Source organism: Trachurus japonicus, chromosome 13 (genome assembly GCF_045865225.1).
Source record: "Trachurus japonicus isolate A0001 chromosome 13, Traja_1.0".
Classification (NCBI taxonomy): Eukaryota; Metazoa; Chordata; class Actinopteri; order Carangiformes; family Carangidae; genus Trachurus; species Trachurus japonicus.
In genome coordinates this window covers 3382372-3454460 of record NC_140919.1, presented here as the reverse complement: position 1 = coordinate 3454460, position 72089 = coordinate 3382372, and the positions used below count along the sequence as shown (strand labels likewise).

General features: G+C 44.7%; 1 protein-coding gene across 1 annotated transcript; it reads left to right on the top strand.

The window, feature by feature from the left end:
- Window positions 1–44332: 44332 nt before the first annotated feature.
- LOC146975270 (scavenger receptor cysteine-rich type 1 protein M130-like) lies at window positions 44333–67096 on the top strand. Its single transcript, XM_085794684.1, has 8 exons — window positions 44333–44447; window positions 52099–52413; window positions 52502–52801; window positions 64787–65101; window positions 65190–65486; window positions 65859–66188; window positions 66622–66707; window positions 66813–67096. Exons 1-8 carry the CDS (start codon window positions 44333–44335, stop codon window positions 67026–67028), a joined length of 1974 nt encoding a protein of 657 aa, XP_085650810.1. The 3' UTR covers window positions 67029–67096.
- Window positions 67097–72089: the final 4993 nt, after the last annotated feature.

Genomic DNA, 72089 nt, shown 5'->3' with positions numbered 1-72089 from the left:
AGGAGAAAACATTTATCGTATCCTACAGTTTTTATCCAATGAGGAGAGAGAACGGCATGCAGGGCTGTGTGTGCAGCCAAGGAACGCCGTGAATGTGGTGACGTAGCGACGAGGACTGTTATGGTGCGTTCAAGGAAACTCGTATTTTTCCGACCGTGAAGTGGTACCAGTTCGATCTGGTACGAGTTCACCGGTCAGAAGTTACGAGTGGCCGTTATAGTGACTTTCACCGGTAAAACAGGTCGGAGAAACACGAGTGGGTTGCCTGAAACGCTACAAAGTCGTAAGTTGTGACTTGAAGCTGTAATTTACAGTTTCAAAAGCCTGCCTGGAACGCAGCATTAGCGAAAACCACCGGATCGCTTACTTCTGCTTTAAAGGGCAACTTCGGTTTTTTTCAACCTGGGCCCTGTTTTCATATGTTTTTCTGTAGATGTGAGTGATGGATAATATTTTTTTTGAGGTGGCTCCAGTATTGAGCCGGGCAGGCAGCCTGCAGCCCAGCTGATGCTCTTGCATGGGGCAAGTGGCTCCCGTCAAAGTTCGCCGTAAACAAGCATTTTTTTTCAAACTGACAGGCTCAGATAGTTACAATGAATGTCCGACAACATACTAGAAAGGAGAAATTAACGTATTCAGGGTTTTTTCTGGCCAAAATTTGGGTTGAGGCGGCCGCAGGGATACGTATCTCTCCCTCCGGTCAAACGCCCCGTCCTGATCCACATCCACTGCAAGGTAAAGGTGCCGCCAGCTGTAATAGTGTAACATCCGCGTTTTTACAGCTGATTTTAGGATGAAACTCTGAACATAAATAATAAATTACCATGGAGATCTATCCGGGTTAAACAGCCACCTTTGTAGCTGCAGCTCTCCGTCTCCGTCTCCTTCTCTCTCTCTTCACGCTCTGTGCCGGTGGGGTGTGTTTACACTCAGCACCAGGTTTGAACGGAGCGGAGTCTATGAGCCCCAATGAGCCCCGCCCCCGCAGGTACACAAGCAAGCCGCGCATCAACGGCATCTTGCGGTCTGGCCCGGAGCTGAAATCAAACACACCCCTCCTGCTGCGGTCGAGTTGAACCAGTTGAAAACAGCGCCGCTGAGCTTCCATACCGTAGCCTACATTGAGTTTCAATCAAGATTCCAGCGCAGCGGCAGACAATTTCAGCGAGGCCGTGCCGACCACAGGGTCTGGTATGTTGTCGGACACTCATTGTAACTATCTGAGCCTGTCAATTTGAAAAAAAATGCCTCTTTATACCGCGAACTTTGACGGGAGCCACTTGCCCCATGTAAGAGCGTTAGCTGGGCTGCAGGCTGCCTGCCGGGCTCAATACTGCAGCCACCTCAATAAAAGTGTTATCCATCACTCACATATACAGAAAAACATAGGAAAACAGGGCCCAGGTTGAAAAAAACCGAAGTTGCCCTTTAATGTAGTTGTGTTAGGTCCTTTGTATAAAATGATCAAGTGCCACACATCATGGTAATTCTAATGCAGCTCAGCTGGTTTGGTGACTGCATCATCCTTGAGAGGTTTCTTGAAATTGCAGTTTGTGTGTGAAATCATGTGAGCACAGAGTGGACGCCTCCTGCAGGTATAAAAGCTGTGAAGACCGACTCCCCTCCACTCCTCCTGCTCCTTCTCCTCCTCAGCATCACAGAGCTTCCTGAAGCCAACAACACAAGTAAGATCACACACACACACACACACACACACACACACACACACACACACACACACACACACACACACACACACACACACACACACACACACACACAAAACATGGATGAATGAAACCTATCAACTTTGTATCGGCCGCGTCTTGTAGCCTGTAGCCTTGTAAGCCATGTCTTATCGCCCAGCCCGAAAGTGACACAGGCTCTTGCCCGTCCATTCACGAGAAATCATCCAGCTACACTCAATCAAACAAGGTGGGGAACGAGAAATCTGCGACACTACTGTACAGTAGTTGGCTCATTTTAAAAACACAGACGTGTGTTTGGAGCTTACGAGACTGAGGATCGAAAAAAGAGAGTGAGACGTAGCCTATACTGTAGCTGCCGTCGTCACATTTTTCTCATTGAAAAACGATACTGTATTATTATTATACTGCATTGCCCATTCGTGTTCACTGCTCCGTGCTGCTGTCTTATGGAGGCGTCCTCCTCACAGATGCCACCTGGCGGTTGTTTTGGCACATTGCAGCTTCTGGTGAAAACACAATTACTCCTCTACAAAAAATCTGTGTGGCTCTCCCGTGACTCACACGTGAAATCATCCAAATGAAACTAGTACCCACTGTAAACGGAAATAATACTAGTGGATTATTGGAGCTGGATGACTGCTGCTGCTGCTGACTGTTTTGGACACGGGTAAAGAAAATAAATATTTTCTTTTTTCCCCTGGCTCTGGGCCAACTTAATCGCTACCCAACGAATCGATAATCAAATTCGTTGCCAACAAATTTAATAATCGATTTTTATCGATTTCCTCGATTAGTTGTCTCAGCCGCAGCGGGGACTATCATGGATCCGCTCCGTGACACTGACACTGACCGCTGGTGAGCGCTGTGGGACGGGACCGGGGCTCAGACAGCACCCGCTAATGGTTGAAAACAGCGGTGATACGAGAGAGACCCATGCCGTGTAAAAAAAAAAAAAAAAAAAAGTGTCACGTCACGACTTCCTGTATCTGGCCCTTCAAAATAAAAGCCCCATAGCCTTTCATATACAGTTCAGTCATTGATTTTGACTTAATTTTGACAAGACACGGCTCCAAATGTTTTTTTGTTTTTTCCTGCGACCAATCGACCAATTTTGGTCGGCTAATGATTTTTTGGTCGACCAGTGCTTGGTCGACTATTTGGGGGCAGCCCTAGCGCAGAAGATGTGTCCACTCAGGCGCTCTTAATTCCTCCCGCTGTGAGACTGCAACTGGCTGCCGCCGCGGTGGCGACGCCCCTCATTTGCATTAAGTTGAACTTCTCTGAACTTCTAATTTAACGGCTCTCGAGGCTCCGGCGCGCGTCAACGCTCCCAACGGCCATCGACGCCCGTCGACACCAGTCTCCATTGAAAATGAATGACATCTGGCCGCCGCGATGCTCCCGATGCTTTTGCTGTGAACGCACCATCACTGTGCATCCCTTATCAGATCTATTAAAAAAGTATGCTAAAATAAAAATGTTTCTCTGTCATAGAAACATCCTTCAACTCCATACCCAACCATCCAACTGAGAGACCGAGACTGGAAAACTGCCCCGTCCAAACGATGTCTGTGTGTCATCAGTGTTGATGAACTTGAGGTATGTTCTTGCACTTCAATGGACGAGGCCTTCATCGCAGCCTTCTGCATGTACTTCCTGTTCAACATGGCATATCCTCCATCCCTGAAGGAAGACACTCGCCTTTCTCCAAAGGCACATTGCAAACATTGTGGAAAATGACACACCCCTGCCAACATCTTGCTTCAAGTGTACATTTCTTTCCACAGACAGCGTCAGGTGGCGACTCAAACATGCGCCGAGAAGTTTTTTTTAACTTCAAGCAAGTCAAGAGTTGATATTCCTGTGTTTATGACACAAACGGTAGCTTTTCCCACTGCTCCTGAACACACCGCGCACGGCAACTAGGTCTCGCACGAGACTTTGAATTAGATCGACTTTTACAAGCATGTCGGCTTGCTTGCAGTAAATAAACTTCTCGGTGCATGTTTGAGTAGCCATCTGACGCTGTCTGTTGAAAAAATGTGTGGCTTTGAGGGCTGGAAACAGCCTAAACAGCGGAACTTACATCCACTCCCATTCATTGCTGCCGTGGCGATGCGCGGACAGACACAACTAGCGCAAAACAGGAGCAATTAAACTGAAAATCTTCAGATTCATTCTTTTAGACCTAAAATGATAGGAAAACACACCCCTGAGTTGAATTCGCCTGGAATTGTCCTTTAAACTGGTACAATTTGAAAAGGTACAAAAATGTACAGGCACCAATGGGTACAAAATTGTCTCTAAAAAAGGTACGCCTGGAGCGACAAGGGTTTGTACCCTTTTCAGTACATTTCTGTGCTTCTATTTTTCTCTGTGTGACTGACAGACCCGTGTTTCAGACCAAACACTCTATGTAAGTGATTGCTGTGGGAAGATATAACTATTTAAGACTTAAGCCTGCCACACACATAAAGATTTTATAAATCTCAACCGATTTATTATCTGTGAGAGACCCCACACATGAAGATAAAAAATCTGTGATTGAACAGTTTTAATCATAATGTGTGTGGTGTGCTGCGATATTCCAAACACAGCACACCACACACATTAAGATTTTTCAGAATCTTGACCCTCTGGTACCAGGGGTGTCGTTGTAGCTACTCTTTCGGGTCTATTTCCGGAATGGACAATGAGAGCGACGTAATTTTTTTTTTAATGAAAGCGGGACACTTCAGCCTTTACAACGACCCCATCTGTGTGTGTCTGTGGCTCCGGACACCGAGCAGTCAAGCGGCTGTCCAATAGGGAGCCGTGCGCTGTCACATGACGGGCTGTGAGCGGCGGTCACATGATCGTTTAAACATGGCTGCTGTATTGCCGGCTGTTGCCGGCTACGAGCGCCACTGTCTTTGCTATCGGCTTCAGGAAATCTCCCGTGTATGCGTGAATGTCTGTGTGAACCTCATGTAACACCAGGGCTGCACTGTGGCTCTCTGTGAGGTTGCCGGTGCTGTGTGGAGAAGTGGCTTGTTGCCGCGAGCAGCAGCATGCAGAGCTCGGTGAGCAGAGCTCAGCAAGCAGAGCTCGGTGAGCAGGCACTTCTCCGTACAACACCGGCTCTCCACACACAGGATGACTTTTGATTGAAACGGCCACCGAAGTCGGCCCCGATAATCGTAAATATTGAACATGTTTAATACTTACGATTATCGGCGCCGAACGTTTTCCGAGCCGATTGTCGGGGGAATTTTGACTCTTAACACACCACACACTACAAGAGAATCTTATAAGATAATCTTAAGACCTTAAGATAATCGGGCGGTGTCTGTCCGTGGTCGGAAGGGGGAAAATCGGGGCAAAATCAGCCCGATTATCTTTATGTGTGTGGCAGGCTTTAGATTAACACAAACATTCCGCTTACTTCTGCTTTAATAATAGAATGTTTTCAATACAACTATTACCTTAAATTTCATTTAGTCATTATTTCAAAACTGACAGGCACTGTGTCAGGTACTGTGGGTTCATTCATGTGCAATAACATGGATTAAATATTTTTCTGGTCTGGTTTTGTCAAACATTTTTATCATACTTAATCAGTTCAAAGTTGTTGTTTTTTAAATAACACATGCCTGTTTAGCAAGGTATACCAGTTATGTCTTAAGGGAAAAGCAAGTGATAGCAAGGCAAAAAGCACATTATGATACGGAAAAGTTGGTAATTTGTATGGGGTCATTCCTATGTTCCCACAGCCTTATGTTCCCACATTTCTAACATTTGTTGTCACTGAAAATTAGGCCCTATGTTCCCACAGCCCTTTGGTCCCACCATTGGTTGGGTTTAGGCAATGAAGAAAAGAGTTGGTTAAGTTTAGTAAAAAGACCAGGTAGAGGCTAGACAGGCCAGATAGACGGAGTCCAGATAGGTAGAGAGAGTCCAGAGGGAACATAGGGCCTAATTTTGAGAAAAATCTTGAGGGCTGTGGGAACATAGGCATGGACCCATTTGTATCATAGCATAGCTCAGTAGCCTAGTACATAGATGCATACATTTAGTTTTATTTGGCTTAGGATACAGTTTTACTTCCTCAGAATCGCAACCTGTTTTGTCCCACTTCAAAAGAATCAGTGACTTACTTTTGCCCAATTCATTGCATTACGTTATTGTATTAGTCTCTTTTGTTTCCGGCACGAGTGGGAGGGTGTATTCATGTAATATGGGACACTTTTTGCAATTCGGACTTGTGACGATGTCAATACAACTTTAGACAACTTAATATATTTTTGAAATCCCCAAAATGTTATCAAATCAGAAGAAAAATATTGTACTCAAGGGGAAAATGGCACATATCAATCTTCCTTGTATCATCTTATTTCAGAATGTATTGGATTGTCTAATCTGGGATTAATCTTGTTTTTAATTTAAAATATTTTTTTTACAAATGTAAAATTCAGGCAGCAACAATTTAAAAACATGCAATGAAGTCATAAATATAACACTGTATTCAAAAAAGATAATTAAATATTTTTTATAAAAGATTTAAATGAAAAATAATATGATCTGTGTGAGAAACTACTGTTTCACTGCATTGATGTTTTCTTGTCAGATGGAATGGTGGAGCAGCCCATGATGAACACTCAACCCCCTATCAAGAGGTGAAAAAGACCTCAACTAAACAAAAACATGATGAGGATTCAGGTGAGTCAAAGTGATATAAACAAGTGTTCTAAATCTGAGTCTTCAGTACTTTAACTGTATAAATGTCATTTTTCAGTTGAACAGGGACAAAGTATCACTTCCACAAAATCCTCCAAGAAAGGAAAGAAAACTGCAGCTGAAAGAGGGAAAACAGGTTCAAGGGTTCAAGAAGCAGGTCAATTAAAAGAGTTTACATTTGCCAGCCGCTTGCTGACAACACAGAAATCACTAGGACTGGATGGCTGCATTAGAGGCACTGGGCTCTATTTTCCTGGCGCAACTCAGGGGGGCGCAGTGGTATTTTCCTCCAGTGCAACAACGTGCGCAGCGGATTTGATAAATTGGCAGACTGTTGTACGCCGAGATGGGTGTGGTCGCGCAGCAGGGGGAGGTGTCGACAGATTCAGCTTGGCGCAGTGACAATTTTTTGCCAATAGACCGCGCCGAGAGTGCGCTGAAAGGCGAAGCGCAGCCAGCGCAGTGGTAATTTGACTGGCCAGCTCGCAGTGCGCACACGTCACCAAGACCTCACAGGCAGGTTTCCACAGTTCCAGGCACATTTAAATGCAATTAATCATCACAATAACCCCTATTTATTGTAACTATGTGAATCAGCACATACACATATATCTATATCGATTGTCCCGTCACACTGATGACAGATCAAAGGCTGTCGGCAGCGTAATGGAAACTCAGCCTGACTGAATTAACACAGATGAAACCAGGGAGGGACTGGGACAAAAAAGCATCCGTGGATGTCCCAAGAGCAGGACAGTGATGATGGATAACTGCATGTCGCTGCTGTTCTAAAGAAAAAAGAAAAAGAGAGACGCTCCGTGATGCCTCCTTTACGCACAGCTGTTTGTTTATGTTGTGATCTGTGCACACGGGTTTAAATATAGGTTACTAAATATGAGTGTCTTTATTAATGGAAAAGAGGTGTGTGTGTGTGTGTGTGTGTGTGTGTGTTTTTTTTTTTTTTACTGGGCAACAGCTCTCTGCTAGAGCAAACCCGCAGTGCGCACACGTCACCAAGACCTCACAGGCAGGTTTCCACAGTTACAGGCACATTTAAATGCAATTAATAATCACAATAACCCCTATTTATTGTAACTATCTGAATCAGCACATACACGTATCTATATCGATTGTCCCGTCACACTGATGACAGATCAAAGGCTGTCGGCATGCGTAATGGAAACTAGACCTGACTTAATTAACACAGCTGAAACTGTGGCGCAAACTACCGACCTAACATCTCTCTCAGCCAATCACAAACAGACACGCCTTAAGATAGTGAGTATATATTCAAAAGAAAAAGAGAGAGAGATGCCACCAACAAAATGTAAGTCACGTTCGGTGCCTTAAGGATTTACCTGTTTCATGTGATTACCCCTTAATTTAATTTGTATGCTTAACATGATCTACAAAGATGGAGTACATTGTTGCAAGGAGGAGGAGGTACAGGGATCGAATCTATCACCAAAGATCCACCTATTTGGGCATGACAGAGCAGGAATGCAGGTGGACCACACGAATGATGCATTAAATAGCCTGCAGTCAAATGTAATTGTCACTTAATTGTGTACTCTATTCATGTAACAGGAACAAATTGCATCTGTCCCGCGAGGTGGTCAACATAGTGACACGCATCGTGGCCTCTGATGCGCGGAACAGCTGTGTTTCGAAGTGGGGGTATTTCGGAACAGCGGGGTGTCGAAGTGGAGGTGTGTCAGAATGGAGAGCTGTCCCCGTGCTTCTGATTATGTCGTTACGCATGGTATTTGTTGTGCACATTGTGCAAATTTATTGAACGGACTGTGTTTATTAGTGGAATAATATGTTTGCCTTACCCGTAGTGCCAACTTCAATCCCACCAAAGCCCTCGATGCTTATAGCTGAGAGGGTGGAAGATGCCATATCCTCCACAGAGCTCATGGTCACGCTGGTGGAGGGGCTGCCCCCAGTGGCCACCGTCTGCCTCCGGTGCCCTCAGAGCTTTTGTTTGGCCCTTCTTCTTACATCATTGAACCGTTTTTTACACTGGGCAACGGTTCTCAGTGTATCAGGGCAAACATCATTCACAATAGCTGTAACCTCCTCCCAGGCTACTTTTGCATCATCGGCCCGTGGAGGTCTGTTCGCGTGACCATATATCCGGCCACTGCGAGCCTGGACCTCCCGGACCAGAACATCAGTTTCCTCCTGGGAAGGAGAGGAGCTCATTTGATTGGTGATGATCTGACTCGGCTGTGTTAAATCCACTCCACGCCTTCTCTCCTCCCTCTATGCCACTTGCGCCGGTGGGAGGGAAGTAGGCGGGATGCGCTCCGCTGCGCTTCGCTGTGCAATTAAGGAAAATTGCAAACTGCTCCTGGACACGCCCCGTTGGCGAAGCGTAGGGCAGATCCGCTACGCCTGCACCTAGTCTACGAAAATAGAGCCCATGGTGTTTCTCTTTTTCTTTTTCTCTGAATTTCATGGTTGAACAATTGGTGGTGCCATCTACTGGTCATGTTCCCCCTTCTCCCATGTTCCCATGATCGTCTTACCTTTCCAGGTGATTCCAATCATCCTATATAAGGAGCATCAGCATGCTGAGGGTCACACCCGTGCGGCACGGTGGCACAGTGGTTAGCACTGTTGCCTCACAGCAAGAAGGTCCTGGGTTCGAATCCCGGGCCGCCCAGGGCCTTTCTGTGTGGAGTTTGCATGTTCTCCCCGTGTCTGCGTGGGTTTCCTCCGGGTGCTCCGGTTTCCCCCACCACTAAAAACATGTCGGCTAGGTTAATCCTCCAGTCAGTGCCCCTGACCAAAGGCACTGGCTCATAATCTGGAGTTGGTCCCCGGGCGCTGCACCGCGGCTGCCCACTGCTCCTCAGGGATGGGTTAAATGCAGAGAAAGAATTTCACTGTACTAGCTGTATATGTGACTAATAAAGTACCTTTACCTTTACCTTTACCTTTACCTTACACCCTGAAGAAGGCTTCTGCCGAAACGCGTGGGCTGTAACCCCCATTTGGGCCCCAAGCTCTCGAGCATGTCCTAACTGCCCTGATTAACAATTTGGACAGTTTAAAGTTTTAGTTATATTTCTTTTCAAATTCAACATTATTTGGGTATTGTAAGACAGTGGTTCACAAACGTTTTCTTTAGGTACCCATATTTCTTGCATGTTCTCATTTCATGTTCTCTCACTGAATATGTTGGTTTGTTTGAGACCCTCCAAAATAAATTGACTTGTACAGCAGATTTTACGGTGTTGACTCATCTCATATTTAACACATTACATTAAATTGCACCCTTAAAGGGATAGTTCACCCAAAATTCAAATTTCTCATTATCTCCTCCCCCTCATGTGGACTAAGGGCTGGGAGAAGTTTCAGAGTCCTCCGTGGCTTCTCTTACATTGGGGCTCCGTGCAGCACTGCATGATATTTTTATTTCTATAATACTTACCAAGAACTCTGTATATGTATCTGCAGTCTTGCAGCAATACCAGAAGTGGTTGTAGATGTCTTTAGTCCACATCTGAAGGATGGCACACCCCTTTTGATGTCCTGCCTTGACATTGCATCACAATTACATTTTAGGAATGTCAAATTAGTTTCTGAAAAGAGAATTTCAGTAGATGATATTTTTTTAGTCCAGCTATATCAATCTACATAGAGATCATGTACTTACTGCATGAATTCTTTTCCCCAAACTTTTGGACCCATGCCACATGTCCAGGGTGTGCCTGACGCCACAATCTTTACATTTCCCTTTTTGGTCTGCAGGACAAAAAGCCAGAGGATATATGCTCAGTCATAATGGAAATTATTGCCCATTAATAATAATGAATAATACATTTCCGTAGTTGGATTGCTGAAACAATGTCCTCCAGCAAATAACGATAATAAACTTACTGAAGAGGGCTGATATCTGGGAATGAGCATCTGTGCAGAATTCCTCAATTTGGAGTTCTTTGCATAGTGTCTCAAATGCTCGCATGAAGCCCTCCTTCTCCATGATAACAGAGTTACGCATTGTCTCATGCTTGTTGATGACCGTGCAGATTATCTTCTTGGATTCATTGTCCATGGCAGTATACGTACAATACTGTGCAGAGAATCCAGGACTGTCCATGCGAGCATCGGGGAGCATACATCAGTCCGACTGCCCAAAAGTCTGACGGCTCATTTCTCCAACTACCCATTCTACAGTGTTAAGGGTTAGGGCTACTTAAGTCGGAGAAATGGGAGGTCGGACTAAGGTCGGACTAATAGACGCAAAAATAAAGAAATGTATGGTCAGAGAAATGGGTAGTGGGATAGACGTCATGCGCCCGCGAACATCTCCTTTGAGAACAAATTAGAACAGATAAAATTCACAAATTTGTCATTTATGGTGATCCAACTTTGTGAAAAGCCACTGTCCAGCACTTCATATTGTAAAAAAAAATAGATTTTATCCTGAATTTTTATGTCAACACTTAAGAAGACATTCTTCACTTTTAGTCTGGTATAAATGTGATAATTACATGGCCACTTGATGAGGGAAGATGGCCGCTCAGCTCACGCACGGTGCGGTAGGTGCCTCGCATGAGCTGCTTGGTTACACCCCGCCTTTCCGAAGCCCCGCGTTTCCGAAAATAGACTTCCATTCATCGTAATAGCGGGGTTTTCTATTTTTTCTAAAGACCCCGCTATTCCGAAAAGGCTATTGGGGGAAACCCCCCTCACTCCGAACGGAAAGACAGACGTAATCAGAAAGGAAACGGAGGCTGTGCATTGATCCTTTTTTCCTTTTTGGGGTCAAACGGATCATGTGCATAATTAACTGCAAAACAAGCAAATACTTCATATTAATGACATAATGTTCATTCTGCTTCTAGCCTGTCTAGCCTCTACCTGGTCTTTTTACTAAACTTAACCAACTCCTTTCTTCATTGCCTAAACCCAACCAAAACAGCGGTGTTTCGAAGTGGGGGTATTTCGGAACAGCGGGGTGTCGGAATGGAGAGCCGTCCCCGAGCTGCTTAACCCGATGGATACCTAATGCCGTTTTTATTATATGTCTGCTTTTATTAAAGGTACATTGTGTAACTTCTTCTGTTATCTATTCACGAAAATCGATTATTTTGTTCAAAAGTCTGTTTTTCATTAACCAGTAATCCCCCCCATCAACAAAGTGAAGTGTTCCTTTCAGCTCTGAATGAGCCGTTCATATCATTCATATCTCCATGGAGACGGTAAGCTCGGTGCTGCTGCCATGTGGTGTCTCCATGTTTTTACCTTCAGTGGCAGCGTGACGGTAGGTAACCACGGAAACTCAGCGGAGACACCGGAGCTGTCGGCTCAGGTGGAGGTGGCGTCTGTGAAAAGTCACCGTGGTAACGCAGTGAGGACTGTAAGGACTGCACGTGAATGCTGCATTCAAAAAAAACGGCCGTCGGTAACAAACCAGATGTCATTTTAGTCACAGAAGTCCAGAGAAAGCCGGTAAAATGTCAACAATACCACATCGCCATGACAACATATTCACGTGTATTGTTTTGCCTCGTGCTGACGGACCACTTGTTTACATAGAGGCTTGTTTATGCCGTTACCTTCCATCTGCCTTAAGCCCGATTTCAGGTGAATGCAGCATGAAAAATACGACTGAGTTGCTTGTGATATACAACCGCACCACTAGATGGGAGTAATTCTTACACAATGTACCTTTAACTATACGGCCACCCATCGAAAACACTGCCGGCTCCCCATCGTACCAAAGTCAGCGTCTCCTGTACACAGCTTTCCTAAACAATGGGCAAGCTGGCGTGACCTCCACAAAACACGGAAACACCAACCCAACGAGTAAGACTGTGAGCCTTTTACACCTGGCTTTCATGGTACTACTGGCAGGTGACGTGGAGATTAACCCTGGCCCATTTTCCTCGGACATTAACTCCCAGGCTAATTCAGCTCCGCTACAACCTCAGCTGACGCATTCCTACTGGCTGACGCAGCCGCTGTCGATGCCGACACGGCCGGCAGCAGCGACCATCCACCAGCCCTGGTCATTTTTCATATGGCCCTGGTCCCCTGGGGCTAACATCTCCGGGTCCATGGCACTGGTCCGACCTCCCATTAGTCCGACCTCCCATTAGTCCGACCTCCCATTAGTTCGAACTCCCATTGGTCCGACAATCGGAGTAATGAGAGTTGGAACTAATGGGAGGTCCTCATTAGTTGGAACTGGACTAGTTATTAGTCCAACTCTCCATTCTTACCGTTCACTATGCATTTATATCATTATTCATATAGGCTCCACCTGTCAAAGACACACGTGGAAGAAGAGGTGCAGTTTATTGTGTTTCACCAACGAGGAGCTGTCATTACGCACGACTTTTACGCACTGCTGCGCGCTCATTAGTGTCTGTAATTAAACCTTGACACTCATATCAAATCAAACTTACATTACAGACAGGTGGGTTGGGTTCTCTGTCTCTCTCTCCCACTCCGAACAGACAGACGGACGCAATCAGAAAGGAAACGGAGGCTGCGCATTGATCCTTTTTTCCTCTCTGGGATCAAACGGATCATGTGCATAATTAACTGCAAAACAAGCACTTCATATTAATAACATATAAGGCTCATTATGCTTCCAGCCTGTCTAGCCTCTACCTGCTGTTTTTACTAAACTTAACCAACTCCTTTCTTCATCGCCTGAACCTAACCAAAGCCAAATTTACTTTTTTTTTTCTCTCTCTCTCTCAGTCTGCTGTCAGCAGCAGCGGCGGCTGCAGCAGCCTCGCGCCCGTGAAGTGAGCTCAAGCCGCCAGGTTCAGCCACACTGGAGCGGAGGGGGGGGGAGAAAAAAAAGTGTATTTCTTTTACTCTGTACTCTGGGAGGGGGGGGGGGGCTTTGATTATCAGTTTACACATCTTGATCACTATTTATGATGGTTGTGCGCGATCTGACATGATCTGGCTCCTGGAGAGAGAGAGAGAGAGCTGCATGCTCCTATCAATGGAAGAGCTTGTCACAAAGTAGCGATGACAGTTCGAACTAACGGGACCACCCACTGGTTCGACCTCCTATTGACTTGTGGTTGATTTTGTCGGACCAATGGGAGGTCGGACCAATGGACAGTTCCCCAGTTGAGCACGGGTCCGAACGGGGCTCCTTTGATACGTTACTTCGCTACAGGGTCGATGCAAAATGTGGTTGGGGACACAATTCAAGTCTACAACAGTACTGTGTGTTGGGTGGCGCTGGCCGCCAGTGTGAAACCTCAACCAGTACGTGCAGCTGCCCGTGCAGCAGAAATACCACAACATTGCCGGCTTCCCGGATGTGTCGATGGACACACTTCAAAATAAAAGCACCCAGCTGTTCCTGTGTACATTCTGCTCCGCACGCTGATTGGGTAGCCAAGTTGTTGTCGTCACTAAATGTGACTAGTAACCTGCTAGTAACCACTTACGCATTTACTAGATACGGGATTGCATACACTGGTCTGGTGCAACCGAAATGAGTAAACAACTAGTTGCAAACTAGATAGTAATTACTAAGGGTTTAGTGGTTTAGTAATTACTAAATCCTGAATTTAGTAGAGAGATACGCCAAACTGGTGCAACCCCACCCTGATGTCTAAATGTCTCTTACTTTAAGTTGAAATTTTGAAAAAACTGAAAAGGGCTGAAGGATCATCTGAGGGTTAAGGGAAAATTATTATTATTATTATTATTTTGCTTGGAGCACCAGTGTCTCCATGGCCCGCTTTCGCTGAGTTGCCACATGTCTCAGCCTTGCCCGCTTCTCTCCTTCAGCAGTCTGTTTCTTGGCCTGCTGAGCACTGCCAGTTGCTTGAGAGCCATACTTGCTCTGCTGCTGCTGCATCTCCTTCTTGTTCACCTTCTGCTGATGTTTATATGTGGCTGCTGCAGAGTTCTTGCACATTGTTCTGTCCACCTCCCCGAACTTCACGTCCTCCCTTGTGAAGAGTTGTATGGCTGTCTCCCCCTGGACATCAGGGTATACTTGATGGTCTGGATCGCATTAAATGTCTCTACGTTCATGTTGCCACTCCTTGTATCAATGACAATGACAACAAAAATCCCAAAGCACCTGGTAATATGGCTGGTAAAACTTTAAATGTTATTCTTACCTCTTCAACTGGATGGTTGCCTGTGAGTGGCCTCTTAGAAGAGGGTCCGGAGCAGACAGGGCTGTCATAGAGTCGGACTGGCCAAGGGGGGCTTCTTCTGGAGGTACACTGCAGTGGTGATGTATGCTTTCCTGACGTCCTCTAGGAATGGCACCAATAACTGACACAAAACACCAAAGACTGTTATTTTAAGTCTCAAAAACAACTGAGAAAAAAGTCATGCAGGTGATGCAGGATACTTACAGCATGTTTGGGATTCTGGCTCCTGAACGTGTCAGCCTCCTGTCCCACATAGACTTCCGTGGAGGGCAGCAGCATATGATCCTCCAGGACCAACTCCCTTAGAGCCCTGGGAGACAGCTGTGTAAGGGAAGTAATTAATGGGAGTAATAATTTAAGTGACTTTCAAGAGACCCCAGGTTGCTTAACAAAAGAGGAAACACTCAACTAATGGCAAAGGCAACAGAAAATAAAAAATAGGGGGAAAAAACAATCAACTAATATAAGCAGAGTGGGTGTAAGAAATTAATTTTCTTTTTTTTTTTCTTTATCCACTTCGTGCCTTGGTGGCACATAGGGCCTCCACAGAGCGCTTCCACTTCTCCCGGTCGACAGCAGTTGTTCTTGCCTCGGCCCATGATCTCCACCCCGCCTCTTCTCTTTCTTTCTCCACTGTACGTCTCCAGGTAAGAAATTAATTACCTTAGTAATATGCTCTGCCTTGACAAAGCAAGCCAAGTAGGCCAGGAACAGCTCAAGCTGCCGATCATGGAGTTTGTGGACCAATGTCTGGCTACCCTGTGTATGTAAAACAAATTCTTATGAAATTGATTGACTGCCAACATTGGATGTGTATGCAGGTGCAGTCACATTGCAGTAATTCCTAGCACATTCCTAGCCACAACTTCTGACATACCCTGCTTTTTCTTTCACGGCCTTGTGGTGTCATGCCTGTGAAATATGAGTTCATGTAAGTGAAAAACACAGTACATATTCCTACTGATTAGTAACTACATAACAAGTATAAATGCTAATTATTATTATAAGGGATTGGCGCATCAAGTCTCATCACCTTTCCTGTTGAGTTCCTCCTGAACCTGGAGGATTCTGGCTCTTGCAGCCTGATTGACGTGGTACTTGGCGTACATCACTTCCAATGTTTCCCTGTAGAGCTCCTTATCTGCTTTGGAGAGGTATCCATAATATAGGACTTTGTACGCTGGCATCATGGCATGGGTTGCCATGCTGGCATCATATGCCGAGAGCCAGCGATGTGGAACAAAACCCCTCTGTTTATCACCACGACGTTGATAAACAAACTCAGGTCCTCGGTCCCTCCCTTGCGTCCCCTGCGAGTTTAAATGGGAGTGTTATCTTTGTGTTTACAGCTTCAGTCCTCAACGTAAACATTGTGTAACGTTAATTTCACTTGTTTCCCTCCGTAGTCTAAGCGGCGGCTGCGCCTCAGCTGCTCTATGATCCCCGGCCTCGCCAAGGGGTGGTACTTCCTGGCTTAACCAATGTGAAATGTGCACCCACTGCTGGTCTAAGCAGAGCGGCAGTGACTGACACCTTGTTTGATCAATGACACTATCCAGAGCGATCTAGTGCTTGACAGTTAAAAACGTAAAGACAAACAAACAAACATTCAAGCAACCTTAAGACAACTGAGGGGATTATAAAGGAATGTTGTAATAAATTAACTACCTAACAATGTCAAACATTACATAAACTATGTCCCTCTGATGGCACAGCAAGGGATCCGGGATTATGTGGTCTGTTCAATTCACTTTTGTGTCACAAAATAATACTGTGCAACATGTCATCACACAGTCTTAGCATAAAATAAGAAAAATATATCATTTATATTCAACATTTTATTTTGAAACACACAGAACTGACCAGCAAAACAATGACAGAACTTTTATAATTAAACAATTTTAAAAACAATAAAAACAAGAACAAGAACAAGAAAACAATTATTTATAGTTTTGTTATTTCTTTTTATCATCCATATTATTTCTTTGCCTTCTTCCTTCTCTTTTCCTTCTTTCTCTTTTCCTCCTCTGACATATTTATAATTAACAAACATGTAGCACAACGAAAGAACAAAGATACAACTTCTTATCATTTTTACAAAATAATAACAATAACAAAAACCAGGTAACTTAAATTAAAATGCCACAACAAAACGCAACAAAAAAAGGCAAACTAAAACCGCCACGAAAGTGGAAGGAGCTCTTTTTTTTTTTTTTTAAGATTCTTTATTTTGTCCCGGAGCTCCAGACATCCGTGGACAAAGGTCCGGAGCTGCTGGCAGTATGATTTTAATGTCGTCCCCTCAGTGTGTTGGGGGGCAGTCCACTCCTCCCCTTGAGAGGCAATATCCACCTGTAAACACAATTATTTAAGTATATTACCATATAACAACTGCTTTATGTACATGTGGGAAGTGGAGCGTGTAACAATTTACCGACAACGCCACCTGGGGAGTTTCGCCCCAGGAGATAGTTATAGATATCCTTAAAGGAAAATGGTTAATACCTTTCTCTCGTATATAAAAAAAAATATATTGCCGTAAAAATATTTTATTTGCAATTATCAACAACAGGTCACATCAACACTGGCTGCATTTTACTCGGACTGGGGGCTTGGAGGCAAGGGTGGACAGAACTGGGGTCGCTACGGCGGCCCAAAATCAAATCAAGGGGAGGAGTAACTAACCAAAAACACCCGTGGCACCACACACACACACAAGGGGGTTCGTGAAGAGAAGACCACCACCAGGGATTGGGTCGCCGCCTTGGCCCTCAGCACCTGTCCACAAAGAAAAGAAACAAAATTATAAAACCAGCCTCCCAGTTAATGCAGCGCTTGTGTCACCAACCCCTCTCACACACACACACACACACACACACACACACACACACACACACACACACACACACACACACCATGTATCTTAAATAAATAAGAAAACAACAAATCAAACCAAAGTAACAAATGTTCATCAAACAAAATAAACAAAAGAGTAACTGTTGCTCGCCAAAACGAAATAAACAAATATCTACAAAATAAATCTTTTCACAATAATGAATAAACTAAACAAAATTCCTAAAACAACAACCAAGCCCTGACACCAGCTCCGTGAGGAGCGTATCAATCACTCCGTCGTAGCTCAGGAGAGCCGAGCAGTGGGTCCAGAAGATGGTGGCTTTAACAGTTTTTGGGCCTCACCAGCAGGGCATCACGGAGCACCGGGAGGCGTCGTCTAGGACAACAGAGCAGGACAATACAATCAGCCGGGAGCGGCACAACAGACTGAAACGAGGGGCGGACAACGCCAACTTACCACGTGGAGACAGAGCAACAACACCGAAAGGCTTCCAGCAGGGCGAACCAGCCCCGTAGCCCCAGCAGCACGCCACACTGCAGCAGAAACAACCATGTCACAGAACAATCGGCACGTGAATGAAAAGAGAAAGCAGCGGTGTGCTCTGACGCGCCTTACCTGTGCGCTGAAGGAGCAAGGGTGCGTCTTTTCTGGCACCACGCCAGAGACGCTCCAATGCCGGCACAGCCAAACGGCTTCACCAATACCAACACCAGCAGCACGCCACACTGCAGCAGAAACAATCAGATCACCAAACAGTCGGTAGATGAGTGGAAGAGAAAGCAGCGGTGCGCGTCAGTACGCCTTACCTGTGCGCTTAAGGAAACAGCGTGCCTCTCCTGGCAACACGCCAGAGACGCTTCACTGCCGATGCAGCCACGCGGCTTCACAACGCCAACCCCAGCTCCGCTACACCAGGCCACAGCCACCACCACGGACGAGCGGAACGGGAAGAGAGAGAGCGCGCCAGGTAGAACCAGACTCCTATATAGAGGTGTGTTCCCGGCCATAAATCAGTGCACCAGAACAACACAGCGCCCCACTGTGAGGAGGAGTGAGCCGTGCTCCGGCCACATGGAGCAAAACGTGGTGCACACTGGTGCTTAAAGTGATTAAATTGGCAGAACACTAGACGGAGGATTGAGAAAGTCTAACACAACACAGCAGCAGTGCAGCAGGCACAGGCAGGAAATGACGTAACACGCTCACCGTAAGTCTGGAGGAGTCTCTACAACAGTTTAACATTCAACGATTCATTGTTTTAAGTACTGGCAATAAATGTAATTTATGTAATGTAAAATAAAATTAATGAGTATTGACAGTGTATTAAAAAAATGCAAAGAATGTTCACATAAAATCCATAACTCCCTATATAGGAGCTGAATGTGTTTGGTTGTGTTCTAAGGTTTCTGGTGTAATTCACTCAGTGTGTGTGTGTGGGGTCACTGTGCTGTCACCTGGGGAGCTCAGGTGCATATAGGTAGCATTGTTCACTCTCTTTGTCAGGTTTTGACCCGGAAGGGCAAATGGTTTTTGGCCGCTGTGGCGCGGAGGCGCTTCATGCCGCTGTTTTGTTTGTTTTGCCTATTTTCTTTGTTTATGGACAATGCACAGCAATAAACCCACTGTGTTTGCAACTCGAGGAACAACATGGACATTCATTCAATGCGGTATGAGGACGGAGGCCAAGGTGAGGCGAGTTAGAAACCTCAGTAGCTCTAGTATCAGACTGAGCTCCTTTAATACCCTACATGTTTTGTACCAGAGATGTTCTTGTAGGCCTACCCAAACATTTTTCATCTATTATGACCACATTTCATTTCATAGTCCTGTACAGTATAGTGTGTGTGTATAGTGTGTATAGTACTCATAGCCCTGTTCGTATGGTCCACTCATGTTTATCACATCCCTTTAGTTTGAATCACGGATGAGATCCTCCCTTAAACTGACAAGAGCTAAACAGATTCTCAGAATTTTGTCTATTTTAGGAGCCATGGTGATCGGGACAACCTGTGAAAGTATTTTGTAAACTTTCAAACCTCTGATTGCTCTTTCCACATGAATTCTTACATGTGCAATTCGTCTAGTGCATGCCACCTGTTCCTCAGTTAGTTGTCCACGCTTCTTTGTAAAAGAAGGCATTACCAACTTTACCTTTCTCTCAAACAGCAAATCTTTTACAGTAAAGCCTCTATCTGCCATAACCTCATCTCCAGGCATCAAGTAATCTAATATTCCTGACACCGTGTCCTAACTGGATGCGACGCGAGCGAGCGAGCGTCCGACAATCGCGTCACATCTGACGCTCTCTGTCCACACTGGATCCGTGCGTCTGTTGGAATGGAAGCACATCAGCTGTGCGCTCGTCCACTCGTCACATGGATGTATTATCAGACTGGAGACGTAACTACCCGGTTAAAAGATGGGTGGATACTACGTTTGTGCCTTTTAAACAGAAAACAAGTTTCTTGAAATACTATACAGCCAACGGCAAGTTGTCTCTAAAGTGTAGGAACACGAGTGGCAAAAACGTAATGCAGGGTTTTCTGAAACATTCTAAGACGGCGCACCGCCCCCCCGCCCAAGATGAATGAGGCTATGAGGCTATTAAAAAAAAAAAGTCCGCTAGTCTCCTTGAAGCGGCCTTTATGTGTCGCACACATGGGATGACCAGCAGAGCGGCCGCAGTGGCCGCGGTCCGCTCCAGCCTGGTGTCCCCATTGCGCACCACGCGTCTTTTCAGTCACTTGTCCAAGTTCTCTTTTACTTTTTTTTCGAGACAACACTCATTCTCTCTCTCCCTCTCTCTCCTTTTTTTTTTTTTTTTTTACCAGCTGATTGTCAGCTGATGTGCACGTCTTGCAGCAACCCAAACAAATGCACATGTTACTGTTGACTGGCTCTATTCCAGCCGCATGATTGGTTCGGCGCGGTGGAAATCTCAATATCATTGGTTATTTGTATTGTCTGCCAAAACATGGATGAATGAAACCTATTGACACGTCTCATATTTCTATCGGAGAAAAGTTATTTCACAATTTATACCGTTTTATTACTCAGCCCTGGTGGGTTATTGTCCCCCTCCTACCTGGGAAACAGGAGGGAGACAGCTCTAGCACAACACCAACAAGCACTGACAGCCGCATGTTGCAGTGACAGATTAAAAAAAAAAAAACGCAAATAAGCTGACAAAAAGGTGCAATTTGCCACTTAACTTCTTGTCTATGTTATTTGCGGGGGCATTTGGGGGATCTGGTGACGGTGGAGGATCTGGGACTGATTCACTGTGGGCCACCACCAGTCTGATCAGGTCCATCACAGCACAGCAGCTGCAGCACTGCCCCGCTGTCTGTCACACTCTGTATCAGCGTATTTCTCGTTTACATACATTAAAGGTGTACAGAAAAGAAAATTGAATTTGAGCCCACTCTGGGTCATAAAATTAGTGTAATAACTCATCTATCAGACGATGTAGACCAAACTTTGTGCAAAATTCTATTTTTGAGTAAATCTGGGATGAAAGTGTGTATTTTAGTGTAGTTTTTTTTCCCGCATTGGATAATGCAGGCGCACGGATTATACGTCAGCCTGTACACGATTCACCAGCCACTGATATTGGATCTGTAATCCGTCATTCAAACGTCTGACACACGCACACACACACGGAGCTCGGGCTCGCCCCAAGCTTTGAATGGTTACACCCCGCCTTTCCGAAGCCCCGCCTTTCCGACAATAGACTTTCATTCATCGTAATAGCGGGGTTTTCTATTTTTTCTAAAGACCCCGCTACTCCAAAAAGGCTATTGGGGGAAACCCCCAGTGCGCAGTGCGCATTGATCCTTTTTTCCTTTTTGGGGTCAAACGGATCATGTGCATAATTAACTGCAAAACAAGCAAATACTTCATATTAATGACATATAATGTTCATTATGCTTCTAGCCTGTCTAGCCTCTACCTGGTCTTTTTACTAAACTTAACCAACTCCTTTCTTCATTGCCTAAACCCAACCAAAGCATCTCCCTCAGTCAGCTGTCAGCACGAGCGGCGGCTGCAGCCTCGCGCCCCTGTGAGCTCAAGCGGAGCAGGGGGGAGAAAAAAAGTGTATTTCTATTACTGTGTGGAGATCTCCAACAACGGAGTCGGGGAGAAAGGAAGTGGGACAGATCTGCCCAGTCCCTGAGCAGCATGTTTCACAGACAAGCCACAAAGCAGAATGTAAACAACGCCACGCTGTTCAGCACCTTGGACAGCTGCGGGGGGGGGGGGGGGGGGACTGTGTCAGAACAGCGGTGTTTCGAAGTGGGGGTATTTCGGAACGGAGGGGTGTCGGAATGGAGAGCTGTCCCCGCTTTGAATATCCCGCCTGCTCGATAACGACCAATCAAATTCGTTTTCCTTACTCGGGTAAACTCGTGTTGCAGCTTGTGACAACTCGGCGCGACAAACGGCCATTTCTGTACACCTTTAAGCCGACATCAGGAGAATAATGCGACATGACATAATGAAAATTATAGTATGATAACGTACAGATACAAATATATTTGTTTCTGAAAAAACTATGATTTTTGGGGGCATTCTTGGTCAAATTGAGGGCCAAATGGCCCGTGGCCGCCTCTGAACGCGACGCGAGCGACAGAAATAGAAACGGGGCGTCGGGCTCTAAACGTCGCGTTGCATCGCGCCGCATCGCTCGCGGCCAGTTAGGACGTTACAATAGGAAACCATTAATTTAGCAGCTGTCGCTCGCTCGCGTCGCATCCAGTTAGGACACGGTGTGAGTCCATGGTGATGAATTTGTCACTACATTGCCCCCCATATGCAGAAGAAATAAACATAACCAGTCCACATGGGGCAACAGCTACCAGGTATTTCACTGTGTTATGTGAATAATAATGGCTGAATGATTCCCCTCTTGAATCAAAGTTTTTGGGTTTTTGTAAAAGGCTCTCGCTGCAGTCAACAATACACGTTGTGTTCGGGAAGTTCTCCTTAAATGATGCAGGCATGGTTGCACGAATGGTTTCTCTTGGAAGCCTCCAGCTTCCTCCAGTTTATCAATCCAGTGCGAGATTATTTTGCTAGCCATGCTTACAGAAATGTGAAACTGTCTGCTCAGATCACCTAATACATGATTGGTCTTTAACTTCATAATTGTCATGAGAACCTGATCTTTCACACACATAGAAAATGACCTATTGGCATACCCTTCCAGTACTGACACAAGAGTGGTAAATGTTTCTAGGGCTAGACCAGTGTAGAGCAACGGACCTGTATTATTTTTGAAGCAAGAAGTAGCTAATTTCATCACACTGAATCATCTTATCCTGCATGTCCTTCCCGTTGGCTGTCTGGCAATACTCATGATGATGTAGTGCAGGGTCCTCCCACTGGCCCTCATTTATCAAACTTGCGCAGGATCTGGTGTAGATTCTGGTGTAAATATCAGTGTACGCCAAGTGTCACGTGTGATTTACTAAAAGTGTGTACGCTGCTGATTTCGGCGTAGAACCGGCGTGGTGGTGATAAATCCGGCGACTGAAAACGAGCGTCATTTAAATGTCACGCCCCGATATATTCCTGCTTTAGAGGCGTCGCCCTGCCCCTTTTACCACATGGAGACACGGAAGACGGCCAAGAAGAGGGACTTTACTGACATTACCGCGTTGAACAGGGAGAGGGCGGCAACATTAAATATCTGGACATTGATAGATTGATAGATTTTGTGATTGATAAGCGTCATCCCGGTGGATGGAGGCTGCAGACGCACGTGTCACCGACCACGTCAGGAAACCCAGCGACCTCATGAAATGCTCCTGCAGTTTACTAAACACAAGTGACTGAGGAGAAATCATAGGCATATTACTGCTGCGAACGCGACTTTATGACCATCAGCACCGCTGGCATGGTTCGGCTGATGGAGGGATGTGAAACACCGGCCCGATGTCCCGCTGACAGGTCCCGGTGACGGGGAAAAAAAAAAAAAAAAAGACTCCACCGCGGAGATCAGCTGCACCTGGACAGGTAGCGGAGCCCCCCCCCCCATACCCCCCAACCGGGGCTCCGGTGTCCGGCAGAGAGAGAGACTGAGGAGCCGTCCGGTCATGCTCTGGTGCAGGAGATGTTGGAAGTTTGTGTGTGTGATCTACAATAACAGGTCTGTCTGTCATTGACTGTTTCTGTTTACACAGCTGATTAACGAGCATCTGTCACGTCGTGGTTTTTAATTCATCTCAGTTGCTCAAAATAAAAGTCGAGTTAAATTTTCAACACGGACTTGGTTGTATCGTTTTGTTTTGGTTTTTTTGGGCTACTTTTTATCTTTTTATCAATATAAACAACAACAACATGTGGTCCACATCGCTGCGTTATTAGACTATGGTTTAATAATCGTTCTGACACAGCAGCACTCCTTCCTGCATGTTCTACGCTGGTTCCAAATGTGCGTACACCTGGTCAGAGCTGGCGTGAGATTTGTGCGTACCGTACGCTCACGCTCAGATTAATAAATGCCGATCCTTGCGGTGAATTTGGTGTACACCCATTTTTTTGGTGTACGCAAGTTTGATAAATGAGGGCCACTGTGTCTGGACTGAGCGCATCTGTAGTTCAGGGGGATGGTGCAGGATTTGAGATGCTGGTCTGATCTGGTCTGAGGCAGTTGAATTGCAGTCCACTGTGCAGTCTGATAAACAAAAAAATATGGCTTGAGTTAGACACTCGGACAGTAAACACTGTAGACAAGCAAGCATGTCACATATTCAGAGAGCATTGCAATATAAATTTAAATGAAGTAAAAGTACAAAAGTCATATGACTTTTAAATTATATGTGTGTGTGTGTACGTATATATATATATACACACACACACACACACACACACACATAATTTCCAGTTGTATTGTTTTTTTTTGTATTGATAATCTTAATCTGCAAGGCAATTAACTAAAGCTATGAAATACTTGTAGTTTTGTTAAAAAGTACAATATTTGCCTCTGAGATATATATCTCAGAAGCATGTCTGTATAAAAAACTGCTAATAGTAAAATAACAATCACTTTTAAGGTTAATTCTCATGTGACAAAGGATAAGTGTAGTTTTACTTATGACGTTCATCCTCAACATTTTCATGGCTGCTACTGATGGAACCAACAGTCTCAGTAGCCGTTGTGCGGACTAGCTGTCACCTCTTCAGAGGAGGAGGTCGGTAGTAACCCAGATAGAGATCCGGATCGGAGTTCAGTTTTTAACGGCACAAGTTGAACCTGAGCTCATTTTTAAAAAACGTATATGACTTACGCTGCTTCGGCTAGTTTGTATTTTTGTTTCGATCAGCTGACACTGGATCAGCTGTGTTGACACCGGAAACAGGAAACCGGCAAGCGGAAGTAGTGTTCCGTTATGGCAACGCCCATAGGGTTCTGAAGAAACTCGTGGATAAACAGGATTTTCCCCGTGGTTTTGCCACATTTTTACCTTCATTAAAAAGCTCCGGAGTAATTTGATAGTTTACTACATGACTTGACATGACTGTTACCGTGACAACGGAGGCTCTCTGCCTTCACCTGGCGTCTCACGACTGAAAACCAACCTGGCAACATCCGTTACCTGGCAACATCCGTTACCATGGCCACCGCCCCGGTGTCCCAGCTCTCCTCTCTGCTGCACCGCCATACAAACGAGCTCCGTAACTTTAGTTAGGACTACACATATACACATCGTAACATCCTATGTGTTAGATAAAGTTATCCACCGCTCCCTATTGATTTTTCGCCGGCTCGTTGTCAACAAACCCACATGGCTAATATCAGCTGATATCTGATGACCCACGGCCGCTGGTGCCGACTCTCTGACTCTCTGACCAATCAGCGGAGTCGAGCGGAGCCGAGTCGATCCACGCTCAGAGGATCCACGGCTTCTTCCATCAGGAGAGTCACTGACTACCAGGATGACATCAGCTTCCTCAACAAGCTCAACAACTTCTTTTCAAACTTCTAACCCTCTTTGGAAGGTTTGAAGCACTGAACAACAACCCTGCGAGGAAAGCCACCCACCCCCCCCTGAACAGACACTCAGGCTGGAAACCGCTGCCGGACCAGCCGGCCCACGTGCTCACAGATATCTACAGATATCTCAACACCTCACTGACCCGGGCAGCCACAATAACTCCAGTGCCCAAGAAATCTGCCATCACATGCCTTAAAGTCCCCCTCCCGTGACCCTTTTTGGTCATTTTAAAACCAGCTCATTAGTAATGCACCTCTGGAGGGTGGGCGGAGACTGCGCTGCTCTGCACCCGCCCAGCCACCTCCTCGCACCCCACCCCCCCCTCGCTGACAGCTGGACATTGTACAATTACAGATTCAGCACATTTAGTGTAAAACTCCACACTGGGATTCGATCCCAGACTGGAACATAGTCCTTGCTCACGGTGCAAGCTGCTCTACCAGGTGAACTATACCTATTATACCTTGACAGCTACACCGAGCTGCCAAGCCTTTTACCTCTGAGCCAGATGCAGAGCGGGGCGGGAGCTTGTAGCACTAGTGCCCTCCCCTGGAGCTGTGACACGTCAGCTCCAGTCTCCCTGAAACTGCCAGTTTGCGTCTGCCATTTAGTCCTTGGGCCATACCAGATGTCGGTATCACTTAAGTGGGCAAAACCTTACCTATACTAAATTGTTTTTCGGGTCAATATAAGTAAATAAAAATATGATAGCCTTTTCATAGGGGCAGCTTTTTAAATTTTTTCCGCATTTTGTTATTTTCCCATATAGGCAGATTGTCATTCATTCTAAAAAGAACACAGATAGCCAATAAAACATTAAAAGTCATTTAACACATGTCACAGGGGACCCCAACAATGGTCAAGTGAAACCAGTACCTTTGTAAACACACCCACACAGGTACTCTGGTGACCACTCCCACAGAGGTTAAATACCTGGGTCTTACTCCACTGTCTTTGTCTAGCTAGTGCGGACTAGTGAGACTTGTTGCGTATAACTGATGAAGCCCCTTGGATAAGAGGCGAAACGTCTTCCCAGATAAATATGACCAGTTGCCTACGATTCAGTTTGCCCAGAAAAGAACGATGAACCTGGATGAATGAGAATATCCATAGACATCACACATAGTTTTTTCATGGTCCTTCGAGCCGTTGTGAACACCCATGCTGGAAAATGGACCCATGACCTGTTCAGCAACATGATGGGAGAGCGCAAGGAGAAAGGCCACAGTGGGAGAGAATGCCTCCAAGATATCTACAGACTTAACTTTATGGCAGGCCTCCACAACGACCACAGGCCAGAGCGGCACCTGTATCACAGCCTCCTGAATCTGAGGCTGGAGTGGTACAACTATAATGGTTGGTATGGTTCCAGTCTTGATGGACAGAGTTGAGCAGTATGAGCAGGGTTACTCGGAGGGAGATACAGAAGAGGAATGTAATATAGAGCCCCAACAGACACCATATGCATCTAACGACCCCTACTGCCCCCCCAATGTGAGAAAGCCCAGTCTGAACCTAACCTATCTGAATCAGCACCTGTACCTGCTCTGAACCCCAGAAAGGTTTCCCTGTCTTCCAAACCATTTGCTTATCACCCAAGCAGTGTTGTATCTATTCCATTACATGCCCCCTCAGCCTGCACAGCAACCTCAAGCTCAAGGTGCTGTGTCTCAGCCAGCTCCACTTTCATATGCCCCACCCTTTACTGGAGCTTTCCCCCTGCTAATCCCAGCTTCTCTTTACCTGTGGCTCCTGTGCAGCAAACTATGGGCTCCAGGTTTTCAACATGAGTAGAGGGATCTTCATTCCCATATTTCAGCCATGATGACCCTCATGGGTACTGCTGAAGATGGCTCTGACTTACTTGTTGCCAACAGAGGAACCTGAACTGTAAAAATGTCATATCCTATTAGATCAGTTACAGCTCCTCTCTGCCCGCCATATTGCCCTTTCCTATGCACATGATCCACAACCATTCACTATGGCATTAGCAGCCTTAGAGTGACAGTATGGTCAACCACACCAGCTGGCCATGAGAGAGATGCAGACCATTTTAAATCTTCCTAGAGTAATTTCTGGAGATGATGCAGGCTTTCAGAATTTTGCAGTCAGAGTGAGATCATTGGTGGGAATGTTACAATCACTATGATCAAGAGAACGCATCGTCTCAGCATTCTGTGTACCTGTGATCTCCCAAATTCATTGTTCTTTGCATTCTTGGTATTGAGAATTTAACGTTGTTAAAGTGAGACTTTCTAACAAGGACAAAACCTTTGATACCTATGCCATCTTAGATGATGGATCTGAGTGCACAATGTTGTTACCTGGTACAGCAAAATATCTGGGCTTGGAGGGAGAGCCTGAGCAACTTGAGCTTCGTACAGTGAGGCAACAGACCAAGAAACTTGAAGGAAGAACCTTAGATTATCCGCTGCCTCAAGCTTAATTGACAGGGCTTTCACATCCACCACCTTTTGTTCACATTTTGTTGATCTGTGTTCATCATTGTTCAGTTACCAAAATAAAGAACTGATCCAATGTTTTAATGTGCACAGTACACCACATGGTTGTTCTGTGAGCTGGCACCACCACCACCCCACCCAGCATAGTTTTTTCATTGTCAATAAAGGTATCTATCTATCTATCTATCTATCTATCTATCTATCTATCTATCTATCTATCTATCTATCTATCTATCTATCTATCTATCTATCTATCTATCTATCTATCTATCTATCTATCTATCTATCTATCTATCTATCTATCTATCTATCTAATTGGAATAAGGTATTGGGAAGAAATAAAATTTGTCAAAAAGTATCCTTAATTAGAGGATACATTGCAATGATTTAGACCTGACCATCGGATAATTGAAGCTTATTTACACCTATATTACTGTAGATAAATTACTTGAAACACTACTTAAGGGTTTATTACAAGTCTCTATGGCTGGCCAATAGTTCAAACACACCCAAAGGAGAGGATATGATGAAAGAAAGATGAGTTCCAGGGAAAGCACTTTTTTCGTTTTTGAACAGCAACAGTCTATTACTTTAAGAGGTGATAAATACTATAAAGCTGCCAGTCAGCAAGGTCTATCATATCAAAACTTAATCTAGGGGTGTGTAGGAATAAAAAAATCACAACTAGAATTTGCCCTCCCAGGTGATACCGATATGTGAAATTTTGGGTCTTGGCCCAAGGACTAATTGGTTCACAGCAATTTGAAGGCAGAAAAACTCAGAAATGCAATTTTGCACTTCCTGTTCTGCTGATATGTGCTCTAACACAAGAAAAATGCCACAGGAACATGTGAAAAGCACGAAAAACACGATTCGAGAGGTTGGTCAAGGACCATATCATCTCTTTACTCCCCCCATCATTCGACCCATTTCAGTTTGCAGCCCAACCGCTCCACGGCGGACGCCATCTCCACTGCTGAGCTGGAGCACCTGGAGGAGAGGAACACTCACGTACGGATGCTGCTCTTGGACTTCAGCTCAGCATTCAATACGATTATCCCCCAGGATTTGGTCTCAATACCCCTGTGTAACTGGCTGCTGGATTTCCTAACGCTTGGAACCAGGGCCGAGGAGGAACTAAAATGGTACCTGGTACCAGGTACTAGCGCTAGTGGAAAAGCAAAAAAAAGCGTGCCGTGCCACGCCGTGCCAGTGGAAAAGCGCCATTAGAGGGATTCAAGTGAGTGACACGTTGCCTCTGAGTCCACAGTCAACCTGGATTATAAAACCCTGCACAGAGCTACACATGGCTCATGTTAGCATGTTAGCATGTAGCCCAGAGTGTGTGTGACTCTGCTGCTCTCATGTTGGTCTCATTGGTCCAACTGTGTTGATCCGTGTTGGTTTCTACACGTATGATGCAAAGCTCCCGTCATGAGTCGCTGCAGCGGGCGAGGACGTCATGTTTGGTTCCTCAGACCGAGGGGACGTGAGGAGCTCGTCCACTGGAGAGCACAGTGTCCTGCTTTGTGGAAGGGGTCTCCCAGGCCCAGCAGCAGGGGCTCCTCCAGGTAGCGTTACCTTCAGCCAATAATGTTTCCTGGTTTTATTCTGACTGGACAACATTAGTTTAGTTACCTTTATTTAAACTCGTTAGTACACTGAGGCAAGCCTCATTTACAGTGCAGACGAGAGTACAAAGCAAAACAAACAAAACAGAACAGATATACACAATGAAATACAGTAAAGGACAGAACAGAAGACATCAGAGGAAACAATTAACAAACAGAGACAGGGAATTATTAATTAATAATTTGAAGTGATTGAATGGGACAAATGAGTTTAAAGCAGATATCAGTGGAATGTTTTTGTTAATATAAGTCCTAAATAGTCCTATTTTCCGTCAGCAATCACTTACATGAAGTATTTCAGCCTAAACACGAGTCTCTCCGTCACTCTGCTCTGCTGTAACCCGAGGAGAAAATTTTCCTTGTGGGATACAAGTGTTATCCAATGAGGGGAGAGAACGGCATGAAGGGCTGTGTGTGCAGCCAAGGGATGCGCGTGAATGTGGTGACGTAGCACGAGGACCAATTGATGCCTGACAAGGGCGGGGGCTGCTAACTCATGGTGCGTTCAAGGAAACTCGTACTTTGTGTTTTTCCTTCCTGTGAAGTCATACCAGTTCGATCTGGTACGAGTTCACGGGTCGGAAGTTACGAGTGGCCGTTATAGGGAACTTTCACAGACAACAGGACGGTAAAAACACGAGCTACGGGTTACCTGGAACGCTACCAAGTCGTAGTTGTGACTTGAAGCTGTAACTTACGGTTTCAAAAGCCTGCCTTGAACGCAGCATTAGCCGAAACGGCCGTGCCGCTGTTATCTGCTTTAACTTAAGAGTTACTTGTAGGTGGGGCGTCGCATGGCGTAGTGGTTAGAGCGGGCGCCCCATGTATAGAGGCACAGTCCTCGCTGCAGTCGGCCCTGGTTCGAGTCCCGCGTTGGGCGCCATATACTGCATATCATTCCCCCTCTCTCTGCCTCCCCGTTTTCTGTCTGTCTCAACTGTACTATCCATAAAAGCATAAAAAAGAGTTACTTGTAGATGATTCCAGATGTGTGGGGCATAAGCTGAGAGAAACATGGAATAGACATGAGAAACATTGACCCCCACTTCCTGCTAAAGAAGCTTCACAGCCCTGTGTGTGTGTGTGTGTGTGTGTGTGTGTGTGTGTGTGTGTGTGTGTGTGTGTGTGTGTGTGTGTGTGTGTGTGTGTGTGTGTGTGTGTGTGTGTGTGTGTGTGTGTGTGTGTGTGTCACTGATCATAATCATATCGTTTGAGGAGCTGCAACGTTGCGACATGTAAGTGCAACTGATAAACTGTGGAAAGTTGTTTCAGCAGCAGATGTTATCAGGTCATCAAGGTGACAGAAACCACAGGGATCTGATGTCGGTTGCTCAGCAACAGGCAGCAGCTCAACCTCTGAGAGGGAGGGGGGCATGTATGTTTTTATATTACTATTGTTTCAGTGTTACTATTATTAATGTGGAGTTAAAATAGGGCTAAAACTGGACTGGTGATTCACCTACTTGTCACCAACATGGATCCTTATGCTGCGTTCCATTGCACTCGGAACGTTGGACATCCCGACTTCAAAGGTAAATGCTTTTCATTGCACAACCTCAGAAAACATGGCCGGCCACAGCAAGTTGATGTTAGTTTGGATGTCTTCTGAGCATTTAAAAACTACGATCATCACCGGTGCCAGCAGATTTGGATGATTTGATCAGATCTGATCCAGGAACATTTTGTTTTGAGTCCGTCCACCTCACACACCTTGTGCGTGTTGAAAGTACAGTAAATTATCGGTCCAAGACCGGAGTCAACAACATGTTGTTGTCAAGGTAACGTGTCGTGAGAGTGGGTAAGTGCTGTTCCATTCATGTTTACAGCATCTGGACCCTCACACACTCTCACACTCTGTCACTTAGAGCTGACGTCACATGAGTCAGTGAGGGTTCAACCCTCGAGTCTTTAGGGGGTGGATTGTAACTGGGCCACAGCTGCCATCAGGTGTTTTGGTGGACGGCCATGCTCACCAGTTCTCCGGGCTTGACGTTGCACTTTTTAAGTGCTGTTTTCATCTGGTCTTTAAATCGCTTCTTCTCTCTTCAGTACATGAAATTCTGATGTTCTTTATGCAAACTGAATAAAAACAATGCTACATGAAAACTCAGCTTTACCATCATTTTCCCAGTTATTGCCTCTTGTTCTGAGTTTTATATTGTTTTGTCTTTCTTCTATTTCAGATTGCTCACAAACAGCCTGATGGCATGAACATGAGGGGGAGGGGGATTAAGAAGGCCTTCCGGCCTACGGCTCTACATGCTGTTGTCTTGGGTAATTACAATGTTGTTTGTTATTAATGTTTTTACTTTACTAGAATTAAAGTTTTCAAACTCTGACATTGTTGTTGATTTTGTATTACAGATGCCATCAAACACTGGGACAAGTCAGCTGTTGTCATCAGCTGTTAAAAAACATGCCCCAGGAAGGTCTGGTGGAGGGGGGTACGACAAAAGGAACCCGGCAAACAATGTGGCTTTTCATACCCCTTAAATGGCGTCATTTGCAACTCTCTCCTCTCCCCATAACACTGGCGAAAGTTAAATAAAGTTTTAGAATGTTGAAGTGAAGGTTTTTAAATATTTGTTTAGTTTCATATTTTTACACAAGTGAGTATTTGTAACTGAATTTGTAAAATTTTGTTTGTTTCATTAGTGTTGTTGTGTTCAAGGTTGTTTCTGTTCATTTGTTTAAAGTAACATTGCGGAGTTTTTCGGCCTTAAAATAATGTTTCCAGACTCACTGCAATGGTAGAAAAATGGTTAATAGGATGAATGGTGCCGCTGCAGCCTGAGCCGGGTCGCCTCGGCTGAAACTGCACCATGGAACTTCCCCCCTCCTCCCCCCTCCCCTCTGCGTCGGAGAGAGACGTGGTGGGTAAAAGCGAAACTTACGGTCCCCTTCGGTCGTCGTCGTCGCTGCCGCCGCCACCACCGCCCCCGACCCCCCGACCCCCTCCCCCCCTCCCCCGACCACCCGCCACACAGTCTCCTTGCAAGTATGTGGGAAATACTGTCGTTTATTAATGGGAATAAACGCTTTTCCCCCCAGACGATAGCGCTTCTCAACCAGATGGTGGAAGCACTGAGCTGAAACTCTGCAATGTTGCTTTAACAATAAATAGTTCAGTTTGAATTCAAAGTTTTGTGTCTTCAATATTGTTTATATTTTTCAAAAATATTGTAGCTACTGAAATTAATGAAATGCTACATTTTGTAAAAGATGATTTGTCATCACGTAGCCTATTGCATATTGCCTTAAAGTCCCCCTCCCGTGACCCTTTTTGGTCATTTTAAAACCAGCTCATTAGCAATTCACCTCTGGAGGGTGGGCAGAGACTGTGCTGCTCTGCACCCGCCCAGCCACCTCCTCGCACCCCACCCCCCCCTCGCTGACAGCTGGACATTGTACAATTACAGATTCAGCGCATTTAGCTTAAAGCTCCACACTGGGATTCGATCCCAGACTGGAACATAGTCCTTGCTCACGGTGCTGCTCTATCAGGTGAGCTACACCTGTTATACCTTGACAGCTACACCGAGCTGCCAAGCCTTTCACCTCTGAGCCAGATGAAGAACGGGGCGGGAGCTTAGCCGTGTTTCCACTGCAGGAGTTCCTGGTAAAGGGAGGGGGTAGGAACTTCTACAGGAACCGTCCTCTCACTCGGCCCTCTCAGTGGCCGTGTTTCCACTGCAGAGTCGGACCCCGCGGCGACGTCATGAGTTTCGATCGCCGCTTAATCGCCGTGCGACAGTTTGGACCGTGACGTCACCCAGGCAGGTCACAAGCACATGCACAAAAATCATAACAACAACGGAGAAGAAGGATGGAAGGAGCTGAGGCGGTAGCCGCGTTTCTGGTTTGTGTGTTTGTGCGCATGGCGGCTGATTGTAATCGATTGTAATGATTGTAATTTTTATTTTTTTAACTTTTCACGGCATTGTTTTGCGGCGTGATGGATCCCCAGTGTGTCGAGGTGCGCTGATATTTTCATTTCACCGCGATGACTCAAACCCCCTCTAATCTCCTCGGTGCTGTAGACTGCATCAATGTCTGCACCTCACCGTCGGTCCATTTGTGTACATCTTCCTGCTGTTTTCTTGTTGTTTACAGCGGTGTCTGCTAGGCTAATGCTCCCCTTCTGCTCCCCTTTTTAAAAATGCTGGTTGTTTTGGTGGTTTCTGGTGGCGTCAGAGCTGCTCTAGCTTTAGCCAATCAGCGCCGGGTTAACCTCGAGCCCCACCCAGGAGCTTTTCAGGGCCGAACGCCTACCCTGGAGTAGGTACTCCGTTGGCCCCCGTAAAAGTTCCTGTAAATGGCCCTGTGGGGGAGGTTCCTGCAGTGGAAACACGCACCAACGGGGCTGGCCCCGTAAAATTACCCCGAAGTTCCTGCAGTGGAAACGCGCCTCTTGTAGCACTAGTGCCCTCCCCTGGAGCTGTGACACGTCAGCTCCAGTCTCCCTGAAACTGCCAGTTTGCGTCTGCCGTTGGTTGACAGCAATTTGAAGGCAGAAAAACTCAGAAATGCAATTTTGCACTTCCTTTTCTGCTGATATGTTCTCTAACACAAGAAAAATGCCACAGGAACATGTGAAAAGCACGAAAAACACGATTTTCATGGGAGGGGGTCTTTAACTTCAGTGCTAAATGAAAAATTTGACCGGTATGTGGTCGGTCAGGGTCATTAAAAAGCCGTCGAGGTGACGTCCAGCAGTGGTGACGATACCGGTAACATCACCGGTTCCAGCAGCGGTGACGGTACCGGTAACATCACGTCACAGTTCCCGGTACCGGCAGTGACGTGGCCGTCCAGCGCTCTGCAGAGCTCGCTGCAGCTCTCCGTGGGTAAGATGAGCAGGGACGCTCGGCTTGAGCTCGGTCTGACTTTAAACTCAGAATTCTGGGTTTAGAATCAGAACTCACTTTTTTCCACAGTGGTGGTAATACTCTTCCACAAAGAAACGCAAACAGCAGCAGCTCCATGCAATGGCGATTCTGGGGGGTGGCCTGGGGTGGCACGGGCCACCCCTGAAAACTCATTGGCCACCCCTGTGGCCACCCCAAATCTGATTGGTAGTTGGTAATGTTCGTCAACACAAGAAACAAGAGGAATGCTGTCAATCAATGATGACAGCTGATGAGCTGAATTCGGATCAGTTTTACATTTTTAACTAACACAGTAATGGTCGTACTGAGGCTGTGAGAGCTGATTTCTGCTCAGCGGACGTTTGGCCAATGGCCAACCAGGTGAGCCATGAGCGCACCTGCATCTCACGTGCGTGCAGCTGCACTGGTCCGGTAGGAGGAGGACGGTTACGGAGGTCGGAGGAGCATCATCTGCCGCTGGATAAAACACAATCTGTCGATTGAGAGGTAGGCTATAGTAACTCAATGTTTGGTTATGTCGTAGTTCCCTGAATGTGTAGGAAAACTTATGTAGTTAGTAGTAGCAGAAGTAGCAGCTAAAAGACGTGAAAAAGACTGTCGGGGCGACGGCGAAGTATTGATGTTTTGGTTATTGTGTGTGTGTGTGTGTGTGTGTGTGTGCGTGCGTGCGTGCGTGCGTGTGTGTGTGTGTGACTCGCTACCCCAGAAAATATCCCTCTTTTTCATAGCATGAGTTAGGCTAAGGATTAGCTTCTTTTTTTGGGGACTCCCCCATGAAATAAGAAACGCTTCTGGACTGAGGGTGTTATGCAGATGTGTGAGTTCAATATAGCAATTTTTGACCGACCAGTGTGTGAAATATAGTGTGATTCAAGTTGCTACACAAGAACAAGCTAGTGGTTCATTCATTTGCATTGTGATTTAAGGGCTGTTTAAGGACTAATGGACAGGATGCCATAAATAAATGATCAATGTAAAGTGAGGTTCATATAGATGCATCTGTAATGCAGTATAGTTAATCATGATGTTTCATTGTTGGTGTTAAGTAAAGTGTAACTGATTTTCATGCATTTAAAAGAAGCTATGCTGCATCTTAAGTCATTTTGTCAGATACCAAATATAGAGAATTACACTAAGATTAGGAATGTAACGGTAAAGCTTGGTTTCAACCTGTAGGGGGCAATCAATGTGCATATTTTGTCCACAAAATGTATATTTTTAAGATTCACAGATCTGGAGCTCAATCAAATCTGTGAATCTTAAAAATATACATATACAAATAAACATCATGATTAGCTATACTGCATTACAGATGCATCTATATGAACCTCACTTTACATTGATCATTTATTTATGGCATCCTATGAGTCCTTATAACAATTGATTGTTGAGGTGTGTGTATTGAGGGGTATGAGTAGTTGTAATCAGTCAGCCTGAAGTTTATAACCAGTCAAGAGCACTCATAAGACACTTGGATTTATAATAAGCTATATTTATAACTGTTGATATAGTGCATCATGAAGATTTATATGTGTTTATTAATGCAGTCATAATGCACTATAGATGTAGTCTTAATAGAAGGTGTTTCTGGCATTTCTCATGAATTCATTTGTAAAGAAGCATCTTAACAATTTGATTTAAATAAACTTCTTAATTTATGCTGAATCAAGGCCAGTGTTTCAATTTATGCCTTCACTAGGACCCTGGATATGAATAATGTCTGTTGAAAACTACTTTTTGCACATTTTCATACATCACAAGGCATAGAATGACATTATTCAGTCAACAGGTGTGTCATATTGTTACCTATGTTTGCTTTACTAATTAGGTGCCATCTTGTGGTTAAATAAATACACACATAGCAAAGAACTAACTAACTGTGTTCTGATGCCTGGATTGCTGTGTTTTTATTCAACCACATGATGGGGCCTAAATTAATAAAGAAACACAGGTGACAATGCAGGTGACACATAAGCTGACGAGTGATGAATGTTATTTTATAGGATGAGTTACTGTAAGAGCAGAATTTTCCTACCCTGATCTAACTTGTGAAAAGATGGGGACTTTAATCCACTACAAGACTCTTAGAAAATGTGTATCCTATCCTGAACATACTTACTGATTAAAAATACACATGATAAAATAACCAGAGATTCCTGAGAACTGTGATGAACACCTTTATTTGACAATTACGAGACAAAGCGTGGGGGAGAGAGAGGGGATGTGACATGCAGCAAAGGACCTCCGGCCAAGATTTGAACCGCAGTTGGCTGTGTATATGGCATTAAACTTAACTATGCCACGGCCACCCCACACTAACTTTGTGTCCCATCTTGGCCACCCCAGTAAAAAATTCCTGGATACGCCACTGGCTCCATGTTTCCCTCCCAACAAACCAGCAGCAGGTTGTGTGGAAGTCTCTCTGGGTTTTTACATTTGGATTTCTTTGAGTCTAAATCCTCATTAAAGGGTCTGATCTGTGACTCAATATGCAGCAGGTGAACTATATGCGTGCATTGAGTTGAGCTGATGTCCTGATAAAGCAGCCGATGTGTTTCTGTGAAACCGTCTTTCAGGAAATAACAAGTCATGCCACGTTAAATAAGATGTAGTGACATGAGATGATGAGATAAAAGCTGAGGTTAACAGAGCAGCAGAGGACGAGTCCAGCAGTCAGAGAGGAGACAGAGATGAAGACAGACGTCTACATGGACATGGATCACCTGCTGCTGCTGCTGCTGCTGCTGGGGAGCTCAGGTAGGACTGAGGGACACGAGACAGATTCAGAACCAGAGGAAAAACACTTGCCCCGTTTACATGAGAGCTTTAATTCCGAATTAAAATAATTTAATTCTGTATAAAAGTTAATTCCGCTTTAAAAAAGACCATGTAAACACTTAATTCCGAGTGAAAATATAATTCAGAATTAAACTTTATTCCGAATTAAGTGGGTGGTTTATTCCTATTTTAAATCTGAATTAATTCCTCGATCATGTAAACGTTTATTCTTTTTAAAATTAATTCCTGTTGTTCTACGCATGCGTAGGATAGGCTATCAACTGACTTGCCGCTCTGTGTTATCTGTGATTATACCATGGTCTGGGTGAATCCTCGATTCTGATTGGCTGCTGGGTGTCCATTAAAAAGTGATAATGGACACCTATAAAGATGTTCCGGTAAAATAGCCTGATTACGTTCTAAATATTACTGCGCTGGCTCAAACGCTTGTTGGTAACCACGGCAACGGACACTCGGACCAAAACAACTTTTTTTCAGCGCATCACGGCACTGGAGTCTGTAAACACACAAGCGGTAAGAAGCACTGGCCGTCTGAAATAAAACTTTGTGTCACGTAACATTTAAGCCGTCACCTCACCTCCCTTCACTGATCAACTATCAGGCTGTAGCAGAGTCACTGGCTGTAACGTTACGCTGCCGTCACAGCGGGTCCCTCTTTTTTTTTTATCGCCGACGAGTGTTATTAAATAGTCCGCTCGGCTCAGCCGCTTAAAGACGTATGATTTTAACGGTAAAAACAACATTTTAACGGTAAAAACAACATTAAATTACAAGTAATTGATTTAATATGTATTTATCTCGTAAGTGACCATGGTATAAGCGGGATAATGCCCTTCGAGGTGTCAGATTATCAGAGATTAATGGACTTCGCGGAAGCAACCGTCCGACGCGAACGCCTCCGCGTCGTCCATTAATTTCTGATAATGGACACCTCGTCGGGCATTATCCCTTACTAATAACACATCCATGCTCTGTGTGTCGCGGTGATAACTTAACTGTGAAAAGTAGGCTACAACACACACAACATAACGTTACAGCCGCAGCGTTGTGAGTGAGTCATGTCGGGACCAGAGCGATTGCTGGTCAGGACAACCAGGCTTCATGAACACGTTACATGTGATTGATTGATTGATTGATTGATTGATTGGTTGATTGGTTTTGGTATTTGGAGCATAACGAGGTTGTGTGGGCTGTTTCTTTTTTCTTTTGATTGATTGGTCCCCATGGGGAAATTTGTCTTCACTGACTGTACGTTACAATGAGGACCACATTGTACATCACAAGACAGACAACAACAGTAATTATATACACAACAACAGTGACAACATACGTGACGACAGTGTACTGCCCTACAACGGAAGAAAGGGTCAAAACTCCTCAGAGGGCAGTTCTGAGAAAAATGAGTTTAAAGTATTTTTGTTGTCCAGTCGACTGTAGTGAACTGAGGATTCTGAAAATTGGTCAAATCCTTGCTTTTGCGAGTAGTAGTCTAGCTGTGTAAAAATATTTAACTCAAACTTAACATTTGACCCTTATTTCAGAGTTACCTCTGTCTGTCTGTGCATTGAGGCTATAAGCTGGCCATACAACACAAGAAAGAGGAAACAAACTCCTATTGGTTCATAATGGTAGCAGCCTGTTGTACAGTAGGGAGTGTTGTGCATTCTACACACAGAGAGAAAAAGGGTAACTCATGTTACTGTGTTCTCTTGTTGTTTCACCACAGGTTTGGGTAGTTCTACACACAGAGAGAAGAAGGTAACTCTAGTTACTGTGTTCTCTTGTTGTTTCACCGTAGGTTTTGGGAGTTACAGTGAAAACCACCCTCAGATATAAATATATCCCAAATAAGATCACGTTGAGTCAAGATATTTATCCACATGATGTAGCAGAACCTTTAATGTCCCAAAAATGTCAAAATCTCATTTTTGACAAAAAATAAGTTACCCCCTTCTTGCGTTGTAGGGCAGTGTACTAGCAGACAGACAGGTAGCGCGGCCTGCTGTTCAGGGCCGCTACAGCTGCAGGGACCAGGCGAGTCCTCCTGAACTTAAGGGGGCTTTCACACCTACCTCCTTTGGTCCGGACTTTCGGACTTTCCAGATAGTTCGGATCAAATTGACAGGTGTGAAAGCTCCCCCGGACCACGGTCCGGACTAAAGACCGAGTCTTTGGTCCAGCCTCAGGAGGTGGTCTCGGTCCGGACTATCCTGAACCAAGGTCCGCTGCTGCGTAGTGTGAAAGCATTTTTTTGGAAGGTTCGAACTATCAGACCAAATACAGGAAATAACGTCAGATTCGCACATGCCGAAAAAAGTAAATAAACAGGAAAAAAAGGAAAGAGGAGCCGCGGCAACCGGCGGCAACACTTGGGGAGAGGAGATCATATTATATCCAGATTTGGTCAGAAGGATGGGTGTGTCAGTGTAGGCTACACTTGTAAACGTTTACACGGAATTAAACAGTAGAGTGTTTAATATAAATCCCCAAACGATACATGGATTTTTTAAAAATATAGCCTATTTTTTTTTATATAATGACCCGAATATTTTTTTTTTCCGCCGAAAAGAGTCTGAAAAAGACGGATATTTATCAGCGGGTGACACCAAACAACGTCTGCCCCAGCAAGTCAGAGCTTTTATTTCTCTCACACACAAGTGACCTGGAGAGATGCAGCCGCATCTGACAGGAGGATCGTGTGTGTGTGTGCGCATAGCGTGTGTGTGTGTGTGTTCCCCTCCACTACACAAAACAGCTGATCGCTGATCGCTGCCACTCTGATCAATGAGAGCGCGGCACAATCCTCTTTTTTTCTCTCCTTTCATCAGCTCTAAACTCATTATTCTGCACCGCGATTACAAACCACGGCGTGCTTTCCAGCAGTAGGCTATATTTTTCTTTTTTTACACATATTTTTATTTTTTTCAGAGCACTTTCTATGCGCTAACGTCAGACGCACGCTCATCCGTCATGACGTCGGTAGATCCTTTAGTCCGCTGTCAAATAGCAGTGTGAAAGCGAACTTAACTGAACTTTATGGAAACAATGTAACAAAAAAAAAAAAAAGTCCGGACCTTGGTCCGGACTATTAGGTGTGAAAGCGCCCTAAGGGTTGTGTACCTTCGTCCTGAGGGAAGTGGGGTGATGTGTTGGTGCAGTGGGTCAGTGGTGTCTTGTACTACGGTGTTTGCTAAGCGGGTGATGGGCTTTCTGTTTAGTTCTGTGAGGTTGGGTGTGGGGAGACCAATGATTTTAGCAGCTGTGATTGTGATGCGTGTGAGTTTGTCCCGGTTGGTGACGGAAAGCAAAGTGAAGAAACATGTGGAACAGTACAGAAGGATGGGTTGAATGGTGCTTTGATAGAGTAACAACAGGAGGTGAGGTACAACGTATATATATTTTGCGAATGGCTGACAGTCTTTGTTGTCAGCCATTTGTTGTCAGCCACTTAAAGAAGCTATAAGCTATGTAAGAAATGTATGGCAGGTACAGTAATCATAAAACACATAGGGCCCAAAGTCTCATATTGAAAGTGTCCTTTTTATGTGTTTTTAATAAATAAATGAATTCCTGTTGTGCATGGGGATGTAAAAAGCAGTGGTATAAAAATGCCACGGTTATCTACCGTATGCATTTCCTTGTAATACCGTGTCACGGTGTGTGTGTGTGTGTGTGTGTGTGTGTGTGTGTGTGTGTGTGTGTGTGTGTGTAGGTGTGTGTGTGTGTGTGTGTGTGTGTGTGTGTGTGTGTATTTTGAGCCTAAAGCCGCTGCTGCTCCGCTCTGTCTTTCACTGAGGGAGGGGCTGAGAGAGAGAGCTGAGTAGCTGCTCCTGATTGGGTTTTACCTACAAACTGATATTTACACTGTCAACTAACTGATACTTGTTCTGTTTTCTTCTGTTTATGATTATTTTTATTATTCATTTATTCATGTATTCTTGTTCTAGTGTTGTAACGCTTTGGCAATATTGTATATACAGTCATAAAGCTTATTGAAATTGAGAGAGAGAGAGAACTCCATGTGTGCTGCACATACTAGATGAGACATGACAGTGGAGCAACTTAAAGTAGCACTATCACAAATACAGCAGTAATAGCAATAAAAAATGCCAAAATGTAGTATGCAAACAAAAGCTAAATCTGCAGTAGGCTAATTGCCAGTATCTCCAGTCTGCATCTGACCAGTCTACATCGTGTAATGAAATGTGCCCATGACCTAGTCTCACCCTAACCAAAGATGGTATGGAGTAGTCTTTGCCATGTAGGCTACTGTAACCATGTAACATGTAATATAACTGAATAAAATAAATTTAAAATATATTCAGACTGGTCAGTTCATTGTAAAACAGAATTTATTGATGTAAATGTGGTGATTTGTGCACATAGACTACAGAGCTCCGCAGCACTGCTCCTCTCTTTCCTCCTCCTTCTCACAGCTTCACTTTTCATTCAAACTAATTCAACTGCCACAAGATTTCATCAATGAGACCAACATTTATCTCCTGAAAACAATAACCACACGGTGGTAAACGTCTAAAAAACCTGCGGGTATGTTTATTAGCGATGGTTTTCTCTACCGCGATGAGCACGGACGCCTGCCCAGCCAAGGAGGCCTGCAGACGGGCTCTGCCTGTGTGAGGAGCCGCTGCAGCTCCAGAGCTCCGGTGCTGCGGCGGTCCGGCGAACAACGTCGCCCCGGCGGTACGTCGCTGCTCCCACAGGTAGAGCTTCACTTACATGAAACGTCGGCGTAAACTCCTAAATAATACTTAGTAAAGTGACGCTACAGCGCTAAAACAGGCAGGGAAGAAGCAGGAAGTAGTCCGCTCCGCTCTCTGCTGTGACACCAGGCACAACAGAGCAGCATGGGAGGAGGCGGGGCCGGCTGGAGCAGAGACCTCGGCATGACCATGTAGGGGAGTCCGGCACGCCATGACATCATGGCGTGCCTCATGTCAAAAAAAGTCAGTGCAACTGAGTGTAACACGGTGTGCAGAGAAATCCAAGAGAAATCCCAATCATCTAGCAGGGTTTACCTCCAAATGCATTAACCTCAGGATATGACACTTCCACGGCCTCTAGAACCATTATCCAACATTTTAAACAAATAAGTCTGAAAAGCTGGAAAAGCATAATAGGTCCCCTTTAACACCTATGTACCTGTACGGCCTTTGCGCTCCCACGTGAGCGGTTGTCTGAGTGTCCCAAAGGTGTTTTTCCTTTTCTTTCATTCTTGTTTGAATTGTGTGTTTTATTGCTGTGTATGTTTTTAAATGTTTTGTAACTGTACAGCACTTTGATAGAAAGTGCTCTATAAATAAAATTATTAGGGCCACGGGCCATCGCACCGGGCACTGATCCCTACAGCTATGAAAGGGACCACTACTGTTATTGTGTGGATTTTTTTCTTCTTTTTATTATTAGGGCCACGGGCAATCGCACCGGGCACTGGTCCCAACAGCTATGAAATAGCCCGGGCACTACTGTTATTGTGTGGATTTTTTCTTCCATAATATTATTTTTCATCTTCCGGACGATTTTCGATTCGCTATTAGGACAAATTACATATCAAAAACGTGCGGTTCGATCAGGATCGGTGTACTATTATTTTTCTCAACAGTTAACGAATTTTTTGCGACGTAAGTCGCGAAAAACTACGCAAAATTTTTGCATTGAAGTCAATGGGACAGGCGGAGAAAAAAAGAGCGAAAAAGACCAATCATTGGAGTTTAACAAACGTCTACTGCTCAGGCATACTTTCACCTAGAGACTCCATTTAAACTTTAAACAGTAGACACAAGTCTTGTGTATTGGTGTATTACTCCACGTTTTGATAGGTCATATAGTTTTTGACCAATCCCTGATCAATGACCATGATCATTTTTGGAGAAATTATGAGATTACAATGGTTGTGTATTGCATGGAATGTTCGTGTCAGAGTGGGTGACATCATCGGTTAGAGTGGGAGAGATGCCAGAAAAACTCCAGATTTTTTCTCTTTCCACACTCGGCCCGGCCACAATTTACACTCTACAAACATAATTTTTGTAAGACAAACTTGTTATCTCTCATGTGCTCAAAATATCAGAGAGACTTACAGAATTTAAACTCTGAGCCTCTAAGTGCGGCCACGTCTGTCTCTGCTCCTCATTGACTCCAATACAAATATTTTCTGAGAGAAGCAGAACGGACCAATGTTTTAAAACTGCCAGCGTCTCCAAAATATTTACTGTAGAAACACCAAATCGTACCACATTTTTCAGGAAGTCCTTAGAGCAATGTGATCTGTGTTTTGTTCTGATAGGAGTTACCGTTTTCTCACCCTAAGCCTAAATGTGAGACCGGTGCAGAGGCAGAAAATGGCTCTTTTTCTCCACGTTTCTGTCTGTCTCAGCCTGCGGGGGCCCCTATCGCCGTGGTAACCTCTTTGATCCTCAGGCCAGAGCTCGTTAACTTCATAAACAATCCACCTGGCGCTCGTTTAAATGTTTATAAACACAGACACAGCTAAATCAGACTGACACAGGATGCAGCTCATAGACACACACACACGCACACGCACACACACACACACACACACACACACACACACACACACACACACACACACACACACACACACACACACACAGACTCTAGAGCCAGCTTCATATGATTACAGTTACAGACACATGATTCCCATGTTGACAGAGGGCAAAACCGGCAGTAGCCCCGTGGCCCATTCAAAATTTACCCAGAGGAAATTTTCTAGTTATTATTATTATTATTAAATCCATCAACATAACTTCCTTGTGGGGCTGACAAGTCGCCTTGTCGCAGCTTGTTAATAAGAGTTAAGCCCCGCCTCCTCCTCTGTCTAACATCACCTGAATGTAGTGAACAGCAGCAGCAACAGAGGAATCACTCACTCAGCTTGATTTCACTGACTATTTGAATTAGTTTCCAGATGTTGAGTTTATTGTGACGTTGCTATTGTAAACATTGCTGCTGTTCCTCCTGTAAATCAATTTCCCAACACGGACAATAACCTGACCTACAGAAGTATAAGTATCGGAAGCTATGTTCCAGGGAGGGCAGGTGACAGTCACTAAAATATACAAACAAAACGTGATGGTGCGACTGTTTCTGCTTCTTAGTGACGTGGCTGTCTTCACAGACCTCACTGATGTCTCCTTTCTGGTTTTCTCCTCAGGACTCTGGGCAGAAGGAGGACACAACTCCACAGGTAAACAGAGAGTGACTCCTCGATGTCAGGTCAGGTATTTAATGACAACGATGAAGGAGCCCTGCAGCAATACACAGAATAGCAACATAAGCTAAAACAAATAGCTAATTAATATGTGATACTGTGTAGCAAAGGTAACAGTATGAGCTTAACCAAACTTGATAGTAATGAAAATGAAATACTAAGACTTACAGGAATATGAACAGAGATGAACCTCCAACCACCATAGCAGGAACATAATAAACAGATACTCACAAAATGGCCGACTACTAACTGAGCCAGTGTAGCACTAATAAGATACTGCCCCCTAGTGGCCAGGAGTACTCCTCAGAGAGGATGAGGACACATGCAGGTGCTGGTGGATGGATGAATGTGGTGAAATGATTTCACTGTCAACACTGATCACCAGCTGATGGTCCTTCACCTTCCTGGTCACAGACCATCTCCTTTACATTTAAAATGAGTTCCTAGAGTGAAAAAGTAAATTAGTAGATGTATTTCAATAAGGATAGTTTACAAGGGTTACTGACGGTCCTGACATAGAGTGAATACGAGAGTAGGATCATCTCAACCAATTTACTGACTTACTGAGCCTCCAGATCATCTGAGTCTGCTCTGTTTGCTGCTCATGGGAGAGGAACAACCACTAATGAAGCTCAATTTACTTTGGTGACATCTCCAGCAGGTCGAAGGGCTCGCTCCATCAGCACATCAAGGTTTAGACCCCTATTTGCTGATCCTTCTTCTTCTGAGGAGATCCTACTTCCCATGCATTAATGCACATGGTCCAGTCCAGGCCAGACTTTCTCAGCTGCAAACAAGAGTCAATAGTGTGTGTGTGTGGGGGGGGGATTGTAAAACCTTGAAGAGATTTACACCCTTACATTTTGTGGCCATGGTTGATGAACTTTTGCAAATAGCTGAAGTTCAACAATTCAAAAATGGGATTTTTTTTTTTTTACTTATGGAGCAAATCATTGTTAAAGACAAATGACCAACATCTCCATGCTGTCAAGACGCCTTATATAGGAGCTACATGTGTTGTGTTGTGTTCTGAGGTAATAGTGTAATTCACTCATGCCACTCAATGTGTGTGTGTGTGTGTGTGTGTGTGTGTGTGTGGGGGGGGGTTAGGTGATATAGGAAGCATTGTTTGACAACAATTGTTTGACTAGGAAGGGCAAACGGCTTTTGACCGCTGTGGCTGCTGTTTTCTTTGTTTATGGACATTTTACACACACAGCAATAAAGCCACTGTGTTGCAACTAAAGGAACAGTGTGGACATTCACTCAATCAACGGTATGAGAGCATCGGTCAACCAGGTTATTCTGGAGTTAAATACCTCTGTAGTGCTAGTATCCGACTGAACTCCTTTAATACAATATGTGTATTTTTATTTTTCTGCCTTGACATCAGTTTGAAATCTGCCTTGACAACTGTTGCCGTCCTGGTGTTTGACTTGGTCATTTCCACTAGCACGGCTCAGCTCGATACGGCTCGGCTCGGCGCGCTATTTGCGTGTTTCCACTAGCACGCAGTACCTGCAACCAGGTACACTTTTGGTATCACCTCAGCCCTGGTTCCAAGCAGCCGAAGCGTTACTAAAACGTGACGTCAGCGCGACGACCGACAACAGAAATGTTCCTGCTGAAGCCTGTTATTACCTACGTGACTTTATTAAGTTTTAATATTTTTTCATGCGAGAAAGTAACTGTTTAGATCCCCATGTGCGGTTAGTTTATCCAAACGACGGCTGTTTAGAAGTTTGCCCCGATGTTTTTGGGAGAAGTGAAGCTCCAGGTCCGAGCAGCGACCGCGACATCACAGAGGCAGCAGCCCGGCTCCTGACGTGCTCCGCCGGCCAGCCTACCACCGTCACCCCGGGGAGAAAACCACCGCTAATTAACTTACCCGATGGCTTTTAGAGGTTTACCACCGGCTGGTTAAACTGTTTTTAGGGGATAAATGTTGGTCTCATTGATGAAATCTAACAATTGTGGCTGTAGCAGAAGTTTGTTTGTGGTTAGACAGAAGAGCAGCACTGCCTTGGGGTCTGTACGCACAGAAAACACCACATTTACATCAATAAATAAATGTTTTACAATGAACCAGGCCGATCTCAGAGCTGGTAGACTCTCCGGTAAGGCATATTGAACGGTTAAATGCCGTTAACGGGACGAGAGCAGTCAAAACGGCGGTTTAAAGCTAGCTACAGCGAGGGTAGGTTCACTTCCTGTTTACAAAGTAAAAGCACCAATTCTATCGTAATGGCTTTCCTTATGATAAAAGGCAACGGGTATTTTATTTTGTGAAAATAACCGGAAGTGCGTTGCTCACTACGGCTAGCTTTAGTAACGCCGACTTCGTTGAAACAAAATAGTAAACAGCTGGTATTTTGTCAGTTTTTCAACACGTTGGGGATCTAAACGACTACTTTCTCGCCTGAAAATGTTTCAAATGTTGCTAAAGTTATATATCTACAGAGTTTAGAGCGTTGCTCGGCGCCGTGTAAATGACGTCACGGCGGCACTAGTGATACTCAGTTGTAATGGAAACACAACCAAGCCGAGCCGTGCCGAGCCGAGCCGTATCGAGCCGAGCCGTGCTAGTGGAAATGCGCCAATAGTGAAGCCACAGATAAGATCATGTTTCCCAATCAGCTCAGTGAGATGAAGGCTGCTCCTTTGCTCCTTGGTGTCAGAGGTTGTGACTTAAATATACATTGTTATAGCAACTCTCTTGTTGTCTTCCTACTGTGCCTCTTGTTGTCATTGTTTTATATCAGTGTCATTCTTCATGCTACCACAAGAGCCAAAGTAATTAATCTTCCCTGCTCAGTTAGTTTGTTAGTTTGTTAGTTCGTTCGTTCGTTCGTTCGTTCGTTCGTTCGTTTCATTTATTGTCCACAGTGTGGAAATTTGTTTTTGGTCTCATAATAACAACAAGCAGGACAACAACAACAACAACAACAAGCAGGACAACAACAACACTTACACACAGACATCTTCAGGGCAAAAAGCAGGGCAGCAGTGGCAGTTACATGACAACACATCAACAGGGCATGGTGTTCAGTTTCCAATGGCGTTAGGGATGAAGGAATTTTAAAAAATATTACAATTTGCCCTTGGCACTTTGTAACGTCTACCAGAGGGAAGAAGTTCAAACTCCCTGTTGAGCACTTCCTCGTACATACAACTTAATTGTTTCTGTCTCATCCCTATGGTTTTTGAGGCGAGGTTTACTATTCTCTGCAGCTGCTTCTTCCTTTTATGTTTAGATTACCGCACAACATTGCCATGTTAAAAGTTAGAATGCCCTCTATCAGGTTCTTATAAACTGTTTCCATAATGTGCTTACTCACTCTGAAGGAGTTGTGCTTGCGTCAATTTGTCCCCTAATTATAAGGGGCTGCACAGGGTCCTTTTCATGAAAAACAAGTTCCTGTGTTTTTGTTGCATTGATCTCTAAGGAACTTTCATTGCACCACTTCTGGAGAGATGACACATGTGCTCTATATACTTCCTCTCCAACTATGTCCCCCTTCTTTAATAAGGCAACCAGGGCCATGTCATCCGCATACTTAAACAAACGAGTGGAGCTACAGTTTGGATTTGTTCATTTCTGTTTGAATCAAACTCACTTCTTTTACTCTTCACTCTCTTCTCTGTGTTCAGAGCCTGTCAGGTTGGTGGGAGGAGCCAGTCGCTGTGCAGGTGACCTGCAGCTGAAACAAGGAGAGTGGAGACCAGTGGACAGCAGCAACATCTACTGGAACCTGAAGGCAGCATCTGTAGCCTGTAGAGATCTGGACTGTGGCTCTGCTGTTTCAACAAGAAGAAGAAAGGAGTCCTCAGTGAGGTCTGTGTGGGGGATCAACCCTGACTGTGTTCAGTCTGGATCTACCCTGAGGGAGTGTTTATCATCATCATCATCAGGTTCCTCTCCCTTCACCGTGGAGATCACCTGTTCAGGTGAGTCCATCAGTGACATCATCAGTGACAGTCAGGTTCAGTGTCTTCCTTCCTTTGTTGTGGAGACAGAAATGTTCAGTAACTTGTTCTTTTTGTATCTAAGTGAGTGAAGGTCTGAAAACAAGACATTTAATATCTCAACATGTTACATCATCGTCTTTAGTCAAGAAGTCAACTTCCACTTTCCACTAACATTTAGACAGTTTGGAGATGTAGGAAAACATTTTCAACAAATCAACTTTCATACTTTGATGCAGTTCAGCTGATCTAAAAGTACTACTATAAAGTAGTACCCCCCACCCCTCCCCCCATGGGCTTCCTGTACAGATGTAGGCAGCCCCCTGGTCAGTGCTGGAGAGGAACAGACCTCATGTATGGTAAATAATGAACAGTGTTGTTTTTGGCAGGCATTTTAGATTTAGTCTTAGTCTTATTGACGAAAATACTTATTAGTTTTAGTCAATTTTAGTCATTTCTATATGTGATAGTTTTAGTCTAGTTTTAGTCGACGAAAACTCAACTAGATTTTCGTCTAGTTTTAGTCAGTTTTAGTAAAAAAAAAAAAAAAAGTCTTTTAACAAATTAATTCAATAAAGGAATGGTTTTACACATAATGTTTCCACCCAATGGCAAATACTTTCTGGTCTAAGGATTATGCATTAGCCTACACACAGATAAAGTGGTAACAGTAGCCTGGTGCATTCAGTTTTTTTTCTGCTGGATTATATTTAAAAATACGTCCATATATCTTCTGGTCGAGTGACGGCAGGTGTGTTGAGCAGAATGTGCTGCATGCCAGGTGGTGGTGTGACCACACAAGGATGAGATGCAGCAGCGTTGCAGATACTTGTTGATTTTTAATTGACAGGTTATACGCACAATAAGCAGAAATGTCATGCATTTTGAACGTCTGACCATCCACCCGTCAGCGCCGCAGAGCCGCTGCACCGCGGTCACCGGAGCAGCTGATCACTGCCTGCTGCTCTCTGCCGCTCTGATCACAAGCACCAGGCGGCATGTTTTCGTCATCAGAGAGCCGTGTTTATCTCGTCACCGTCTCGTTATCGTCATGAAAAAAAGGTGCGTCAACGAAAATATTTCGTAATCGTCATCGTTAACGAAAACAACACTGATAATGAAGAAAGCTCTATGTCCTACAGAATCCTTCACTGTAGTGAGTCGTCTTCCTCTCATTCCTCTGCTTCATTATTTTCTTTACCATCAACAGTTTTAACCCTTCAGTCTCTTTGAGCTCATCATCTCTGACAGATCTCATTCTTCAGAGTTTGACAGATTTCTCTCTGGTTTATTTCTGCTGTAAAGACGTCAGAGACGCTGTGAATCCTTTTCACTCCTCATGAATTTATTTCATCTGTGGCAGCAAATCACATCACATGACTCTTCAGAAACTCCTGTAGGTTAAAGTGGACTAACGAGGTCATTGGCTGATGATGGTAAAGTTGTTTCAGTGAAGATGTTGACGTCCAGACCGTTGGTTGACTTGAGTCTTTGACTCTAGAGCTGGACTGTGAGTCTCTTTAATGGTTGTGTTGGGGACAGAAGGAACTCATTTCTGGACACATGCTGATACTTTAAAGTTGATATGACAGTAAATAAAGGTCAGGATCAAAGTTTAAATGTTGTGTCTCTCTCTGCAGACTCTGTCAGGCTGGTGAATGGGACCAGTGTGTGTTCAGGCAGACTGGAGGTCAAGTCCAACCAGTCTGACCAGTGGTGGTCCTCAGTGTGTGAAGATGACTTTGACCAGCAGGATGCAGAGGTGGTCTGTAGGGAGCTTGGCTGTGGGGCTCCTTCAGTCCTCCAGGGGGCGCTCTATGGAGCAGTGGAGGCTCCAATGTGGACCAAAGAGTTCCAGTGTGGAGGCAACGAGTCAGCTCTCCTGGACTGTAGAAGCTCAGGCTCAACTAGAACCAGCTGCTCACCTGGCAAAGCTGTTGGACTCACCTGCTCAGGTACAAGTGGAGCTACAGTTTGGATTTGTTCATTTCTGTTTGAATCAAACTCACTTCTTTTCCTCTTCACTCTCTTCTCTGTGTTCAGAGTCTGTCAGGTTGGTGGGAGGAGCCAGTCGCTGTGCAGGTGTCCTGCAGCTGAAACTAGAAGAGTGGAGACCAGTGGACGGCATCAACATCGACTGGAACCTGAAGGCAGCATCTGTAGCCTGTAGAGATCTGGACTGTGGCTCTGCTGTTTCAACAAGAGAAAGAGAGGAGTCCTCAGTGAGGTCTGTGTGGGAGATCAACCCTGACTGTGTTCAGTCTGGATCTACCCTGAGGGAGTGTTTATATTCATCATCTGGTTCCTCTCCCTCCACCGTGGAGATCACCTGTTCAGGTGAGTCCATCAGTGACATCATCAGTGACAGTTAGGTTAAATAGTTGTGTTTCCATCCACCTTTTTCTATTCGCATTTTCAAAAATTACGAATCAATACTTGAATGGAAACGCCAGAAATTCGAAAAAAGGCAGTAAATGCGCATAACAGTTTTTACGCTTCGGGGGGGTGGATTTGTCAGCATATCGATTAAATGAAAATGCGACTTTTTGTGATGGAAACAGATTATGCGAATTGAGCCAGAGTTTGTGGGTGAAGTGCTGCTGGTTAAATTCGATACATTTGGATGGAAACCCAGCTAGTGTCTTCCTTCCTTTGTTGTGGAGACAGAAATGTTCATTAACTTGTTCTTTTTGTATTTAAGTGAGTGTTTGGACCTAAACATCTCAGGGACACTTTCTCTAATCAGATCGCTACTCTAGATGGCATCACCCTGACCCCGAGTACAACTGCGAGGAACCTTGGAGTCATTTTTGACCGGGACCTTTCCTTTAGCTCCCACATAAAACACGTGACTAGGACCGCCTTCTTCCATCTGCGCAGTATCACTAAGATTAGGAATATCCTCTCCCAGAGTGATGCTGAGAAACTAGTACATGCATTTATCACTTCTAGGCTAGACTACTGCAACTCTCTCCTGTCAGGATGTCCGAAAAACTCTCTAAAGAGTCTCCAGCTGGTCCAGAATGCCGCAGCGAGGGTTTTGACAGGAGTTAGGAAGAGAGAGCACATCTCTCCCACCTTAGCTTCTCTCCACTGGCTTCCTGTAGGATTTAGAATAGACCTCATGTATGGTAAATAATGAAGAAAGCTCTATGTCCTACAGAATCCTTCACTGTAGTGAGTCGTCTTCCTCTCATTCCTCTGCTTCATTATTTTCTTTACCATCAACAGTTTTAACCCTTCAGTCTCTTTGAGCTCATCATCTCTGACAGATCTCATTCTTCAGAGTTTGACAGATTTCTCTCTGGTTTATTTCTGCTGTAAAGACGTCAGAGACGCTGTGAATCCTTTTCACTCCTCATGAATTTATTTCATCTGTGGCAGCAAATCACATCACATGACTCTTCAGAAACTCCTGTAGGTTAAAGTGGACTAACGAGGTCGTTGACTGATGATGGTAAAGTTGTTTCAGTGAAGATGTTGACGTCCAGACCGTTGGTTGACTTGAGTCTTTGACTCTAGAGCTGGACTGTGAGTTTCTTTAATGGTTGTGTTGGGGACAGAAGGAACTCATTTCTGGACACATGCTGATACTTTAAAGTTGATATGACAGTAAATAAAGGTCAGGATCAAAGTTTAAATGTTGTGTCTCTCTCTGCAGACTCTGTCAGGCTGGTGAATGGGACCAGTGTGTGTTCAGGCAGACTGGAGGTCAAGTCCAACCAGTCTGACCAGTGGTGGTCCTCAGTGTGTGAAGATGACTTTGACCAGCAGGATGCAGAGGTGGTCTGTAGGGAGCTTGGCTGTGGGGCTCCTTCAGTCCTCCAGGGGGCGCTCTATGGAGCAGTGGAGGCTCCAATGTGGACCAAAGAGTTCCAGTGTGGAGGCAACGAGTCAGCTCTCCTGGACTGTAGAAGCTCAGGCTCAACTAGAACCAGCTGCTCACCTGGCAAAGCTGTTGGACTCACCTGCTCAGGTACAAGTGGAGCTACAGGTTGGATTTGTTCATTTCTGTTTGAATCAAACTCACTTCTTTTACTCTTCACTCTCTTCTCTGTGTTCAGAGCCTGTCAGGTTGGTGGGAGGAGCCAGTCGCTGTGCAGGTGACCTGCAGCTGAAACTAGGAGAGTGGAGACCAGTGGACAGCAGCAACATCTACTGGAACCTGAAGGCAGCATCTGTAGCCTGTAGAGATCTGGACTGTGGCTCTGCTGTTTCAACAAGAGAAAGAGAGGAGTCCTCAGAGAGGTCTGTGTGGTGGATCAACCCTGACTGTGTTCAGTCTGGATCTACCCTGAGGGAGTGTTCATCATCATCATCAACACCAGGTTCCTCTTCCTCCACCGTGGAGATCACCTGTTCAGGTGAGTCCATCAGTGACATCATCAGTGACAGTCAGGTTCAGTGTCTTCCTTCCTTTGTTGTGGAGACAGAAATGTTCAGTAACTTGTTCTTTTTGTATCTAAGTGAGTGAAGGTCTGAAAACAAGACATTTAATATCTCAACATGTTACATCATCGTCTTTAGTCAAGAAGTCAACTTCCACTTTCCACTAACATTTAGACAGTTTGGAGATGTAGGAAAACATTTTCAACAAATCAACTTTCATACTTTGATGCAGTTCAGCTGATCTAAAAGTACTATAAAGCAGCCCCCCCCCCCCCCCATGGGCTTACTGCATGTACAGGTGTAGGCAGCCCCCTGGTCAGTGCTGGAAAGTAACAGACCTCATGTATGGTAAATAATGAAGAAAGCTCTGAGTCACGTGGGACCATCGGGAAAGATGGCGGCATACTAGGAGAGCTCCAGACGACCATCAACTAATTACATAATTTAAGAAACATGCACTCCGTTTTTCAACATAATACAAGTGGCCTCTACTTAAGCAGACCTATTGTTAGTAGTGGACCGACAGTGTGAAACTTCTCGACGAAATGGCAAACAATAACAAGGCAAACTTTTTCAAAGGCGCGGCGACTAGAAGCAAGCAAGCTAACGTTAACGCTACGAGAGTCAGTCCACCACCTTGGAACACGTCGCCTGCGACGACACCAGAGAGCAGCAGACCCCCGCCGAAAAATGCAAACAACCCTGGCGTTGGAAAAAACATACAGTGGGTACTAGTTTCATTTGGACGGTTTCACGCGCGATTCACGCGTGAGTCACGGGAGGCTCACGCGGATTTTTTGTGGAGGAGTAATTGTGTTTTCACCAGAAGCTGCAATGTGCCCAAACAACCGCCAGGTGGCATCTGTGAGCAGCAGATCGCCTCTATAAGACAGCAGCACGGAGCAGTGAACAGGAATGGGGAATGCAATATAATAATAATACAGTATAGTTTTTCAGTGAGAAAAATGTAACAACGGCAGCTATACGTCTCACTCTCTTTTATCGATCCTCTTGTCAGCTCCAAACACACCCATCTGCACCGCGATTACGGACCACGGCGTGGTTTTCTACACAGCAGTTAATTAACTCAGTGGGTGATGCTGCCGGTGTGTTTTTAAAATGAGCCAACTACTGTACAGTAGTGTTCATTCCCCACCTTGTTTGACTGAGAGTGTAGCTGGATGATTTCTCATGAATGAACGGGCAATAGCCTATGTCACTTTCGGGCTGGGCGATAAAACAGGATATCCTGAAATAACTTCCCCTCGATAGAAATAGGCTACAAGATGTGTGGATATAGGTTTCATTCATCCATGTTTTGACAGACAACACAAACAACCAGTGGCAGGGACGGACTGGCCATAGGGCAATGTGGGCTAATGCCACAGCAGCCGCGACCGAAGATGCAGCCGTGCTGATGTGACCGCAAAAAAAAAAAAAGTCAGTCGGGGTCAGCTGGTTTACAGCCGGCCGACTCTGAAACACTCGAGACACAATAACATTAGTAACGCAAGAAAGGTATAGTTCACTTAGTAGAGCAGCTCTCACTATGAGCAAAGATTTTATTTCAGTCTGGGATGCCAACGTGCAGTTTTAGTGAACAATGCATTTTCTCTTATCATCATTATTATGATCACTGATAGGCTATAGCCTATATGTACGGCTATATAGATACCGTGTGTGTGTGTTTATGTAATGCAGGGGTGCTTTAAAAAAAACACAGTTGTCTGGACAGCAGCATTTTTCTCACAACCGACCTCAAAAGCGAGGGCAGGTCCGCCGAAGCATCATTCCGGGTGTTGTCTTTGTTGTCACTTTGCTGCCGCTCCACAGAGCGCACATGGCTACTTAATTATGCACGTGCTGACCATATATGGTTGTGCTGATGCATTCTGGGGGTGGAATATGAAGTGTGTTCATGTCCGCACCATTCTTGGGTCCGGTGTGATTATCAATGGAATATTGCGGAGAGTTGTGCGTACGCACAGCTTGATCAGTGTTTCCCACAGAAAAAATAAATAAATAAATAAATGTGTCCACGTCTCACGTGTGTTTACTGCGGTGTGCCCGCACGCGAGAGAGGCGGCAGGTTGAGAGGCTGACTGGCGGAGATGAGAGCTGGTGAAACGCTAGATGATTATTAAAAAAACACCATCTCTGATCTCTGCCTGCACATAGACAGACAGTCCAGGGCTCTCAAGTTTTGAAGTGAGTTCAGAGTGAGATTTTACCAGCGGCAGCGGGGATTTGGTTGAAGTGGGGATGGATGTCTAAATGACGCATAAATTCATTTAAACAAACATCTTTATGATTTATGACTGGAATAAGTTAACCATGGGCATCATGCAACCCAAAAATTAGAGGGGGCACAGTGAATGTGGATGTGCTATGGCGCAGCGCTGACAAAAAATTTTGGAGGATGCCCTCAAATCACTTATTTTAGGCACTATTTGTTAGTTTATTTTTTGAGCACAGCACAATGAAAAATGTTTAAGTAACACGTTATTTAACCTTTAAATAATGTTGAGGTATATGTGACCCATTTTTACATTTAGGAACAGTAAAAATACCCTAAACATTTTCCCTCTGACTTTAAGTTGAACTTGTTCTTGACCAACACAATATTTGATGGTCTTTCCTGCCACTACACTATTATGATTACTGTATTTAACTAGGCTACTTAAATCACAGTAGCTAAACTGATTTGTTCAACTCAGCCTGATGTAAACATTAATAAAACTCACAGAGAGGGACAGACAGCTCTGAGGTTGAAGTCTATAATAATGAGATGAGATGAGATGCACCTGTGACTGTGACAGCATGAAGGGCTGTGTGTGCAGCCAAGGTCTGTGCAGCAGAGGAAACTCCGCTGTTCTCCGCTCCGACAAGCGCTTTTTTTTTTTTAATTAAGCTCCGGTAGCGACGGGTAAATCGGCGCGGATCCGGTGTGTTTATCAAAGCTTGGTCGCCGTGCTGAGGCATGAAGTTAAGAGGCTGCTTTCAAACTCTTCAGGCAGTGATCAGTGTAGGCTGAGGCCGGTAGGCTACAACAGGTAACAGTGTTGTTGTGTGATCAGTGCGCCCTCAAATCTGTTCCACTGTTAAAGCCGTGCAACTTGATGGACGTCACCGTGGTCATTTAAATGCGTGAGAAATACAATGTGTGGCGTGTGAGCGTGTGAACGGGTGGGAATGCGTGTGTCACACGCCAAATGCTTGAGACTTGAGAGCCCTGCAGACACAGGTTCACATACAGACAGGGGCGCACGGCAAATGCAGCTGCAGCGCTATTAAACTAGAGCAACAGCAACTCTCATATTTAAATTGTGTTTTATATTGATTTCATATATTTCACTGATTGCAATTAGGCTATAGAATGCTAGTGTGTGTTTTATTGAAAACGAGGCTAGGTGAAAATCGCTTCAGTGTGGTTTATATGCAGCGGTCTGTAGGACCAGCTTAATAGACACATCAGCGACACATTAGCACCTTCATTTATCTCTGATCAATAGGTGTGCTTGTGGATACTTCAGCCCTGCCCCCCACAGAACTTCACACAGCTGTTCAGTCAGCTTAGAAAAAACGGTTCTTACAGTAGCTACCTCTCCTCACACTTTTCATAAGCCGGAGGACAAAACTGTAGGCTTCATTGTTTCGTTTCATTTCGTTAAGTGAAAATCATCTCTGAATTATGGCACTAAAAATAAAATAGGCCTATCTTTAAAAAAAAGATCCTATGATATTTAGCCTAATTGCATTAACGTGACCGCGGCACTCCCCCCGCCCCCCCCTCTCCCTCCCGAATTGGGCATATTATGATAAATATAACTGTAGATGAAAACAATAATTGAAGAAAAAAGCTATTGTCGACCCGAGGTATAAATGCCCAGAAATTGAATGTTTCATTTGTGTAAGTTGTAAGCTTCAGAAACCATCACACATGGAAAAGTCACGGACTGAGAGACCTGTAGTTTTAATGTAAACAAAGTCATTTACGTAAGAAAAACACAAACGTCTGTGTGAGACCATCTGGGTGGTTCTAGTGTTAACATTAGCCTAATGAAGAATGAAGAAAACACGTTACAAATGAACTATGACCGAACTGACAGCAGAAACAGTGTGCACTTATCTCAAGGAAATTTAAATTGAATGCAACTGTAACTTGTAATCCAAGAGGATAAGAGGTGAAACGTCTTCCTAGACAAATAACCAAGTCCAGTTGCATTCGATTTAAATTTCCTTGAGATAGCCTAACTATGACCGGGAGTCCGGGACAAACGAGAATATTCACAGGCTTAGTGCATGTGCACACGCCGGCCGGAGTCACTCGCAACAATGTAGCTTTCCCTCGATTAAAGTAGTTCTGTCATCTCCCACTTTGTACCGGATAAGAGACAGCACCCGACAGATATGCTAAATGTTTGGATGCAACAAAGTCACTGTTAACAAAATCAGCATCTAATCTGTCCCTTCAAGAGCAGCTGCTGACAGATGTGCATTATTGCTCCGCTCGTGAGTCCAGCAGCATCGGGTCCAGGCTGCTGGCACGGACGTAGCGGTCGTCTATGAGTGGATTGTTACATTCACCAGAACTTGCAGAACTCAAACTACTCAAACTTGGAGCCACCCAGCCAGGCTACAGGAGAGATCAGAAATATGCAGGGGACCCCCAAAAGGCTGAGAACCACTGATCCTGTTGAACGTAGGCTACTGTAACCACTGTGAAACAATAAAACAACAACATTGATCTGATTGACCGGCGTAGCGGTCCCTCTCTCCATCCACTCTCTAGCTCTCTCGACCACAGCTGCAAATGAACTACCTATGGCCTATGAACAGCGCCACTCTCCATTGCAGCTACGTTGTGGTCAAACGTGGAATTATCCCAAAATCTTTTGAGCTGCATCTCAGTACGATGCTTCCACCTAGTGGCTACAGTGTGACCTACAATTTCACGCAACGCGTGAATCACGCGTTACGTGAGGGAAACGTCCAAATGAAACTAGTACCCACTGTAGATGAAAATATGTTCGAGGAAATACGAAAAATGAGCGCTACTCTGCAAATAGTGGTGGGGGACGTGGTCACGATTAACCTGTTGCCACTCCGACGGCCCGCCGGCGGGCCGTCGGGGGGGTTTTAATCAGGGAGGTGTCATCAGGATGTCACCAGTCACTTGAAATAGTCATGCCACATATCGTTGGAAAGCTAAAACTCTTGTGATTAAAGATATGCCGACCATTCCTAAATATAATCATCACAGCAACACTCGAATCAGACTATAAACATGCTAACAAAGTTCGTAAAAAGCCGATATAACTCACGATTTGTGTCAGGGCAGGCTCAGGATCACAGGGTTTCCCCACAAACTTGGTGTCGTTACATTCAGAAAAGTCCAGTAAATCCAATCCAGTAAAGTATTTAGTCCAAAACACACGGTTGTACCGGTAGATAACCTCATCCCGCTGCTGCATCTTATGAAATTACGCATTGTATATCCAGTAAATCCGTTTATTTCTCCTCATAAGTCCGGCGTTTACATGAAAACAATGTTTATTTCACTTTACAAAATGGCGCTGCCCTCTGACCTTTCGAAATTTCAGCTCACTCGACCAATCACAAGCTCCCTCTCTCCGGCTGCCGCCTGCAATAGCGAATGAGTGGCTGTGTCTCATGAGGAACATCCCCTCCGACAGCGCTGAATGGCTTCAGCCAATAGAAACAGATCCCGATGACAACTGTAGCATTGAATAGCCAATGAAATTACGAAACGAACGATGTGCTGCATTCACGGTCCCTGGGAAAAGGCAGCACCGCCATTTTCATGCGTAACTTTGCAAAAGCTGCACTTTGGCGCATGTATTGTTTGTCAATGGCAACTTTAGGAAAACGCCTAGATATACACTTAGAAAAACATGTGTAAAATACTCATTTTTAGCAGGATTGTTATCAAATTTGAACTGGGGCCAGGTAAGGCTTCATGCTGTAGTCCCATTGTGTTTTCCAGCTAAAATTCTCAGCTACACTCATCTTCAGGCATCTGATTGCAACAAAAAAATTCAGGCGAGAATAAAAACATTCTAATTCAGTGTGCTCCCACTTAGATTACTCAATGATAGTAGCACTTATAGTGATTATTTCAGTTTGGGGAAAAACTTCAGAGTGATACCTTTCAAAAGAGACCAAGCCCATCCATATTCTCCAAACAGTTCAAGAACAGCATTCAATTTACTTTGGGTACGCCTTGGATAGGCGAATATTACAGAATTTATAGGAGTGACAAGGGGTTTTAAAGAGACAACAAAAGAACTAAAAGACTCGGTGGAAAACATTCAAGAACGACTTGGAGAAGCAGAACAGCGGATATCGGACATAGAAGAATGCATGCAGGGATGGAGAAAAACATGGAGAAATGTGATAAAAGATTGGAAGCACTGTGGACACGTGTGGAAGACCTTGAAAACCGAAGCAGAAGGAGTAATATCAGGATGGTGGGACTGAAAGAAGGTAAAGAGGAGACGGGCAAAATGATGCAGTATATAGAGAAGATTCTGTCTGAGGGGCTTGGTCTCACTGGCTCCGGTTTCGCGCGCATCGGTCTCTCGCCGCCATGCCTGACCCGAATCAACCACCTCGGACCATCATGATACGCTTCCTACGTTCATCAGCACGAGACAAGGTGCTACAGGTGGCAAAGGAGAAACGTGGAATCGAGTGGGAGGGCTGCAAGCTGTCTTTTTTTGAAGACCTGACGAGGGAGCTGGCAGAGAAAAGAAAAGCATTTAACCCACTGAAGAGACGCCTGCACGAGCTTAATGTGAGACACAGGCTCGTATACCCTGCAACACTCATCTTTACATGGAAGGGACAAAAGAAAACGTTCCGAGACAGCAAGGAGGCAGAGAGGTTTATGCAAGATCCAAAATAGGACCACGGGACTTGATAATGAGAACATGGCGGAGTGTATGTGAATTCATGGAAATAAGGTAACTTTTATTTTGATGGATTTGTCGGGGCCGGATGGTTGGGTTGCCTAGGAAACCACGCCCCACGGACCAAGTCAAGGTTTTTTAGTTCAGTCCGTGTTCAGTCAGGACGGGAGGGGGTCACTTAGCAACCGTAAGTTCTGGGTTGCTTTGCTTGGGGGTTCGTTGTTTTTGTTTATGTTGGTTTTGTGTGTTAAGACAGTGTGTTGGCCTAATAATGCTCTGAACAGTTTAAACAATTGTGTGTGTGAAAATTACAACCATGATGGATAAATTGCAGTCACGGTCACAGTACTATTACAAACCTGAGAATTATTGCTGACAGGTATATTAATATCATATCGTGGAACATAAATGGATGTGGGAGCTACATTAAAAGGAAGAAGGTTCTGACATATTTAAAATCCAAAAATACAGATATAGTATTTATCCAAGAGTCACATATATTGGGGGATGAAGAGGCAATGAAATTTAAAAGAGGTTGGGTGGGGAAGATCTATCATAGCTCCTACTCGACCAAAAGGAATGGGGTGATGATTCTCATTAATAAAAACTTGAGCTTTGTCATGCTAAAACAACACAGTGACATGGAAGGACGATTTATCTGTATTGAAGCCTTGATCAATGGGATTAGGACAATATTATGTAATATCTATGCTCCAAACAAAGAGGAGCCTGATTTTTTCCATGAAATCAATAGAGTGATAGGACATATGGAAGGTCAGGTTATAATGGCAGGTGACTTCAATCAGGTAATGGATGGGATGATTGACAGGAGCAGACCCAGTGGTAAATCTTCACCAAAAGACAGAGCTGCAATTAAAATGTTGGCAGAGGACCTTAATTTGGTAGATATATGGAGATTAGTGAACCCACGTGAGAGTGAATACACCTTTTACTCTCACTGCCACAAATCACATTCAAGGATTGATTTTTTCCTGATATCAAATACGTTAGTAGATTCAGTTGTGAACTGTGAGATAGGTGCCATTGCCCTTAGTGATCATGGCACAGTGGAATTACATTACAGATAAAATAAGAAGGGGTCGCTGGAGACTCAATACCATGCTGCTGAAAGACAAATCTTTTAGTGACGCATTATCAGAGGACCTTAAATTTTTCTTTGAAACAAATATTGGTTCCACAGAAAAAATATCCTCCGTTTGGGAAGCATCTAAGGCATTCATTAGAGGGAAAATCATCGCCCACTCTTTAAAATTGAAAAAAGAAAATAGAAAGAAAGAAGCAAGATTAGACCAAGAGATACGTAATTTGGAGAAAGACCTGGCAAGGCATCATTCAGATCAATTATAACAAACCATATGTAATTTGAAATATCAGCTACATGATATATATAATAAAAAAGCTGAATATGCTTTATTCAGACTCAAGTCCAATTTTTATGAAGGAGGTGAAAAGAATGGCAAATTATTAGCCCGACAATTGAAACAACAGGACAACTCTAATAACATTCCAATGATTAAAAAAGGCAATTGAATAGTGACTTCATCAAAAGACATTAATGAGACCTTTGAAAAGTTTTATAAAGACCTCTACACATCCACCTGTACGCTTGATACAGAAGAAGCGGAGACATTTTTCGCAGGTCTCAACATGCCTAATATCTCAAATGAACAAAAAAAACAGCTGGATGCTCCTATAACAGAAGAAGAGATTAAAGCTACCATTCTCTCCATGAAAACTGGGCAGTCACCAGGAATGGATGGCTTCCCAGTTGAATACTACAAGAAGTATATTGATATCTTGGCCCCTGTTCTACTTAAAGTATATGGAGAAGCAATTGAAACAGGTGCTCTGCCTGACTCATTTAATGATGCATTAATTACTCTAATCCCTAAAAAGGATAGAGATACATCAGAACCATCTAATTTCAGACCTGTAAGCCTTCTTGGTGTAGATTTCAAAATTCTGACAAAGACACTGGCGTCACGTGATTACACCCCGCCTTTCCGAAGCCCCGCCTTTCCGACAATAGACTTCCATTCATCGTAATAGCGGGGTTTTCTATTTTGACCCCGCTATTCCGAAAAGGCTATTGGGGAAACCCCCCCACTCTGACCGGACAGACGGACGTAATCAGAAAGGATACGGAGGCTGTGCAGTGCGCAATGCGCATTGATCCTTGTAACGCCGCATTATGTAATAATGACGCATTATGTAATAATGTAATAAATCTTCACGTCATTATGTAATAACGCCGCATTTTGTAATAATCTGCCGCATTTTGTAATAAAAATCTTGAACGCAATATGTAATAAACTTTGCCGCATTTTGTAATAAGTTGTTACATTTTACATCACTTATTACATATTGCGGGTGTTACACTTTTTTATGAAAAAAATGTAATAATTTTGTGCATTATGTAATAAACCACCAAAATGGATGTCTTAATTAGAAAAAAAAGACATTAGGACCATCAGAATAACACTGACTTTAAGCATACCAGCATGCATGAATCATAAATATGAATTAATTTCTAAAACCAGTAGGACGGTCAAATCTAACTATCTATCTATCTATCTATCCCACTGACTCCCCGCTCGAGCACGGCTGAACCTGGCCGGCTTGAGCTCACTTCACGGGCGCGAGGCTGCTGCAGCCGCCGCTGCTGCTGACAGCAGAGAGAGGGAGGGAAAAAAGTAAATTTCGCTTTGGTTAGGTTCAGGCAATGAAGAAAGGAGTTGGTTAAGTTTAGTAAAAACACCAGGTAGAGGCTAGACAGGCTGGAAGCATAATGAGCGATATATGTTATTAATATGGAGTGCTTGTTTTGCACATGATCCGTTTGATCCCAGAAAGGAAAAAAGGATCAATGCGCAGCCTCTGTTTCCTTTCTGATTGCGTCCGTCTGTCTGTTCGGAGTGGGAGAGAGAGACAGAGAACCCAATCCACCTGTCTGTAATGTAAGTTTGATTTGATATGAGTGTCAAGGTTTAATTACGGACACTAATGAGCGCGCAGCAGTGCGTAAAAGTCGTGCGTAATGACAGCTCCTCGTTGGTGAAACATAATAAACTGCACCTCTTCTTCCACGTGTGTCTTATTGACAGGTGGAGCCCATATGAATAATAATATAAATGCATAGTGAACGGTAAAAATGTAGAGTTTGACTAATAACTAGTCCCCCCCCCCCCCCAGCATGCCCCAGCTGCGGCTCCGGGGGCGGTGATCCCAGCCGCCCCTGCCGCTGTTGGAGCAGAGCTGGACCCGGCCTGGAGCTCCAGTCGGACCGTGGTCCATGTCATCCCTCCACAGACGAACATGACCCGGGCGTATTATTGTCGGTGGGCAAGGGGGGAGGGAGAGACGCGGAGCGGTTACCATCCGCGTGGGACCCGCTGTCGGAGGAGACCGCTCTGCTCAGCGGGGAGGAGGAGCAGCGTGTATTATTGTTAATGTTTTTTCTAATTAAGACATCCATTTTGGTGGTTTATTACATAATGCACCAAATTATTACAGTTTTTTCATAAAAAAGTGTAACACCCGCAATATGTAATAAGTGATGTAAAATGTAACAACTTATTACAAAATGCGACAAAGTTTATTACATATTGCGTTCAAGATTTTTATTACAAAATGCGGCAGATTATTACAAAATGCGGCGTTATTACATAATGACGTGAAGATTTATTACATTATTACATAATGCGTCATTATTACATAATGCGGCGTTACAATCCTTTTTTCCTTTTTGGGGTCAAACGGATCATGTGCATAATTAACTGCAAAACAAGCAAATACTTCATATTAATGACATATAACGTTCATTCTGCTTCTGGCCTGTCAAGCCTCTACCTGGTCTTTTTACTAAACTTAACCAACTCCTTTCTTCATTGCCTAAACCCAACCAAAGCATCTCCCTCAGTCAGCTGTCAGCACGAGCGGCGGCTGCAGCCTCGCCCCTGTGAGCTCAAGCCGGTGTTGTGGCTTCAGACGGGTTCAGCCGTGCTCGAGCGGGGGGGGGGGGGGTTATTTTACTGTGTGGAGATCTCCAACAACGGAGTCGGGGAGAAAGCAAGTGGGACAGATCTACCCAGTCCCTGAGCAGCGCACGTTTCACAGACAAGCCGCAACACAGAGTGTAAACAACGTCACGCTGTTCAGCACCTTGGACAGCTGCGGGTGGGGGGGTGGGGGGCGGGGGGCTGTCGGAACAGCGGTGTTTCGAAGTGGAGGTGTGTCGGAATGGAGAGCTGTCCCCGTAGAGAAGGTGTTACCAGACATCATAAATGGTGATCAAGTAGGATTTATTAAAAATAGGTCCTCAGCTGATAATATGCGGAGACTCATACATCTCATACATATGAACCGCTCCAGTTCGATACCGGTCGCAGCCCTCTCACTTGACGCCGAGAAGGCTTTTGACCGGGTGGAGTGGGGGTTTAGCCCTTTCCAAATTTGGATTTGGGACTGATTTCTGTAACTGGGTGAAGATACTTTATTCCAACCCGAGAGCAGCTGTCCTCACAAATGGGCTGACATCAAACTTATTCTGCCTTTCCAGAGGGGCCAGACAGGGATGTGCTCTCTCTCCACTACTTTTCACGATAGTATTGGAACCACTGGCCTCAGCAATCAGAGCTAATAGGAGAATCTGTGGTTTATTTCTGCTGTAAAGACGTCAGAGACGCTGTGAATCCTTTTCACTCCTCATGAATTTATTTCATCTGTGGCAGCAAATCACATCACATGACTCTTCAGAAACTCCTGTAGGTTAAAGTGGACTAACGAGGTGGTTGACTGATGATGGTAAAGTTGTTTCAGTGAAGATGTTGAAGTCCAGACGGTTGGTTGACTTGAGTCTTTGACTCTAGAGCTGGACTGTGAGTTTCTTTAATGGTTGTGTTGGGGACAGAAGGAACTCATTTCTGGACACATGCTGATACTTTAAAGTTGATATGACAGTAAATAAAGGTCAGGATCAAAGTTTAAATGTTGTGTCTCTCTCTGCAGACTCTGTCAGGCTGGTGAATGGGACCAGTGTGTGTTCAGGCAGACTGGAGGTCAAGTCCAACCAGTCTGACCAGTGGTGGTCCTCAGTGTGTGAAGATGACTTTGACCAGCAGGATGCAGAGGTGGTCTGTAGGGAGCTTGGCTGTGGGGCTCCTTCAGTCCTCCAGGGGGCGCTCTATGGAGCAGTGGAGGCTCCAATGTGGACCAAAGAGTTCCAGTGTGGAGGCAACGAGTCAGCTCTCCTGGACTGTAGAAGCTCAGGCTCAACTAGAACCAGCTGCTCACCTGGCAAAGCTGTTGGACTCACCTGCTCAGGTACAAGTGGAGCTACAGTTTGGATTTGTTCATTTCTGTTTGAATCAAACTCACTTCTTTTCCTCTTCACTCTCTTCTCTGTGTTCAGAGCCTGTCAGGTTGGTGGGAGGAGCCAGTCGCTGTGCAGGTGACCTGCAGCTGAAACTAGGAGAGTGGAGACCAGTGGACAGCAGGTACATCTACTGGAACCTGAAGGCAGCATCTGTAGCCTGTAGAGATCTGGACTGTGGCTCTGCTGTTTCAACAAGAACAAGAGAGGAGTCCTCAAGGAGGTCTGTGTGGGAGATCAACCCTGACTGTGTTCTGTCTGGATCTACCCTGAAGGAGTGTTTATATTCATCAACACCAGGTTCCTCTGCCTCCACCGTGGAGATCACCTGTTCAGGTGAGTCCATCAGTGACATCATCAGTGACAGTCAGGTTCAGTGTCTTCCTTCCTTTGTTGTGGAGACAGAAATGTTCAGTAACTTGTTCTTTTTGTATCTAAGTGAGTGAAGGTCTGAAAACAAGACATTTAATATCTCAACATGTTACATCATCGTCTTTAGTCAAGAAGTCAACTTCCACTTTCCACTAACATTTAGACAGTTTGGAGATGTAGGAAAACATTTTCAACAAATCAACTTTCATACTTTGATGCAGTTCAGCTGATCTAAAAGTGCTATAAAGCCTAACCCTAACCCTCATGTATGGTAAATAATGAAGAAAGCTCTATGTCTGACTGTTATCATTCAGCCAATCATCTCTCTGTTTACAGACCTGCTGGTCCAGCCAATCATCTCTGTGTCCTCCATGTACGGGGTCTCCCAGGCCCAGCAGCAGGGTTATTCAGGAGTGTTGATGGGCTCCAACTTCACCATCAGCTGCTCCATTCAGCCACAGTACCCAGGAGGCTCCTTCCAGCTCACCTTCACCTCCTCCAACACAACGGACAGCTACACCCAGCCAGCTGTCAATCACTCCGCCTCCTTCGTGTTTCCTGCTGCAGAGCCCGCCCACCAAGGAAACTACAGCTGTGTTTATCACCTCTACGTTTTCTCTCATAACTTCTCCTCTGAGAGCCGTCGACTGTCCCTCACTGTCTCAGGTGAGTTGAAGCACATTTCACCTGTCTGTGCTCAGGGGCCCATTGTCTCTTCATCCATCCATGTTGCTGTAGTGAAAAGTCCACGACAGGAGAGGATCCAGTGGAGGTACATGAGCACCATGATGGTAAGAAACTGGGTTTTACATGATGAGTCAGACGTCAGCATGATGACTCAGCTTCACCAGGATCATGTTTGGTAAACTACCTGTAAAGACGGTGATTAACACTCACCTGAGACATTTCAACCAGACACAGGCTGGAAGGAGACAAGAAGCTTCAGTTCTTCCTTTCAGACTGACTCTGTCCACCTGTTGTGTCTGTCCAACATCGTCAGACGACCTCATTCTCTAAGAACTGACTCAAACATGTTGAGGTTTGTTTAATGAAGTTGTTGTACTGTGATCTAACGTGATGACTGAATGTGTCTCATCAGATCCAACAGGTGGTATCATCAGACTGGTCGTCCTGCCACTCAGTCTGCTGCTGCTGCTGATCGCTGTCATCTGTCTCAGCCTTAAGGTACCAGACTCTCCTTTGTTGACCTGAGCTCTGTCTGACATGAAGCTCTCAGCTCCTGTATGTTGAACTGAAGTCTCATGTCTGTGTGCTGCCACATCTCTCCAGGCCACCAGGGGGCAGAGTCCAGTCCAACAGGAGGCCATAGAGCTGCAGTCTTTGAACCTGGGTGTTTCCCCAGCTGACGGAGGGCCAGCTGAAGAAGAAGGAGTCCAGGCTGCTGCAGAGGAGGAACTTGTCGTACATCCAGACTCGTCAGCTGCCACACACCTGTCCATCAGCTCAGTCAACGATCCAGCATCGTCCCTCAGATGTTCCCTTTAGAGTTTCACTGAGATCCAGCACCGTCCCTCGGATGTTCCCTTTAGAGTTTCACTGAGATCCAGCACCGTCCCTCGGATGTTCCCTTTAGAGTTTCACTGAGATCCAGCACCGTCCCTCGGATGTTCCCTTTAGAGTTTCACTGAGATCCAGCACCGTCCCTCGGATGTTCCCTTTAGAGTTTCACTGAGATCCAGCATCGTCCCTCAGATGTTCCCTTTAGAGTTTCACTGAGATCCAGCAGGAGGAAATCCTCTGTGCTTTCATCTCTCCTCTCAGTCTCATGTGATCAACGATCCAGCACCGTCCCTCGGATGTTCCCTTTAGAGTTTCACTGAGATCCAGCATCGTCCCTCAGATGTTCCCTTTAGAGTTTCACTGAGATCCAGCAGGAGGAAATCCTCTGTGCTTTCATCTCTCCTCTCAGTCTCATGTGATCAACAGGTTTTTGCAGCACAGAATTTCCTGGAGAAACAACACTGAATTATTGGTTTAGAGACTGAAATACAGTGACGATGCCTTCAAAGGCAAAGCTATGAATCGTTTTTCTTTATTAATTAATCTCTTACATTTAAAAAAAAAAATGTTATTATTATCATTAATAATAATAATAATAATAATAGTACATTTTATTTATAAAGCGCTTTTCAAGGACTCAAAGACACTGTACAGGAAATAAATAAATAAAAACAAAAAATTACACAAGAAGCACAGAAAAGCATTAAAACATCAGGGGCATTACAACAGTAAGGAATAAAAACAGACAACATTTAGGCATTAAAAGCAAGCTTGAAGAGGTGAGTTTTGAGAGAGGTTTTGAAAGTGGACAGGTCAGAGCAGGTGCGGATGGGTTTGGGAAGGGAGTTCCAGAGGGAGGGGGCAGCGACACTGAAGGCTCTGTCGCCCCAGCTCCGGGGCTTGGTCATGGGGGGTAGTGACAGGAGGTTTGCATCAGAGGAGCGGAGGCAACGGTTAGGAGAGTGGGGGTCGAGGAGGTCAGTGAGGTAGGAGGGAGCCAGGTTGTGAAGTGCTTTGAAGGTGAGAAGAAGGATTGTGAAATGTATACGGTAGGGAACAGGAAGTGGAGACCATGTCGGCGGACGATGTTACCGAGGGGAAGCAGGTACAGGATGAAGAGGAGGGGACCAAACACCGAACCCTGGGGGACACCTTCGGAGAGGGGGGGAATGGAGGAGGAGCAGTGGTTGATGTGTATGAATTGACGACGGTTGATGAGATATGACTGTATCCATGAGAGTGCAGTTCCGGTGATGTTGAGGGTGGAGGAAAGGTGAAAAAATGAGAGGAAGGAGTTACTATTTTTTTAATCATTATTATCGCTATTATTATCAAATGTGCAACTATATGGTTCTTGTCACACTGTTGTTTTTGTGTCTTTCTTTTTGTTTTGTTTTTTTGTATATTTTTTGGCTTTTATTGCCTTTATTTGATAGCATATAGTGAGATAACCCAGACAGGAAAGGGGGAGGCAGAGAGAAGGGAAATGACATGCAGGAAAGGTCTGCCCGATGCGGGACTCAAACCGGGGACGCCTGCGTTGAGGACTGTAGCCTCTACATGGGGCGGCCACTTTAACCACTGCGCCACGCACCGCCCCTGTTGTGCCTTTTTTAGTTTTTCTTCCTGCAATAGTCTATAATTAATGTCACCCTCAGGACAAGTGTGGGGGTGAGGGCCTTGGGTTGGGAGAGTAGCAGCCGTAAGGTGAGGTCACGGCTTTGGTTGAATGCAATAGCCAATGGTTGCTGATATTTTGTATAAATAAAATGAAGATTGTCTGCGTTGTTGTGTTGCAACTATGCTGATGCCCCTCTGCAAATGAAATAAAATAAAATAATCTCATCCAAAGTGAATAAAGAGCAAACACCTGGATTTGTACAAAATGCTAATAAAGTGATGACATGTGAGTGTAAATATGACTGCTGCCTATTATTTGTCCAGTCAAAGTCATGATGCTGCAGCAGATGGCCAAGCTCAATAAAGTAATAAAACACATCAACCCTTACATACTGTTCATTTCATGCCTTCATAGTGCGGTAACAATTCCCTCTGATGTTTGAACAGCAGATCTAATTACAATGTATAAATGTGATGTTAATAAATGGGTGATCGATCCCTACTGATGTAGCTGTAAGAGAGCAGGGAGAGGGATTGAGGTTAAGGGGGTTTTTGCGATCGTGGTTCGACGCTATAACTCTTGATAGGAAGGTGGTAGAGACTTGAAACCAAGCTCTACCCCTATGAACAGGGGTGTTAACCACCATTAGACACTTGAGGATTAGGACGAGGGTTAGCCCATCCCTCTGGTCGAGGGCTGGGAAATACACGGGCCCCCCCTCTGGCTTCCCTCCCTCCCCGGTCCCATCTTGTCGTTGGGGTCGAAAGTCAAAGGCTCTGTCGCGGGGGCGACCCTTCCTCCCATGACGAACCATCTGCCACCCATCCTCCTGGTTGACATAGGCCATGATGGCCAAGGAGTGATGGGTGTGTGTTGTCTTTTTTAAAAGTTGTATAATAAATAAATAAATGAATGAAATTATTTTTGTATAAAAAAATAAAATAAAATACCAAAAATAAATCAAACTCCCTTCTCTTTATAGAGTTATTTTTTTAATAAAACAAAAATCAACTCAAAATTGTGCCCAATCGCGACGTTTCGATTAAAACAATACCTTCTTCAGGCTGGGCAAAAGTAAAAAATGAAAATGGCTAGCAAGCACTAGATGCTGCTGTCCCTATGAAGCTCCAGGTTGAAATGGCTGGGCAGTGGTAGTCTCTCCTTTTATACCCTCCGTAATCCTCGCCTAAAGGGTTAGGTCGAGATGGGTTTAGAACGATTGCCATATTGAAAAGGGTTAGGGAGAGAAGGTTTTAGAAAGATCGTTCAGTTGCACACTCCATATCCCAGATTGGCAGCACATCCAATCAGCCCCTCCCATGCTTCTCCACGATCCACTGCAGCACAGAAAGAGAACAAAGGTTAATGATTCATATACATCATGCATTTCTTTTCCAAAGTTATTTTATCCTTTTCTTTTGTATTGTATCAATTGTTTGTGGTGTTTATTCAACTGTCAATTATATCTGGACTGTCCTGTTTTTTAGTCTGTGGGGAATGTGTGATCCCTGTCTATTGAAATAATAAATCAATCAATGAATAAGTCTGGTTGGGTGGTCCGAATCAATGAGGGGTGCCAATATGTTTTGATCAGAAGTGGTTAAGATTAGAATGATAGACTTGTATAGATGTCCTAATGGCAAGTGTAGCGGTTATGTTTAGGCCAGAGTCTCGCATAGCAATAAAACCACTATAATGAGTTGGTCCGAAAGAGGTTGAGATCAGGCAATAAACCAAATATGTGTTGTAATCATCAAAGGTTAGGTTCAGGCGTGATCTATACTGATCAATAAATCCACCAGTGTCAAAAGACCAGGGGTTGAGTTTAGGTACCAGTCCAATAAATGTGTTAAAGGGATAGTTCAACATTTTGGCAAATTGGCCCATTGCCATAATCGCTATAGTCATAGCAGTAGGTTTGTTACCTTTAATTGTAGGTGTAAGCTATTTTTAGTACGGCGGAGCGCAGCAGCTGGCTGCTCAGAGCTACGCTATGGAGGCTAACGGAATTTCTTGGTTTCCCTCATTAAACTCATCAAATTCAACATCCCAAAACTCCACAGCGCTTTTGTAGACAAGTTGTGAGCTGCACAACCACCACGCTATGAGATAATGACGGAACGATACGAAACCAATTATATCAGGGGCAGGAACCGAGTCCGAGACATGGCCAGGAACCAGGGCAGGGCTCGGGTCAGTGACCTCGCTATATCGCAAGACGTCTGTGAAAACAAACAGAAAATGCAGACACATTTACTGTAAATATGTCATTTTGTCAGTCAAATGTTAACATCCTCCTTCTCTGCAAATCTCTTTAACACTAAGACAAACCATTATTGACTACAATTATGCCAGTATACCTTTTGGTGTTTTGCTCAAATCTATTCACAAATCTACCTGCTACATCACACAACAGGGATTTACTTAGAGCATGTAAAGCTGACCAATAGTGTGGTAAGAATATGAAATAAATGTCTTGTGACCAGAATGTTCTTTTGTCTGGAGAACCTACTCTCTGACAACACCAAACCATGGTATTAATACTCCAACATTACACAACCACTACAAATTGCACACTTGAAAACCATCACTCACCCTCCTGTAAAAATTCGACCTGACCCCTCAGGCAACTTGCATCATTCTGGCTTTGGGCCAGGAGGGCTCTGAGGTGGCTGACTGCAGCCGCATCTGCCCTCCTGACCCAAACATCCCTGATGAGGGCAGACACAATATCCACGCCTACCCCCACCAGGAGCCGAAAACGATCCTCCCGACTCACCCCCGGATCAAGTGCTGCCTACTGCAAATAAAACACAGTAATAATTACTTTGACAGATGAACACTGCACAAAAAATGAAAAACTATGAGTGCTTGTGACGGAGCGCCTTTGAACGCCCCGTCATTCCCTGACCGGCGCTCTCTCTCTCTCAGAGAGTGCCGGTGTTTCCGGCGGAGCCAAGCTCCTTAGAAACTGTTTCCCCGCCGGCCGCATCTCGCGGTCCACCAGTGACATAAACTTTTTCCGTGCCCTGAACTCTGTTCTCCCCTCCGTGGGTCGTCGAGGGTGCACACTCGGCGCCTACGCGACACACACACACACACACACACACGCTCACCTGCTGTTGCTGCGGAGGTCTGTCTCAGGTTCACGGGCCGAACCGAGGCAGTTCCGGACCACGTCATAGTAGCGCACTGTGGCGCGCTTCCATGGGTCAGGTGACTACGGACTAAACTGTATGTGTTTAATTGTTCTGAAATATTGTTAATTTACCGTAAAACTCGGAATATAAGCCGCACCGGTATATAAGCCGCAGTCTATTTTTTAGGGCCTCAAACTGGGAAAACAAGGTTTTCTATTGCTATTTGTTAATAAAACATTACACATGTTATTTCAACACTGTTTCCATTTATTTTAATTTGAAACA

Excerpts from the sequence above, each read along its gene's own strand:
- LOC146975270 (XM_085794684.1), top strand. The coding sequence starts at position 44,333 with ATGGTGCGACTGTTTCTGCTTCTTAGTGACGTGGCTGTCTTCACAGAC. Across the intron at positions 44,448-52,098 it reads AGGAGGACACAACTCCACAG|ACTCTGTCAGGCTGGTGAAT; the intron begins GTAAACAGAGAG and ends CTCTCTCTGCAG. Across the intron at positions 52,414-52,501 it reads TGTTGGACTCACCTGCTCAG|AGCCTGTCAGGTTGGTGGGA; the intron begins GTACAAGTGGAG and ends CTCTGTGTTCAG.